Source organism: Zea mays, chromosome 8 (assembly GCF_902167145.1).
Source record: "Zea mays cultivar B73 chromosome 8, Zm-B73-REFERENCE-NAM-5.0, whole genome shotgun sequence".
NCBI classification, from domain to species: domain Eukaryota; kingdom Viridiplantae; phylum Streptophyta; class Magnoliopsida; order Poales; family Poaceae; genus Zea; species Zea mays.
In genome coordinates this window covers 16,018,647-16,090,735 of record NC_050103.1, presented here as the reverse complement: position 1 = coordinate 16,090,735, position 72,089 = coordinate 16,018,647, and the positions used below count along the sequence as shown (strand labels likewise).

At 44.8% G+C, this 72,089-nt stretch overlaps 1 protein-coding gene across 5 annotated transcripts; it reads right to left on the bottom strand.

Moving 5' to 3' along the window:
• Window positions 1–35,445: 35,445 nt before the first annotated feature.
• Window positions 35,446–70,555, bottom strand: LOC103634840 (bromodomain and WD repeat-containing protein 3). 5 transcript variants are annotated; one of them, XM_020543433.2, is made up of 24 exons: window positions 70,261–70,474; window positions 67,906–68,013; window positions 66,947–67,322; window positions 66,108–66,259; window positions 65,701–65,931; window positions 63,847–63,956; window positions 63,682–63,759; window positions 63,478–63,584; window positions 62,493–62,587; window positions 62,290–62,414; window positions 62,013–62,203; window positions 61,624–61,699; window positions 61,084–61,252; window positions 57,049–57,119; window positions 46,338–46,418; window positions 46,121–46,191; window positions 45,328–45,424; window positions 43,891–43,950; window positions 39,567–39,621; window positions 39,095–39,492; window positions 37,318–39,006; window positions 36,513–37,091; window positions 36,367–36,425; window positions 35,446–36,076 (listed from the first exon to the last, which is right to left on the bottom strand). In XM_020543433.2, exons 3-24 carry the CDS (start codon window positions 67,300–67,302, stop codon window positions 35,881–35,883), a joined length of 5,046 nt encoding a protein of 1,681 aa, XP_020399022.1. In that variant the 5' UTR covers window positions 67,303–67,322; window positions 67,906–68,013; window positions 70,261–70,474; the 3' UTR covers window positions 35,446–35,880. The 5 variants fall into 5 exon arrangements, with proteins under 5 accessions (XP_020399022.1, XP_008655649.1, XP_008655652.1 ...); XM_008657427.2 differs by lacking the exon at window positions 70,261–70,474 and adding an exon at window positions 69,747–70,017; XM_008657430.4 differs by lacking the exon at window positions 67,906–68,013 and having other exon boundaries at window positions 70,261–70,555.
• Between the last annotated feature and the right edge of the window lie 1,534 nt (window positions 70,556–72,089).

The following is a 72,089-nucleotide window of genomic DNA, read 5'->3' as shown; positions in this document are numbered from 1 at the left end:
AACAGTGCCGCACAGAAGTCAGAGGTCACCGGACAACGTCTAGTGTGGCACCGGACTATCTGGTGCAGCAAAAGGACAAAGGGTGCCAATGGTCAACTGCTCCAAACCCTAACAGATAGCTGATGTGGCGCGCACCGGACAATGAACAGTGCAGTGTCCGGTGCATCACCGGACTGTCTGGTGCGCCCATCGACAGCAAAGTCAGCCAACGACTAGGAAGTGGTTGGGGGCTATAAATACCCCCAACCACCTCATTCAAAGCCATCCAAGCATTCTGAAGTTTTCATTCATTGCAAGAGCAAAGTCCAACACTCCAAGACACAATCAAAGTTATCAATCCACTCCAAGTTCCCAAAATCAACGCTAGTGCTTAAGGGCTTGTGAGAGGATCATTTGTGTTCTTTTGTTGCTCTTGTCACTTGGATTACCTTCTCTTCTTCCCATTCTTATTTCTAAGTGTTTGTAAAGCTAGCAAGAGACACCTAAGTGTGTGGTGGTCCTTGCGGGGTCTTAGTTACCCGTTTGATTAAGGAGAAGGCTCACTCGGTCTAAGTGATCGTTTGAGAGAGAGGGAAATGGTTGAAATAGACCCGGCCTTCGTGGCCTCCTCAACAGGGATTAGGATCTTTGGAACCGAACTTCGGAATAACAAATCACTGTGTCCACTTGTGTTGATTTCCATTTGATTTGTTTGCCCTCTTTCCTCTCTCTAAAGTTTCCTTGCCAATATTGATTTGAGTTTGCTCCCAAACGTCATTCGCATTATTTGAGCAACTCTTAGCAAGAGAAACAATCTTCCACACTCGGATTTAATTCTAACACTAACCCTGGCCTTAGTGCGAGTTTAAGTTTATAAATTTCAGGTTTCACCTATTCACCCCCTCTAAGCGACTTTCACTTACCACACCTGTAGCACACCCTTTTGGAATGGGGTTTGTAGTCCTTCTAAAAGGGAAATAGGGTTTAACCTTTTCCTTAATATAATTTTGGTGGTTGAATGCCCAACACAAATAATTGGACTAACTAGTTTGCTCTAGATTATATATTCTACAGATGCTAAAGGTTCAACACAAACCAATAAAAAGATCAAGTTAGGGTTCAAAAGAAAGGAGCAAAAGAAACCGAAGAGAACCCTGGACTGGCGCACCAGACTATCCGGTGCACCACCGGACAGTGTCCGGTGCCCAGGGCCGTACGACTTCAAACTTGCCACCTTCGGGTTTCAGAAGAGCCGCTCCGCTATAATTCACGGGACTGTCCGGTGTGCCACCGGAGCAATGGCTAGCCAGCTCAACGGTCGACTTCAATGGTCATCTGATAACGCACAGTGCACGGACAGTTTGCGCAGAAGTCAGAGCAGCCGCAGAAGGCGCACCGGACACTGAACAGTGCCTGTCCAGTGCCACATGAAGACAAAGCTCCAACGGTCGAAACCATCAGAACCCTAACGGTTGGGTGATATGGCTGGCGCACCGGACACTGTCCGGTGCGGTGCGCCCATCGACAGCAGCCTGCCCCAACGGTTGAATTGGTGTTTGGGGGCTATAAATACCCCACAACCACCTCCACTCCAACAATCCAAGCATTCACTACTCCTCATTCAATACAAGAGCAAAGTGCAACACTCCAAGACACAAATCAAAGCCTCCGATCCAATCAAAGTCCACAATTCAACTCTAGTATTTTAGGACTTGTGAGAAGATCGTCTTGTGTTCTTTGTTGCTTGGTTGGCTTTCTTCTTTCTCACATTCTTACTCTCAAAGCCTTGTAAGCGAAGCAAAAGACAACAATTGTGTGGTGGTCCTTGCGGGGTCTAAGTGACCCGGGAAATCAAGGAAGAAAGCTCACTCGGTCTATTTGACCGTTTGAGAGAAGGAAATGGTTGAAAGAGACCCGGTCTTTGTGACCACCTCAACGGGGACTAGGTTCATTGGAACTGAACCTCGGTAAAACAAACCACAGTGTCATCCGCTTTATTTTCTTGGTTGATTTGTTTTCCCCCTCTCTTCCAGACACGGATTTTATTCTAACACAAACCCCGGCTTGTAGTGTGTTTAAAGTTGTAAATTTCAGTTTCTGCCTATCCACCCCCTCTAGGCGACTTTCAATTGGTATCAGAGCCCGGTACTTCATTAGAGTCTAACCACTCGAAGTGATGTCGGGAGATCACGCCAAGAGGGAGATCGTGACCGGCGGCGACAAGTCCGCAAGCTCGGGAAGAACTCATTCGAGGGAGTCCGGCCACAAGCATAAGGAGGAATCCTCTTCCTCCATCAAGTCACAATGGAGAGGTGACAAGAAGAAGATGATGAAGAAAGTGGTCTACTACGAGACCGACTCTTCGTCACCCTCCACCTCCAGCTCCGAATCGGCGTCCGTCACTTCTAAGCGCCATGAGAGCAAGAAGTATAGTAAGATGCCCCTCCGCTATCCTCGCATTTCCAAACGCATTCCATTACTTTTCGTTCCCCTAGGCAAACCACCATTTTTTGATGGTGAGGATTATTGTATGTGGAGTGATAAAATGAGGCATCATCTAACCTCACTCCACAAAAGCATATGGGTTATTGTTGAGTATGGAGCGCAGGTACCGAAGGTAGGGGACAAGGACTACGATTCGGACGAGGCCGACCAAATTCGGCAGTTTAACTCCCAAGCCACAACTATACTCCTCACCTCCTTGTGTCGAGAGGAGTATAATAAGGTGCAAGGGTTAAAGACGACCAAAGAAATTTGGGACGTCCTCAAGACAGCGCACGAAGCAGATGAGGTGACCAAGATCACCAAGTGGGAGACGATCGAGGGGGAGCTCGGACGATTCATCCTCAACCAAAGAGAGGAGCCACAAGCCATGTACAATCGGCTCAAGACCTTGGTGAATCAAGTGCGCAACCTCGGGAGCACCAAATGGGATGACCATAAAATGGTCAAGGTTATTCTTAGATCACTCGTATTTCGTAATCCTACTCAAGTCCAATTAATACGCGGTGATCCTAGATACAAGCTAATGTCTCCCGAGGAAGTAATAGGAAAGTTTGTGAGCTTTGAGTTGATGATCAAAGGCTCCAAACATATCGTCAACTTGAAGCAAGGCGGCACCTCCACACCCGAGTTGCAACCCGTCACATTCAAGGCAATGGAAGAAGAAAAGAAGGAACCTACACCAAGTAGGATTCCCATCGACGCCTCCAAGCTCGACAACGAGGAGATGGCACTCATCATCAAGAGTTTTCACCAAATCCTCAAGCAAAGGAGAGGGAAAGATTACAAACCCCGCTCCAAAAGGGTGTGCTACAAGTGTGGTAAGCATGGTCATTTTATCGCTAAATGCCCTATGTCTAGTGACAGGGACAACGACAATAAGGGAAAGAGGAAGGAGAAGAAGAAGTACTACAAGAAGAAGGGCGGCGATGCCCACATGCGGGAATGGGACTCCAACGTGAGCTCCACTGACTCCTCCGACGAGGACGCTGCCAACATCGCCATCAACAAGGGACTTCTCTTCCCCAATGTCGGCCACAAGTGCTTCATGGCAAAGGACGACAAAAAGAAGGTAAAATCTAGAGCCTCCACTAAATATAAAACATATAGTGATGAGGGTAGCTCTAGTGAAGATGAGGATGATTTGCTCACTCTTTTTGACAATCTTAACATGCAACAAAAGAAAAAATTAAATGAATTAATAGGTGCTATTCATGAGAAGGATGAACTCTTGGACAGCCAAGAGGAATTTCTTATTAAGGAAAACAAAAAGCATGTTAAGGTGAAAAATGCTTATGCTCAGGAAGTTGAAAAATGTGAAAATTTGACTAAAGAGCTTAGCATTTGCCATGACACTATTTCCAACCTTAGAACTGATAATGCCAGTTTAATTGCTAAGGTTGAAAAATCAAATGATTGTCATGATTCAATTGCCAATCTTAGAAATGAAAATGCTAAATTAATTGCTAAGATTGATAAATTGAATGAATCAATTTCTAGCCTTAAAATTGAAAATGCTAGTTTAATTTCAAAGGATAAAGATTTAAATGTTTGCAATGATGCTATTTCCAGTCTTAGAAATGAGAATACTTCTTTACATGCTAAGATTGATGAATTAAATGTTTGCAAACCATCTACATCTACAATTGATCATGTTTCTATTTGCACTAGATGTAGAGATGTTAATGTTGATGCTATACATGATCACCTTGCTTTAATTAAACAACAAAATGATCATATAGCTCAATTAACTAGTAAAATCAATGAGCATGAGATAGAAAATGAAAATTTTAAATTTGCTAGAAGCATGCTCTATAATGGGAGACACCCTGGCATTAAGGGCAACATTGGTTTCCAACAGGGAAGCAATGTCAAGCTTAATGCCCCCAAAAGATTGTCTAACTTTGTAAAGGGCAAGGCTCCCATGGCTCAGGATAACGAGGGTTACATTTTATATCCTGCCGGTTATCCTGAGCACAAGATTAGGAGAATTCAAGCTAGGAAGTCTCATTCTGTTTCCCATCATGCTTTTATATACAAGAATGAGACATCTAGCTCTAGGCATTCCACCCATGTTAAAATGCCTAAAAAGAAAACTCCTACTGCATCAAGTGAACCTAATGTTTCATTCAAAACTTTTGATGCTTCATATGTGCTTACTAACAAATCAGGCAAAGTAGATGCCAAATATGTTGGGGGCAACCACAAGGGCTCTAAGACATGTGTTTGGGTACCCAAGGTGCTGGTTTCTAATGTGAAAGGACACAAGACCGTTTGGGTACCTAAGAACAAGGCCTAAATTGTTTTGCAGGTTTATGCATCCGGGGGCTCAAGTTGGATTATTGATAGTGGATGCACAAACCACATGACAGGGGAGAAAAGGAAGTTCTCCTCCTACGAGAAAAACGAAGATCCCCAAAGAGCTATCATATTCGGGGATGGAAATCAAGGTTTGGTCAAAGGACTTGGTAAAATTGCTATATCACCTGACCATTCCATTTCCAATGTTTTTCTTGTAGATTCTTTAGATTATAACTTACTTTCAGTTTCTCAATTATGTAAAATGGGCTACAACTGTCTTTTTACGGATATAGGTGTTACTGTCTTTAGAAGAAGTGATGATTCAATAGCATTTAAGGGAGTATTAGAGGGTCAACTATACTTAGTTGATTTTAATAGAGCTGAACTCGATACTTGCTTTATTGCTAAGACTAATATGGGTTGGCTCTGGCATCGCCGTCTAGCCCATGTTGGGATGAAGAATCTTCACAAGCTTCTAAAGGGAGAACACATTTTGGGACCAACCAATGTTCATTTTGAGAAAGACAGGGTTTGTTGCGCATGTCAAGCAGGGAAACAAGTTGGTACCCACCATCCACATAAGAACATCATGACGACCGACAGGCCGCTTGAGCTACTCCACATGGATTTATTCGGCCCGATAGCTTACATAAGCATCGACGGGAGTAAGTATTGTCTTATAATTGTGGATGATTATTCTCGCTTCACTTGGGTATTCTTTTTGCAGGAAAAATCTCAAACCCATGAGACCTTAAAGGGATTCTTGAGACGAGCTCAAAATGAGTTCGGATTAAGGATCAAAAAGATAAGAAGCGACAACGGGACGGAGTTCAAGAACTCACAAATAGAAGGCTTTCTTGAGGATGAGGGCATCAAGCATGAGTTCTCTTCTCCCTACACACCTCAACAAAATGGTGTAGTAGAGAGGAAGAATAGAACTCTATTGGACATGGCGAGGACCATGCTTGATGAGTACAAAACTCTGGACTGGTTTTGGGCTGAGGCGATTAATACCGCCTGCTACTCCATCAACCGGTTATACCTTCACCGAATCCTCAAGAAGACATCATATGAACTCCTCACTGGTAAAAAGCCCAATGTTTCATATTTTAGAGTCTTTGGTAGCAAATGTTTTATACTTGTTAAAAGAGGTAGAAAATCTAAATTTGCTCCTAAGGCGGTAGAAGGCTTTTTACTTGGTTATGACTCAAACACAAGGGCATATAGAGTTTTCAACAAATCCACTGGATCAGTTGAGGTTTCTTGTGACATTGTATTTGATGAAACTAATGGCTCCCAAGTGGAGCAAGTTGATCTTGATGAGCTAGATGATGAAGAAGCTCCGTGTGTCGCACTAAGGAACATGTCCATTGGAGATATGTGTCCTAAGGAATCCAAAGAGCCCACTCAAGCACAAGATCAACCATCATCTTCCAATCAAGCATCTCCACCAACTCAAGATGAGGATCAGGCCCAAGACAATGAAGATCAAGATCAAGAGGATGAGCCACCTCAAGAGGAGGACAATGATCAAGGGGGAGATGAAGTTGATGAAGACAAGGAAGATGATCAGGGTCCAAGACCGCCACACCCAAGAGTCCACCAAGCGATTCAAAGAGATCACCCCGTGAACTCCATCCTCGGCGATATTCATAAGGGGGTAACCACTCGATCTCGAGTCGCACATTTTTGTGAGCACTACTCTTTTGTTTCCTCTAGTGAGCCTTACAAGGTAGAGGATGCATTAAGAAATTCGGATTGGGTGTTGGCAATGCAAGAAGAGCTCAACAACTTCACGAGGAATGAGGTATGGCATTTAGTTCCACGTCCTAATCAAAATGTTGTAGGTACCAAATGGGTATTCCACAACAAGCAAGATGAGCATACTGTGGTGACAAGGAACAAAGCCCGACTTGTGGCCAAGGGTTATTCACAAGTTGAAGGTTTGGATTTTGGTGAAACCTATGCACCCGTAGCTAGGCTTGAATCAATTCGCATATTACTTGCCTATGCTACTCACCATGGCTTTAAGCTTTATCAAATGGACATGAAAAGTGCCTTCCTCAATGGACCAATCAAGGAAGAGGTCTACATTGAGCAACCTCCCAGCTTTGAAGATAGTGAGTACCCTAACCATGTTTATAAACTCTCTAAGGCGCTTTATGGACTCAAGCAAGCCCCAAGAGCATGGTATGAATGCCTAAGAGATTTCCTTATCACTAATGACTTTAAAGTCGGTAAAGCCGATCCTACACTCTTTACTAAAACTATTGCAAATATTTGTTTGTATGCCAAATTTATGTTGATGATATCATATTTGGGTCTACTAACAAATCTACATGTGAAGAGTTTAGTAGGATCATGATTCAAAAATTCGAGATGTCTATGATGGCGGAGTTGAAGTATTTTCTAGGATTTCAAGTCAAGCAACTCCAAGAAGGCACCTTCATCAACCAAACCAAGTACATTCAAGACATACTTACCAAGTTTGGAATGAAGGATGCCAAGCCCATCAAGACACCCATGGGAACAAATGGGCATCTCGACCTCGACATAGGAAGTAAATCCGTAGATCAAAAGGTATAATGGTCGATGATAGGATCTTTACTCTATTTATGTGCATCTCGACCGGATATTATGCTTTCTGTATGCATGTGTGCAAGGTTCCAAGCCGATCCTAAGGAAGTTCACCTTAGGGCCGTGAAAAGAATCATGAGATATTTAGTTTATACACCTAAGTTTGGTCTTTGGTACCCCAAGGGATCCACTTTTGATTTAATAGGATATTCAGATGCTGATTGGGCAGGGTGTAAAATTGATAGGAAGAGCACATCAGGGACTTGTCAGTTTCTGGGGAGATTCCTGGTGTCTTGGGCTTCAAAGAAACAAAACTCAGTGGCTCTTTCTACCGCCGAAGCCGAGTATATTGCCGCAGGCCATTGTTGTGCGCAATTACTTTGGATGAGGCAAACCCTTAGGGACTATGGCTAGTCCCTCTCCTATGTGATAATGAGAGTGCAATCTGCATGGCGGATAATCCCGTTGAACACAACCGCACTAAGCACATAGACATTCGGTATCACTTTTTTAGGGATCACCAACAAAGGGGGGATATCGAGATAGCTTATGTTAGCACCAAAGAACAAATAGTCGATATCTTTACCAAACCCTTAGATTAGAAAACCTTTACCAAACTTAGGAATGTGTTTTCAAGTGTATTCCTATGCTAAGTCATAGATTGAAAGGGAAATGGAGTCTTCGGCGAAGACAAGGCTTCCACTCCACTCTATCGGTATTATTTACCCTTCACCGTCACTCCGCACCATTCTCCAAATTGGTATAATCTTCACTCATATTTATGTGTACCATTGGGGAGAAAATAAAAAGGGCTCTCAAAATACTCTGTTTTTGGTGATTAATGCCAAAGGGGGAGAAATATTAAGCCCAAAGCAAAAGGACCGCACCACCAAACTTCAAAAAAATTTCGAAATAATGTTTTGTGTGTGTCTTTTCAATTGGTATGTTTTCAATTGGTTAGTATTTTCAAAATTGGTATCTAAATATATTTCCAATTGATATTTATTAAAACCCTCTTGAAAGCTAAGAGGAGATTTATATTCAGGGGGAGTTTTGTTTAAGTCAAAGGAAAAGCATTTGAAACAGGGGGAGAAAATTTCAAATCTTAAAAATACTTCTCGCAATTTTATTCATATACCTACTATTTGCAAAAAGACTTTGAAAGAATTTTCCAAATGATTTGCAAAAACAAAGCATGTGGTGCAAGCGTGGTCCAAAATGTTAAATAAAAGAAACCAACCATGCATATCTAATAAAAGTAAACAATTGGTTTAATTCCAAGCAACCTTTGCACTTACCTTATGCAAATTAGTTCAATTCTGCACTTATATATTTGCTTTGTTTTGTGTTGGCATCAATCACCAAAAAGGGGGAGATTGAAAGGGAAATAGGGTTTAACCTTTTCCTTAATATAATTTTGGTGGTTGAATGCCCAACACAAATAATTGGACTAACTAGTTTGCTCTAGATTATATATTCTACAGATGCTAAAGGTTCAACACAAACCAATAAAAGATCAAGTTAGGGTTCAAAAGAAAGGAGCAAAAGAAACCGAAGAGAACCCTGGACTGGCGCACCGGACTGTCCGGTGCACCACCGGACAGTGTCCGGTGCCCAGGGCCGTACGGCTTCAAACTTGCCACCTTCGGGTTTCAGAAGAGCCGCTTCGCTATAATTCACCGGACTGTCCGATGTGCCAGCGGAGCAACAGCTAGCCAGCGCAACGGTCGACTTCAACGGTCATCTGACAACGCATAGTGCGCGGACAGTCCGCGTAGAAGTCAGAGCAGCCACAGAAGGCGCACCGGACACTGAACAGTGCATGTCCGGTGCCACATGGATACAAATCTCCAACGGTCGAAACCGTCAGAACCCTAATAGTTGGGTGACGTGGTTGGAGCACCGGAGTGTCCGGTGCGCCCATCGATAGCAGCCTGCCCCAACGGTTGAATTGGTGGTTGGGGGCTATAAATACCCCGCAACCACCTCCACTCCAAAAATCCAAGCATTCACTACTCCTCATTCAATACAAGAGCAAAGTGCAACACTCGAAGACACAAACCAAAGCCTCCGATCCAATCAAAGTCCACAATTCAACTCTAGTATTTTAGGACTTGTGAGAAGATCGTCTTGTGTTCTTTGTTGCTCTTGTTGCTTGGTTGGATTTCTTCTTTCTCACATTCTTACTCTCAAAGCCTTGTAAGCGAAGCAAGAGACACCAATTGTGTGGTGGTCCTTGCGGGGTCTAAGTGACCCAGGAAATCAAGGAAGAAAGCTCACTCGGTCTAGGTGACCGTTTGAGAGAGGGAAAGGGTTGAAAGAGACCCGGTCTTTGTGACCACCTCAATGGGGACTAGGTTCATTGGAACCAAACCTCAGTAAAACAAATCACAGTGTCATCTGCTTTATTTTCTTGGTTGATTTGTTTTCCCCCTCTCTCCTGGACTCGGATTTTATTCTAACACTAACCCTGGCTTGTAGTGTGTTTAAAGTTGTAAATTTTAGTTTCCGCCTATCCACCCCCCTCTAGGTGACTTTCACCTTCCCCTTCCTTTGCTAGAGGATTTGTCGAAAGCTCTTGATGATAAGAGCCATATCCTCGTTGTCGAGCTTGGAGGCGTCGATTGGGAGTCTACTTGGTGTAGACTCTTCCTTCTTTTCTTTCGTTGCTTTGAATGCAACGGGTTGCACCTCGGGTGTAGAGGTGGCGCCTTGCTCCAAGTTGACAATATGTTTGGAGTCTTTGATCATAAGTTCAAAGCTCACAAACTTGCCAATTACCTCCTCGGGAGACATATGTTTATATCTAGGATCTCCACGGATTAGTTGCACTTGAGTGGGATTATGAAAAACAAGAGATCTTAAAATAACCTTGACCATTTCATATATGGTCATACCATTTGGTGCTCCCAAGGTAGCGACTTGGTTGACCATCATCTTGAGCTGGTTGTACATTGCTTGTGGCTTCTCTCCTTTGTTGAGAACGAATCAACCGAGTTCTCCCTCGATCGTTTCACACTTGGTGATTTTGGTCACCTCATCCCCTTCATGCGCCGTTTTGAGGACGTCCCAGATTTCTTTGGCACTCTTTAACCCTTGCACCTTGTTGTACTCCTCTCGACACAAAGAAGCAAGGAGTACAGAGGTGGCTTGGGAGTTGAAGTGCCATATTTGGGCGGCCTCATCGAAGTCGTAGTCCTTGATGCCCACCTGTGGTGCCTGCGCTCCAAACTCAACAATATCCCATATGCTTTCATGGAGTGAGGTTAGATGGTGCCTCATTTTATCACTCCACATACAATAATCTTCACCATCAAAATATGGTGGTTTGCCTAGGGGTAGGGAAAGTAGAGGAGCATGTTTAGGAATGCGAGGATAGTGAAGAGGCATCTTACTATACTTCTCACGCTCTTGGCGTTTTGAAGATGTAGACTCGGTGCCGGAGGTGGAAGGTGATGAAGAACCGGTCTCGTAGTAGACCGCCTTCTTCATTTTCTTTTTCTTTTTGTCTCCCTTCCTATGTGACTTGATGGAGCCTGCAGATTCCTCTTTATTCTTGTTGCCGGTCTCCTTCGATGGAGTTCTTTCTTTGATCTTCTTCCCCAAAGATCCGACCTTTCCCTGGTTACCATCTCCTTCTTGGCGTGTTCTCCCGACATCATTTCGAGTTGTTAAACTCTAACGAAGAACCGGGCTCCGATACCAATTGAAAATCGCCTAGAGGGGGGTGAATAGGTGAGACCTGAAAATTATAAACTTTGAACACGCACTTCACCCGGGGTTAGGGTTAGGGTTAGAAATAAATAATATTGAATTCAGAGTGCGGAAGATAGTTCTTGCTATGAGTTGCTCAATCAATGCGGATAACTTTTGGAGCTAACTCAAAACAATGTGAGCAAGCGAACTTTAGAGAGAGAGGAGAGGGAAGAAACAAATCGAATGGTGAAGATCAACACAAGTGGACACGGCGATTTGTTTCTCGAGGTTTTGTTCCAAAGAACCTACTCCCCGTTGAGGAGGCCACAAAGGTCGGGTCTATTTAAACCCTTTCCCTCTCTCAATCGGTCACCTAGACCGGTCGAGTGCTTCTTCTTAATCACACAGGTCACTAAGACCCTGCAAGGATCACCACACAATTAGGTATCTCTTGCTAGCTTTACAAAGCACTTAGAAAGACTAGAGTGAGAAGAAGAAAGCAACCAAGCAACAAGAGCAACAAAAGAAACACAAGTCACCCTCTCTCAAGTCACTAAGCACTTGATTTGATTTTGGAGCTTGGAGAGGATTTGATGCTTTGATTGTGTCTTTGGAGTGTATTCTTTGCTCTTGTATTGAATGAGAAGAGTGAGAAGCTTAGATGGCTTGAATGGTGGTGGTTGGGGGTTATTTATATCCCCAACCACTATTCCAGTCGTTGTTGTCGATGGGCACACCGGGCAATCCGGTGGTGCATCGGACACTCTACTGTTGACTATCCGGTGAGTGCCACGTTAGCCAACCATTGGGGTTTGGAGTTGTTGACCGTTGAAGTCTTATGTCATCTTGCGGCACCGGACAGTCTGGTGGCACACTGGACAGTCTGGTGCGTTCTGACTATGCAGACTGACTTCTGACTTTTGCTCTGCTGACTGTGCTACAGTCAGTGCAGTCGACCGTTGGGCGAAGTTGACCATTCCTTCGTTGTCTCGCCGGGCAGTCCGGTGGTGCACTAGACAGTCTGATGAATTATAGCAGACGCGCGTTGAGAAAACCCGAGAGCGGCCAGTTCACGAAGGGCTGCAGCCTGGGCACCGGACAGTGTCCGGTGTGCCACTGGCTGCACCAAATCTTGTATACTCCAAACTTTGTAGAATTCCCTCAAGTCTTTTTCTTTGTATGTTTATGTTGAACTTTATGCACCTGAGAAAACATTCACTTGGCAAACTAGTTAGTCTATATGATTTGTTATGGACGTCAAACACCAAAATCGATTATAGGAAATGTTAAGGCCATTTCCCTTTCACAAGTTTATACAGACAACTTAAAAATTCTTTACAAAACCCCACAGGGCAAAAAAAGTCTACACTTCTGAGGGAGGCGAGTCGTCACCAGAGTGTCATCAGGAGGCACCACGACGAAGTAGAACCCGACAGGAGGAGTTGACACTAGCGGAACCACTTCATCTTCAAAGTGGCATGCCAAAGCCAAGCCCAACCCCTCAACGACGTCAGTGAGACTCCGCACCTCGGCTTCGATGAGGTCATCCTCATCTGGCAGAATGTAGCCTTTGCACACCCTTTCGAGATTGATCTCACAGTGGGAGGCGACTACGACCAATGCCCGCTTCACCCCAAGGGTGGACGGCCTCGTGGAGTTCGCTCCACACGTAGCCACTCAGTGCTTGAATGCAGCTCCGCAAGGACTGACCCAAGGGAATGTCCCAACTCTGAAGCTTTGGCCGAAGTTTGCCACCGCGTTGGACAGGTCCTTCAGCTCGGTGATCTTTAATTTGGTCCACGGTCCGTGAAAGTCGCCTAGAGGGGGTGGATAGGCGGAAACTAAAGTTTACAACTTTAAACACAATACAAGCCGGGGTTAGCGTTAGAATAAAATCCGAGTCCGAAAGAGAGGGAAAACAAATCAACCAAGAAATAAAAGCGGATGAACACGGTGGTTTGTTTTACTGAGGTTCGGTTCTAAAGAACCTAGTCCCCGTTGAGGTGGTCACAAAGACCCAGTCTCTTTCAACCCTTTCCCTCTCTCAAACGGTCACTTAGACCGAGTGAGCTTTCTCCTTAATCAAACGGGTCACTTAGACCCCGCAAGGACCACCACACACTTGGTGTCTCTTGCTTTGATTACAAGTCACTTGAGAATAAGAATGGGAGAAGAAGAAAGCATGACTGCAAAAGCCAAGCGACAAGAGCGACAAATAATACACAGATCACTCTCTCTCTCAAGACACTAATCACTAATGATAACTTGTCTCAATTGTGGAACTTGGAGAGATTGGAAGCTTTGATTGTGTCTTTAAATGGATTGCTAGCTCTTGTATTAAATGTGAAGGATTGGAGTGCTTGGGTGAAGTGAATGGAGGTGGTTGGGGTTGTATTTATAGCCCCCAACCACTTCCTAGCCGTTGCCCCCTTTCTGCCGACTGCGGACGGTCTACGCCCCTGGTCCGGACGGTCCGCCCCTGCACATCAACAGCTGAAATTGCAATGGTCAGCAGTAACGACTACTATGCATTAAATGTGTCGTCAGATGTAAGATAAAGCAGTCACGGATGGTCCGGTCGTGCACCCCGGACGGTCCGCGAGGACGCTAAAAATACATTTTACCGAACTCGTCACCTTCGGGTTTTTCTGGTTTTCACCGACCAGACGGTCCGCGCTTGGTCTCGGACGGTGCTCGCTTCTTCGTCGAACGGTCCGTAGAGTAGACTTGTGTTTTTGCAGTGTTCTTGTCCGAGGGTCACCTTGGTGCTGCGGATGGTCCGTCGCAATGGTCCGGACGGTCCGCGCGTAGGTGTTTTTTCCAAAAAGCTTCTCCTGTCGGACAGTCAATTTAGAATAGTTGTAGATGAACTTATGCACCTGTGAAATGATCAACTAGGCAAACTGGTTAGTCCACAAGGTTTGTGATGGTCGTCAAACACCAAAATCGATTATAGGAAATATTGAGACTATCTCCCTTTCAATCTCCCCCTTTTTGGTGATTGATGCCAACACAAACCAAAGCAAATATAAAGTGTAGAAATGTAACTAGATTGCATTTTGACAGATGTGCATAAGTTATTTTGAAATGAAAGCATTTCTAAGTATATAAGTTTGATTTGATATTTAACATTTTGGACCACATTTGCACCACTTGTTTTGTTTTTGCAAATTCTTTTGGAAAAATCTTTTCAAAGTCTTTTGCAAATAGTCAAAAGTATATGAATAAGATTGCAAGAAGCATTTTCAAGATTTGAAATTTCTCCCCCTGTTTCAAATGCTTTTCCTTTGACTTTAAACAAAACTCCCCATGAATTGAAATTCTCCTCTTAGTTTTCAAGAGGGTTTTAGTAGATACCAATTGGAAACATTTTGAAAATTATCTTTAAATATACCAATTGAAAATAATCAAAATAATTTGAAATACATCAATTAAAAAAATTTGAAGGGTGGTGGTGCGGTCCTTTTGCTTTGGGCTTAATATTTCTCCCATTTGGCATTAATCGCCAAAAACCGAGACTTTTGTGAGCCCTTTTAAACTTTCTCCCCATTGGTATAGGTAAATAAGAGTGAAGGGTTTATACCAATTTGGAGTGCGGAGTACGACGAAGGATGAATGATACCGGTAGAGTGGAGTGGAAGCCTTGTCTTCGTTGAGTACTCCATTTCCCTTTCAATATACGACTTAGCATAGAAATACACTTGAAAGCACATTAGTCGTAGACATAAAAGAGATATGATCAAAAGTATATAAATGAGCTATGTGTGCAATGTTTCAATCAAAATTCTGAGAATCAAGAATGTTTAGCTCATTCCTAAGTTTGGTAAAGGTTTTCTCATCTAGCGGTTTGGTAAAGATATCGGCTAATTGTTCTTTGGTGCTAACATAAGCGATCTCGATATCCCTCCTTTGTTGGTGATCCCTCAGAAAGTGAAACCGAATGTCTATGTGCTTAGTGCGGTTGTGTTCAACGGGATTATCTGCCATGCAGATTGCACTCTCATTATCACATAAGAGAGGGACTTTGCTCAATTTGTAGCCATAGTCCCTGAGGGTTTGCCTCATCCAAAGTAATTGCGCACAGCAATGGCCTGCAGCAATGTACTCGGCTTCGGCGGTAGAAAGAGCTACTGAGTTTTGTTTCTTTGAAGCCCAAGACACCAGGGATCTTCCCTGAAACTAACAAGTCCCTGATGTGCTCTTCCTATCAATTTTACACCCTGCCCAATCAGCATCTGAATATCCTATTAAATCAAAAGTGGATCCCTTGCGGTACCAAAGTCCAAACTTAGGAGTATAAACTAAATATCTCATGATTCTTTTTACGGCCCTAAGATGAACTTCCTTATGATCGGCTTGGAACCTTGCACACATGCATACAGAAAGCATAATATCCGATCGAGATGCACATAGATAGAGTAAAGATACTATCATCGACCGGTATACCTTTTGATCTACGGATTTACCTCCCGTGTCAAGGTCGAGATGCCCATTTGTTCCCGTGGGTGTCTTAATGGGCTTGGCATCCTTCATTCCAAACTTGGTAAGTATGTCTTGTATGTACTTTGTTTGGCTGATGAAGGTGCCCTCTTGGAGTTGCTTGACTTGAAATCCTAGAAAATACTTCAACTCCCCCATCATAGACATCTCAAATTTTTGAATCATGATCCTACTAAACTCTTCACATGTAGATTTGTTAGTAGACCCAAATATGATATCATCAACATAAATTTGGCATACAAACAAATCTTTTGCGATAGTTTTAGTAAAGAGAGTAGGATCGACTTTACCGACTTTGAAGCCATTAGTGATAAGAAAATCTCTTAGGCATTCATACCATGCTCTTGGGGCTTTCTTGAGCTCATAAAGCGCCTTTGAGAGTTTATAAACATGGTTAGGGTACTCACTATCTTCAAAGCTAGGAGGTTGCTCAACATAGACCTCTTCCTTGATTGGTCCAATGAAAGCACTTTTCACGTCCATTTGATAAAGCTTAGAGTCATGGTAAGTAGCATAGGCAAGTAATATACGAATTGACTCAAGCCTAGCTACGGGTGCATATGTTTCACCAAAGTCCAAACCTTCGACTTGTGAATATCCTTTGGCCATAGGTCGGGCTTTGTTCCTTATCACCACACCATGCTCGTCTTGCTTGTTGCGGAATACCCATTTGGTACCTACAACATTTTGATTAGGATGTGGAACTAAATGCCATACCTCATTCCTCATGAAGTTGTTGAGCTCTTCTTGCATAGCCAACACCCAATCCGAATCTCTTAGTGCATCCTCTACCTTGTATGGCTCAATAGAGGAGACAAAAGAGTAATATTCACAAAAATGAGCAACTCGAGATCGAGTGGTTACCCCCTTATGAATATCGCCGAGGATGTAGTTTCACGTGGTGATCTCTTTGAATCGCTTGGTGGACTCTTGGGTGTGGTAGTCTTTGACCCTGAATTTCTTGATCATCTTCCTTGTCTTGATCAACTTCATCTTCCCCTTGATCATTGTCCTCCTCTTGAGGTGGCTCATCTTCTTGATCTTCATCTTCATCATTTTGAGCTTGATCATCATCTTGAGTTGGTGGAGATGCTTGATTGGAAGATGACGGTTGATCTTGAACTTGTGTGTGCTCTTTGGATTCCTTAGGACACACATCCCTAATGGACATGTTCCTTAGTGCGACACATGGAGCCTCTTCATCATCTAGCTCATCAAGATCAACTTGCTCCACTTGGGAGCCATTAGTCTCATCAAACACAATGTCACAAGAAACCTCAACTAATACAGTGGATTTGTTGAAGACTCTATATGCCCTTGTGTTTAAGTCATATCCTAGTAAAAAGCCTTCTGCAGCCTTAGGAGCAAATTTAGATTTTCTACCTCTTTTAACAAGAATAAAGCATTTGCTACCAAAGACTCTAAAATAAGAAACATTGGGCTTTTTACCGGTGAGGAGTTCGTATGATGTCTTGTTGAGGATTCAGTGAAGGTAGAGCCGGTTGATGGAGTAGCAGGCGGTGTTAATCGCCTGAGCCCAAAATCGGTCCAGAGTCTTGTACTCATCAAGCATGGTCCTTGCCATGTCCAGTAGAGTTCTATTATTCCTCTCTACTACACCATTTTGTTGGGGTGTGTAGGGAGAAGAGAACTCATGCTTGATGCCCTCCTCCTCAAGAAAGCCTTCTATTTGTGGGTTCTTGAACTCCGTCCCGTTGTCGCTTCTTATCTTTTTGATCCTTAATCCGAACTCATTTTGAGCTCGTCTCAAGAATCCCTTTAAGGTCTCTTGGGTTTGAGATTTTTCCTGCAAAAAGAATACCCAAGTGAAGCGAGAATAATCATCCACAATTACAAGACAATACTTACTCCCGCCGATGCTTATGTAAGCGATCAGACCGAATAGATCCATGTGGAGTAGCTCAAGCGGCCTATCGGTCGTCATGATGTTCTTGTGAGGATGATGGGAGCCAACTTGCTTTCCTGCTTGACATGCACTACACACCCTGTAATACTCCCTTAAATGCTACTGAATCATCACTTCTTCTAAAGACAGTAACACCTATATCCGTAAAAAGACAGTTGCAATCCTTTTTACATAATTGAGAAACTGAAAGCAAGTTATAATCTAAAGAATCTACAAGAAAAACATTGGAAATGGAATGGTCAGGTGATATAGCAATTTTACCAAGTCCTTTGACCAAACCTTTATTTCCATCCCCGAATGTGATAGCTCTTTGGGGATCTTCGTTTTTCTCATAGGAGGAGAACATCCTTTTCTCCCCTGTCATATGGTTTGTGCATCCGCTATCAATGATCCAACTTGAGCCCCCAGATGCATAAACCTATAAAACAGTTTTAGGCCTTGTTCTTAGGTACCCAAACAGTCTTGGGTCCTTTTACGTTAGAAACAAACACCTTGGGTACCCAAACACAAGTCTTGGAGCCCTTGTGTTTGCCCCCAACATATTTGGCAACTAATTTGCCTGATTTGTTAGTAAGCACATAAGATGCATCAAGGGTCTTAAATGAAATGTTTGATTCATTTGATGCAGTAGGAGTTTTCCTTTTAGGCATTTTAACATGGGTAGAATGCCTAGAGCTAGATGCCTCATTCTTATACATAAAAGCATGATGGGAAACCGAATGAGACTTTCTAGCATGAATTTTCCTAATCTTATGCTCAGGATAACCAGCAGGATATAAAATGTAACCCTCGTTATCCTGAGCCATGGGAGCCTTTCCCTTAACAAAATTAGACAATCTTTTGGGGGCATTAAGTTTAACATTGCCTCCCTGTTGGAAACCAATGCCATCCTTAATGCCAGGGCGTCTTCCATTATAGAGCATGCTTCTAGCAAATTTAAATTTTTCATTTTCAATTTCATGCTCATTAATTTTAGCAGTTAGTTGAGCTATGTGATCATTTTGTTCTTTAATTAAATCTACGTGATCATGAATAGCATCAATATTAATGTCTATACATCTAGTACAAATAGTAACATGATCAACAGTAGATGTAGAGGGTTTACAAGCATTTAATTCATCAATCTTAGCATGTAAAATAGCATTCTCATTTCTAAGATTGGAAATAGAAACATTGCAAACATTCAAGTCTTTAGCCTTTGAAATTAAACTAGCATTTTAAATTTTAAGGCTAGAAATTGATTCATTCAATTTATCAATCTTAGCAATCAAACTAGCATTTTCATTTCTAAGATTGGCAATTGAATCATGACAACCATTTGATTTTTCAACCTTATCAATTAAACTAACATTCTCAGTTCTAAGGTTGGAGATAGTGTCATGGCAAATGCTAAGCTCTCTAGTCAAGTTTCACATTTTTCTATCTCCTGAGCATAAGCATTTTTCACTTTAACATGCTTTTTGTTTTTCTTAATGAGGAATTCCTCTTGGCTGTCCAAGAGTTCATCCTTCTCATGAATAGCGCCTATTAATTCATTTAATTTTTCCTTTTGTTGCTTGTTAAGGTTGGCAAAAAGACTAAGCAAGTTATCTTCATCATCACTAGAACTACCCTCATCACTAGATGTATTATACTTGGGGTTGGTTCTAGCTTGTACCTTCTTTTTCTTGCCATCCTTTGCCATAAGGCACTTGTGGCCGACGTTGGGGAAGAGAAGTCCCTTGTTGACGGCGATGTTTGCGGCATCCTCGTCGGAGGAGGAGTCGGTGGAGCTCATGTAGGAGTCCCATTCCCGACACACGTGGGCATCGCCGCCCTTCTTCTTGTAGTACCTCTTCTTTTCCTTTCTCTTTCCCTTCTTGTCGTCGCCCCTGTCACTATCACTTGACATAGGATATTTAGCAATGAAATGACCGGGCTTACCACACTTGTAGCACACCCTTTTGGAGCGGGGTTTGTAGTTCTTCCCCCTCCTTTGCTTGAGGATTTGGCGGAAGCTCTTGATGATGAGCGCCATTTCCTCGTTGTCGAGCTTGGAGGCGTCGATGGGGAGCCTACTTGATGTAGACTTTTCTTTCTTGTCCTCCGTTGCTTTGAATGCAACGGGTTGCACCTCGGGCGTGGAGGTGCCGCCTTGCTCCAAGTTGACTATTTGTTTGGAGCTTTTGATCATCAATTCAAAGCTCACAAATTTTCCTATAACCTCCTTGGGAGACATTAGCTTATATCTAGGATCACTACGTATTAATTGAACTTGCGTAGGATTACGAAAAACGAGTGATCTTAGAATAACCTTGACCATTTCATGGCCATCCCACTTGGTGCTCCCGAGGTTGCGCACTTGATTCACCAAGGTTTTGAGCCGGTTGTACATAGCTTGTGGCTCCTCTCCTTGGTTGAGGACGAATCGACCGAGCTCCCCCTCGATCGTCTCCCATTTGGTAATCTTGGTCACCTCGTCTCCTTCGTGCGCCGTTTTGAGGACGTCCCAAATTTCTTTGGCCGTCTTTAACCCTTGCACCTTATTATACTCCTCTCGACATAAGGAGGCGAGGAGTATAGTTGTGGCTTGGGAGTTAAAGTGCCGAATTTGGTCGGCCTCGCCCGAATCGTAGTCCTTGTCCCCTACCTTCGGTACCTGCACTACATACTCAACAATATCCCATATGCTTTTGTGGAGTGAGGTTAGATGATGCCTCATTTTATCACTCCACATACAATAATCCTCACCATAAAAAAATGGTGGTTTGCCTAGGGGAACGGAAAGTAATGCAGTGTGTTTAGAAATGTGAGGATAGCGGAGGGGCATCTTACTATACTTCTTGCGCTCATGGCACTTAGAAGTTACGGATGACGATTCGGAGCTAGAGGTGGAGGGTGATGAAGAGTCGGTCTCATAGTAGACCACTTTCTTCATCTTCTTCTTCTTGTCACCTCTCCGTTGTGACTTGATGGAGGAAGCGGACTCCTCCTTATGCTTGTGGTCGGACTTCCTCGAATGAGTTCTCCCCGAGCTTGCGGACTTGTCGCCGTCGGTCACGATCTCCCTATTGGCGTGATCTCCCGACATCACTTCGAGTGGTTAGACTCTAATGAAGCACCAGGCTTTCATACCAATTGAAAGTCGCCTAGGGGGGTGGATAGGCGGAAACTGAAATTTACAACTTTAAACACACTACAAGCCGGGGTTAGCATTAGAATAAAATCCGAGTCCGAAAGAGAGGGAAAACAAATCAACCAAGAAATAAAAGCGGATGAACACGGTGGTTTGTTTTACCGAGGTTCGGTTCCAAAGAACCTAGTCCCCGTTGAGGTGGTCACAAAGACCGGATCTCTTTCAACCCTTTCCCTCTCTCAAACGGTCACTTAGACCGAGTGAGCTTTCTCCTTAATCAAACGGGTCACTTAGACCCCGCAAGGACCACCACACACTTGGTGTCTCTTGCTTTGATTACAAGTTACTTGAGAATAAGAATGGGAGAAGAAGAAAGCATGATTGCAAAAGCCAAGCAACAAGAGCGACAAATAATACACAGATCACTCTCTCTCTCTCTCTCAAGTCACTAATCACTAATGATCACTTGTCTCAATTGTGGAACTTGGAGAGATTGGAAGCTTTGATTGTGTCTTTGAATGGATTGCTAGCTCTTGTATTGAATGTGAAGGATTGGAGTGCTTGGGTGAAGTGAATGGAGGTGGTTGGGGTTGTATTTATAGCCCCTAACCACTTCCTAGTCGTTGCCCCCTTTCTGCCGACCGCGGACGATCCGCCCCTGCACATCAACGGCTGAAATCGCAACGGTCAGCAGTAACGGCTACTATGCATTAAATTCGTCGTCAGATGTCCGATAAAGCATTCGCGGACGGTTGAAAGGGAAATGTGCCCTTGGGCCATTTCTAAGTATTTTGGTGATTTAGTGTCCAACACAAGTGCTTAAGTGATAAACTATGCCAAATGGTGGATAAGGTGCAAATCAATACAAAGGTATGATTCTAGACTTAGTACATTGGTTTTTGTGTACTAACATGTTTGTCTAAGTGCTAGAATCAGAGAAAATTCAATTGGAAAAGCTTGGCTCGAAGCAGCCAAAAGTCTGCTCAGTCTGGGTACACCGGACTGCCCGGTGGTGCACCGGACAGTGTCCGGTGCGCCAGGCTGGCTCTGGCGAACTGGCCGCTCTCGAGAAATCGGCGACGGCGTACGGCTAAAATTCACCGGACTGCCGGACAGTCCAGTGAGCCAGCAGTCAGCCGGGCCAACGGTCGGCCGCGTAATCCGCGCGCGACGAGTGGCAGAGCCAACGGTCAAAAGGGGGCACCGGACTGTCCGGTGCGCCAACGGCTCTGAATCGCCAACGGTCGGCTTCGCCAAAGAAGGAAAGAAATCCGCACCGGACAGTGTCCGGTGGTGCACCGGACTGTCCGGTGCGCCAGGCGACAGAAAGCAAGAATTGCCTTCCTGGAATGCTCTCAACGGCTCCTAGCTGCCTTGGGGCTATAAAAGGGACCCCTAGGCGCATGGAGGAGCACACCAAGCAACCTTTGAGCATTGTTGATCATTCACACTTCATTCTTGCACACTTGTTCGACATTCTTAGTGATTTGAGCTCCATTCTAGTGAGAACCTTGTGATACTCTTTTGAGCTCAAGTCTTGGTCTTGTGTGTGTGTATTTGCTGTGGATTTGAGTGTGTTGCTTCCCTCCCTTACTCTAGTGCTTCATTGTGATTCTTATTGTAAGGGCGAGAGACTCCAAGTTGTGGAGATTCCTCGCAAACGGGAAAGAGTAAAGTAAAGAAGAACACCGTGGTATTCAAGTTGATCATTATATCACTTGAGAGGAGTTGAGTGCAACTCTCGTCCGTTGGGACGCCACAACGTGGAGTAGGCAAGTTTTGTACTTGGCCGAACCACGGGATAAATCCTTGTGTCTCTTGTGCTTGTCCTTATTGTGTCTATTGTGCTTCACAAGAGCTCTCCTCTCTACTCACTTGATTTCATTGTTCTAACTCTTAATCAAGTTTGTGGTGTTAAGTTTTAAGTTTTACAGGATCACCTATTCACCCCCCCCCTCTAGGTGCTCTCAATTGGTATCAGAGTCGTTCTCTTCAAGAAAGGGACTAATCGCACGAAGAGATGGATCCTAAGGGCAAGGGGATGGTGGTCAATGATAAGGAGAAGGAGTCCTTCGTCAATGATCCAAAGGATGACAAGCCTACCGACTCAGGCTCCGGCCACAAAAGAAAAGACGGGAGGAAGAAGAAAACAAGGCGCATCAAGGAGATAGTCTACTACGACAGCGATGAATCTTCTTCTTCCCAAAAGGATGACGACAACGACTACGAGAAAAACAAAACGGTCAATTCAAACTTTTCTTTTGATTATTCTTGTATTCCGCAAAGTACAAATGCTCATTTACTCTCCATTCCACTTGGTAAACCTCCTCACTTTGATGGAGAGGACTACGAATTTTGGAGTCACAAAATGCGTAGTCACTTGTTCTCTCTCCATCCAAGCATATGGGAGATAGTAGAGAGTGGAATGCAATTTGATAGTAGTGATAGTCCCATGTTTATCAATGAGCAAATTCACAAAAATGCACAAGCTACTGCTGTTCTTCTAGCATCATTGTGCAGGGATGAATAACATAAGGTGAGCGGCTTGGATAACGCCAAGCAGATTTGGGACACCCTCAAAATCTCACATGAGGGGAACGACGTCACCATGCTCACCAAGATGGAGTTGGTAGAGGGTGAACTTGGGAGATTCGCAATGATCAGGGGCGAGGAGCCAACCCAAACGTACAACCGGCTCAAGACCCTCGTCAACAAAATAAGGAGCTATAGAAGCACGCGATGGACGGACCACGACGTCGTCCGCCTAATGCTAAGGTCCTTCACTATCCTTGATCCACATCTTGTGAACAATATTCGTGAGAATCCTAGGTACACCAAGATGACGCCCGAGGAGATACTTGGAAAGTTTGTAAGCGGGCGGATGATGATCAAGGTGGATAACATTAATGAATTAATTGATGCATTGAATGATAAGAATAGGTTATTAGAAAAGCAAGAGGATCTTTTGTATGAAGAACATGATAAGTTTGTAGAAGCACAAAAATCCCTTGCTTTAGAAATTAAAAGGAATGAAATGCTTTCTTGTGAATTGTCTACTTGCCACGACTCTATTTCTAGCTTAAAGAGCATAAATGATGATTTGAATGCTAAGTTAGAAATAGCTAATAAATCAACATCTTGTGTAGAACATGTTGCAATTTGCAATAGGTGTAAAGATTTTAATGTTGATGCTTGTAATGAACATCTAGTTTCAATTTCTAATTTGAATGATGAAGTGGCTAGTCTTAATGCCCAACTTAAGACTAGCAAGAGTGAATTTGACAAACTAAAATTTGCAAGAGATGCCTACACGATTGGTAGACACCCCTCAATTAAAGATGGTCTTGGCTTCAAGAGGGAAGTTAAGAACTTAACAAGCCATAAGGCTTCCATCTCCGCCAAGGAGAAAGGGAAGGCCCCTATGGCTAGTAGTGCTCAAAAGAACCATGCTTTCATGTATCATGATAGGAGACATTCTAGGAATGCTTATAAAGTTATGATGCTCATGCCATGATTGCTTCTAGTTCTTCTATGCATGATAGAAATTTGGCTAGGAAAAATGTAGTTCATCATATGCCTAGAAGAAATATTGTTCATGTTCCTAGGAAAGTAATGAATGAACCTTCTACAATTTATTATGCTTGCAATGCTTCCTTTGCTATTTGTAGAAAGGATAAGAAGGTAACTGCTAGGAAATTAGGGGCCAAATGTAAGGGAGACAAGACTTGCATTTGGGTCCCTAAGACTATTGTAACTAACCTTGTAGGACCCAACATGAGTTGGGTACCTAAGACCCAAGCATAAATTTGCCTTGCAGGTTTATGCATCTGGGGGCTCAAGCTGGATTATCGACAGCGGATGCACAAACCACATGACGGGGGAAAAGAGGATGTTCTCTTCCTACGTCAAGAACAAGGATCCCCAAGATTCAATCATATTCGGTGATGGGAACCAAGGCAAGGTGAAAGGGTTAGGAAAAATTGCTATTTCATCCGAGCACTCTATTTCTAATGTGTTCTTAGTTGAGTCGCTTGGATATAACTTGTTGTCTGTGAGTCAACTTTGTAATATGGGATATAACTGTTTATTCACAAATGTAGATGTGTCTGTCTTTAGAAGAAGTGATGGTTCATTAGCTTTTAAGGGTGTACTAGACGGCAAACTTTATTTAGTTGATTTTGCAAAAGAGGAGGCCGGTCTAGATGCATGCTTAATTGCTAAGACTAGCATGGGCTGGCTGTGGCATCGCCATTTAGCACATGTGGGGATGAAGAACCTTCACAAGCTTCTAAAGGGAGAACACGTGATAGGTCTAACTAATGTAACTTTCGAAAAAGATAGACCTTGTGCAGCTTGTCAAGCAGGTAAACAGGTGGGAAGCTCTCATCATGCCAAAAATGTGATGACAACATCAAGACCCCTGGAGTTACTTCATATGGACCTCTTCGGACCCATCGCCTATCTAAGCATAGGAGGAAGTAAGTATGGTCTTGTTATAGTTGATGATTTTTCCCGCTTCACTTAGGTATTCTTTTTGCAGGACAAATCTGAAACCCAAGGGACCCTCAAGCGCTTCCTAAGAAGAGCCCAAAACGAGTTTGAGCTCAAAGTGAAGAAGATAAGGAGCAACAATGGGTCCGAGTTCAAGAACCTTCAAGTAGAGGAGTATCTTGAGGAGGAAGGAATCAAGCACGAGTTCTCCGCTCCCTACACACCACAGCAAAATGGTGTGGTAGAGAGGAAGAATAGGACGCTACTAGACATGGCGAGGACGATGCTTGGTGAATTCAAGACGCTTGAACGGTTTTGGACGGAAGCCGTGAGCACGGCTTGCCACGCCATAAACCGGGTCTACCTTCATCGCCTCCTCAAGAAGACTTCATATGAGCTTCTAACCGGTAACAAACCCAATGTGTCTTACTTTCGTGTATTTGGGAGCAAATGCTACATTCTAGTGAAGAAAGGTAGGAATTCTAAGTTTGCTCCCAAAGCTGTAGAAGGGTTTTTGTTAGGTTATGACTCAAATACAAAGGCGTATAGGGTCTTCAACAAATCATCAGGTTTGGTTGAAGTCTCTAGCGACATTGTATTTGATGAGACTAATGGCTCTCCAAGAGAGCAAGTTGTTGATCTTGATGATGTAGATGAAGAAGATGTTCCGACGACCGCAATACGCACCATGGCGATTGGAGATGTGAGGCCACTGGAACAAAAGGAGCAAGATCAACCTTCTTCCTCAACAACGGTGCATTCCCCAACTCAAGAAGATGAACAGGTTCATCAAGAGGAGGCGTGTGATCAAGGGGGAGCACAAGATGATCATTTAATGGAGGAAGAAGCACAACCGGCACCTCCAACCCAAGTTCGAGCGACGATTCAAAGGAATCATCCCGTCGACCAAATATTGGGTGACATAAGCAAGGGAGTAACTACTCGTTCTAGATTAGTTAATTTTTGTGAGCATTACTCCTTTGTCTCTTCTATTGAGCCTTTCAGGGTAGAAGAGGCCTTGCTAGATCCGGACTGGGTGTTGGCCATGCAAGAGGAGCTCAACAACTTCAAGAGAAATGAAGTTTGGACACTGGTGCCTCGTCCCAAGCAAAACGTTGTGGGAACCAAGTGGGTGCTCCGCAACAAACAAGACGAGCACGGGGTGGTGACAAGGAACAAGGCACGACTTGTGGCAAAAGGTTATGCCCAAGTCGCAGGTTTGGACTTTGAGGAGACTTTTGCTCCTGTAGCTAGGCTAGAGTCAATTCGCATATTGTTAGCCTATGCTACTCACCATTCTTTCAGGTTGTTCCAAATGGATGTGAAGAGCGCTTTCCTCAACAGGCCAATTAAGGAGGAGGTGTACGTGGAGCAACCCCCTGGCTTTGAGGATGAACGGTACCCCGACCACGTGTGTAAGCTTTCTAAGGCGCTCTATGGACTTAAGCAAGCCCCAAGAGCATGGTATGAATGCCTTAGAGACTTTTTAATTGCTAATGCTTTCAAGGTTGGGAAAGCCGATCCAACTCTTTTTACTAAGACTTGCGATGGTGATCTTTTTGTGTGCCAAATTTATGTTGATGACATAATATTTGGTTCTACTAACCAAAAGTCTTGTGAAGAGTTTAGCAGGGTGATGACTCAGAAGTTTGAGATGTCGATGATGGGCGAGTTAAGCTATTTCCTTGGGTTCCAAGTGAAGCAACTCAAGGATGGCACATTCATCTCTCAAACGAAGTACACGCAAGACTTGATCAAGCGGTTTGGGATGAAGGACGCCAAGCCCGCAAAGACTCCAATGGGAACCGACGGACACACCGACCTCAACAAAGGAGGTAAGTCCGTTGATCAAAAGGCATATTGGTCTATGATAGGGTCCTTACTTTATTTATGTGCTAGTAGACAGGATATTATGCTTAGCGTATGCATGTGTGCTAGATTTCAATCCGATCCAAGGGAGTGTCACTTAGTGGCCGTGAAGCGAATTCTTAGATATTTAGTCGCTACGCCTTGCTTCGGGATCTGGTATCCAAAGGGGTCTACCTTTGACTTGATTGGATATTCAGACTCCGACTATGCTGGATGTAAGGTCGATAGGAAGAGTACATCGGGGACGTGCCAATTCTTAGGAAGGTCCCTGGTGTCGTGGAGCTCTAAGAAACAAACCTCTGTTGCCCTATCCACCGCTGAGGCCGAGTATGTTGTCGCAGGACAGTGTTGCGTGCAACTACTTTGGATGAGGCAAACCCTCAGGGACTTTGGCTACAATCTGAGCAAAGTCCCACTCCTATGTGATAATGAGAGTGCTATCCGCATGGCGGATCATCCTGTTGAACACAGCCGCACAAAGCACATTGACATCCGGCATCACTTTTTGAGAGACCACCAGCAAAAGGGAGATATCGAAGTGTTTCATGTTAGCACCGAGAACCAGCTAGCCGATATCTTTACCAAGCCTCTAGATGAGTCGACCTTTTGCAAGCTACGTAGTGAGCTAAATGTCTTAGATTCGCGGAACCTGGATTGATTTATAGCATCCATGTGTTTTATGCCTTGATCATGTTCCTTAATGCATTTTGTTGATTATTTATGGTGCTCAAGTTGTACAAGCACTCCCCGGACCTCACAAGTCCATTTGCAAGTGATGCACATATTTAGGGGGAGATGTGCTACAACTTGACCCTTTGAGACTAACTGTGTGCTTGAGTTTGCTTAATTTAGTCTCAAAGGAGGTTTGAAAGGGAAAAAGTGGACTTGGACCATGCAAGACTTCCACTCCACTCCGATGAAAGAGTAACTGATTCCAAGTTCATCTTTGTACTCTTATTGCCTTTTTACTCTTAGTTGAAGATTTTGGTGAGGCAATGGGGTTAAGGGGCCAAGATTGATCCCGTTTTGGTGCTTGATGCCAAAGGGGGAGAAAATAAGGCCAAAGCAACAAATGGATCAGCTACCACTTGAGAATTTTGAAAAAGTAGAGTTGGAGTTTTTGTTTGTCAAAATACTCTTGTTTGTCTCTTATGGTCAAAAGTTGATCTCTTGTGGGGAGAATAATTGATTATGGGAAATAGGGGGAGTTTTTGAAATCCTTGATCAATTTCTCTTTGAACAACTCTCTTGATGTCTCAACAAGTGTGTTTGACTTAGAGATAGGGAATTGAGTTTGATTTTCAAAAACAAACCAAGTGGTGGCAAAGGATGATCCAAATATGCCAAATTTGAGACAAAACAAATTTGTGTTTTCATTTGCATTGATGTTGCACTTCTTTTAGTTGCTTTTTGTTGTGTTGGCATAAATCACCAAAAAGGGGGAGATTGAAAGGGAAATGTGCCCTTGGGCCATTTCTAAGTATTTTGGTGATTTAGTGTCCAACACAAGTGCTTAAGTGATAAACTATGCCAAATGGTGGATAAGGTGCAAATCAATACAAAGGTATGATTCTAGACTTAGTATATTGGTTTTTGTGTACTAACATGTTTGTCTAAGTGCTAGAATCAGAGAAAATTCAATTGGAAAAGCTTGGCTCGAAGCAGCCAAAAGTCTGCTCAGTCTGGGTACACCGGACTGTCCGGTGGTGCACCGGACAGTGTCCGGTGCGCCAGGCTGGCTCTGGCAAACTGGCCGCTCTCGGGAAATCGTCGGCGGCGTATGGCTAAAATTCACTGGACTGTCCGGTGTGCACCGGACTGTCCGGTGAGCCAGCAGTCGGTCGGGCCAACGGCCGGCCGCGTAATCCGCGCGCGACGCGTGGCAGAGCCAACGGTCAAAAGGGGGCACCGGACTGTCCGGTGCGCCAACGGCTCTGAACCGCCAACGGTCGGCTTCGCCAAAGAAGGAAAGAAATCTGCACCGGACAGTGTCCGGTGGTGCACCGGACAGTGTCCGGTGGTGCACCGGACTGTCCGGTGTGCCAGGCGACAGAAGACAAGAATTGCCTTCCTGGAATGCTCTCAACGGCTCCTAGCTGCCTTGGGGCTATAAAAGGGACCCCTAGGCGCATGGAGGAGCACACCAAGCAACCTTTGAGCATTGTTGATCATTCACACTTCATTCTTGCACACTTGTTCGACATTCTTAGTGATTTGAGCTCCGTTCTAGTGAGAACCTTGTGATACTCTTTTGAGCTCAAGTCTTGGTCTTGTGTGTGCGTATTTGCTATGGATTTGAGTGTGTTGCTTCCCTCCCTTACTCTAGTGCTTCATTGTGATTCTTATTGTAAGGGCGAGAGACTCCAAGTTGTGGAGATTCCTCGCAAACGGGAAAGAGTAAAGTAAAGAAGAACACCGTGGTATTCAAGTTGATCATTGGATCACTTGAGAGGAGTTGAGTGCAACTCTCGTCCATTGGGACGCCACAACGTGGAGTAGGCAAGTTTTGTACTTGGCCGAACCACGGGATAAATCCTCGTGTCTCTTGTGCTTGTCCTTATTGTGTCTATTGTGCTTCACAAGAGCTCTCCTCTCTACTCACTTGATTTCATTGTTCTAACTCTTAATCAAGTTAGTGGTGTTAAGTTTTAAGTTTTACAGGATCACCTATTCACCCCCCCCCCCCTCTAGGTGCTCTCAACGGTCCGGTCGTGCACCCTGGACGGTCCGCGAGGACGCTGAAAATACATTTTACCGAACCCGTCACCTTCGGGTTTTTTCTGGTTTTCACCGACTGGACGGTCCGCGCCTGAAGCCAGACGGTCCGCGCTTGGTCTCGGACGGTGCTCGCTTCTCCGTTCGACGATCCGTAGAGTAGACTTGTGTTTTTGCAGTGTTCCTATCCGAGGTTCACCTTGGTGCCGCGGATGGTCCGCCGCAATGGCCCGGACGGTCCGCGCATAGGTGTTTTTCCAAAAAGCTTCTCCTGTCCGGAATAATCTACGGTATTCTGGACAGTCGATTTAGAATAGTTGTAGATGAACTTATGCACCTATGAAATGATCAACTAGGCATATTGGTTAGTCCACAAGGTTTGTGATGGTCGTCAAACACCAAAATCGATTATAGGAAATATTGAGACTATTTCCCTTTCATTCCGGGAGAGCGTCTGGGAAGTCTCGATGGAGGTGTCCAAATCCCGCCGGAGCTCTAGAGGATAATTGTTACACTGAGCCAGGGCTGACAAAAACCAAATAGACAAAGAGGAGGAAGCAACGCGTACCTCCCATTTGGGCCTTCAGGCCTTGGGCCTCAGATCGCTCGGCCTCCAATTCCTTTGCAAGGAAGTCGGCTCGGGAGGAGGCCTGGGTGGCCTAGCGGCGAGACTCATCTCATTCGCCAGTCACCACCAGCCAGTCACCACCAGGAGGCTTTCCTTCAACTATTGCACCTCCTCCGCCAACGGCGACACCTTTGTGTTCAGCAGCCGCACCTCCTCCTGAAGCGGCTCCACTCTCCCGCGGATAGCCGTGACCTCGTCCTTCAACTCCACGCACAGTGAAGTCAGGTCCGCGCCTCGGCGCTCTTCAGGGCTAGCTGCTCGTTTGAGCGATACAGTAGGCCCTGCTGGCGCTGCAGCGCGGCCCAGACGTCACACTCACGACGGATGAAGATGGACTTGGCAGCAGATTTCGCCATCAGCCCCTGAGAAGAAAAAAAGCAACATCACTACACCACTCGTAGAAAGGGACATCTCACAAAGGGTTTCTCAGGCCGCTTCGAGGGGCCGACCTCCTCGACACTTGCCACCTCGAGGCTCCAGACAACAACCGAGGAGTCGGGGATGGCACGCAGGAGGTCCAAGATGGTGGGTGGTGCCCGGTCGACATTGCGTCCGACACCCCGCCTCCTCCCCGGAAGAGACGGTGATGGCCTCGGCCAAAGTCGTCGGAGGCGCCGCAGCCACCTCGACGTCTGTAGCACCCTGCCCAGTATGCCCACCGAGGGCAAGCTGGACCACCTCGGTGCCCCGCTGGATGGCCTCCACGACAGCGTCGAGCCACGTGTGCGAGCGAGTCACGGCCTCGGCCAACGTCCCACACCAGACTTCACCTCCTTAGTGGCAATAAAGGCCGGCTTGCGGGCCTTGCGCTTTATGCTGAAGCATAACAAGACAAAAAGTCATAAGTAGAACTCAAGGACAAAGAAAATACTCCTATGGTTTAGCGGCGTACCTGGTCTGGGGTACGACGGCCAGCCTCTGCCCCGTTATGGGCACCTAGAGCGGGACGGCAGCCCTCTCATCCACGAGCTTCGTGGCAGCCACCTAGGGCGGGGCGGCTGCCTTCTCCTCCACGGCCACCACTTCCTCTGCAACTGCAGGGACAGGGCCTGGCTCGCCCGACACCCGCGCCTCTCACAGGGACGCTGTTGTCCCTTGTGAGGGCACGTTCGTGCCGCTCGATAGACCCACCGAGGCTGGCTCAGACCAAAGTCTGGCCTCGGGACTGAAGCCCAGCCGGACCTCCATCCCCTCATCGTCCTCCTCCTGCGTGCTGGGAGAGGGTTCAACGGCAACCCCTCCCTCGCCTGCGCCCTACGACACTTCTCCAATGTGTCACGGGCTACCCTCTTCTCGTGGGCCCGCTTCTTGTCCGCATCTTTCTTCTTCTTCTCCTCGACGGCCAACTGACGCATTGTTCGGCCGGCAACGTCCTCTAGAACTGGAGGTCGGGCGATTCGGTAGTCCTGCAGCCTCTGGGAAAGGGAGGAGAAGGATGAGATGGAGAAAAAAGGGAAGAGAGAATGGAAGGAGAATCTGAAGACTCACCAGGGACACGTAGCCTTGGTTGGGGCGCATTAGGACGGGGGCGGTGTAGTCTGCCTTCCACACCGCCCCCTTCACCCGCCAGAGGAGTTCGTTGGTGGAGAGGGTGTCCGATGCCATCTGGGAGCTTTCTATGGAGGCCACGACCGTCATCTCGTCCAGGCAGAGCCGACACTCGGTTAGCAGCAATACCCTCCTCCGATGGGAGGCGGCGATGACTCTAACCGCGGTAAGTCCGCGGTCCCAAGCCTCCATAGGGCGTCCAGCTGCACTGCAGCTGGACCTGGTGCTCCCGTGGAGCGCTCACCGCCAGTGTTCCATCGCCGCAAAGACGATGTGCTACGTATACACTGGCTGCTGCCCGTCATCGTTGCGGAGGTAGAACCATCGGCCCTGCCACCCTTTGTTCGATGAGGTGAGGATGGCAAGGATGTACAACTGCGTCTGATCCGAGCGCAGCAGAAGCGTGCAGCCGCCAACCCGTACCATGTTGCGCACCATCATCACGTCGGTGGAGAGGGAGAACGGCTCCGCCCGGAATAGGTGGAGCCATAAGTCCCAATGGGACTCAATCCCCATGTACTACTCGCAGACGGCGACGAAGTTGGCCGCCTGAGCGATGGAGTTGGGGTTGAAGTTGTGAAGCTCCACCCCATAGTAATGCGAGAGCGCCCGCATGAAGCGACTCGTAGGCACTCTGGACCCCGCTCGTGGAAGGGGGTGAAACTCACCACATAACCCGCAGGCAGAGACAGTTCTTGCTCGTCGCCTGGTGCAATCCACTCCAGCTGTGGCCCGTGGGAGCTGGGACGGAGCAGCCCGATGTCCACCAATGCCTGCAGGTCATCGACGGTGATAGAGGAGATCGGCCATGGGTCGTGGGGAGGAAGGACGCTTAGTTTCTCGTCCATCAGAGCTAAGGAAGAAGACAAGAAGAGAGCGCAAGAGTTTTTGTGGCTAGGGCAGGAAAGCAAGAGCAGAAGGCAAAGAACGAAAGAGCCCTCGGGCGGATTTATAGGGGCGAACGGAGTCACCGAGATATGGGCCGAGCCACCCCGAGTCAAGGCCAGGAATGGGTTGGGTCACTTCGAATTCCCCACGCACGCGTGCTGCAATGGTCGGCCTACGGGCCAACGCGTCCCGTCACATTAAATTCTCGCCCTTCCTGTCGGGATGACGTCGGTCAGCAAGCGTCGCTTCACATTACGCATCAAAAGGTGTGGCCCTCTATCCCTCCTCTTTTTCATCCCTTCGCAGATAACAGGGAGAGGCGCCCAGACCTTGGACTTCCTTCCTCGAGAAGGAAGAGGTGATAAGTCACCTGCTGCTTAGGGGTTCGAAGGTTGGACCCTTGGCAAGGTTCAGGAAACCGCCTTAGAACAACGTGGGCTCCGAGCCCTTTACAGATCAGGGATTCGAAGGTTGGCCCCTCAGAAAGGATCCATAACTGCCCCAGAACATAGAGTCAGGGATGACTATGGGTACGTCCGTACATGGCCAAGGCTCAGGCTACGATCCCGAGGTACCCTAAGGCATATCCGAGATCCCCGGGAGCGATTCGTGATGGTGTCCCATCGTAGGGAGGCATCGAGCCCTTAGACCGTATCAAATGGGTTCAGGACCAGGCTAATCATCTGCAGGTACTTTTTGGGGCGTGTCTCCGGACCGCTAGCCGACTCCAATCGAATGGAGCATGGACCCTCGCTCGGATTACCCGATAACAGCTCACATGAGATGTCATGCTCATTGCCCATCGAGGGTAGCATGTCGCTTTCCCTCTCTTCCTCCTTGCGGAGAGGCGACAAAGAGGCGTATAACCAAAAAAGTCAGGGTACCCCTTGATCGTCCTCTTGCCTCGTGTAGAGGCTTAGGGCTGCCCTTGCGCCTATGCTGCGGCAGGCTTGCTGGAAACTCCAACAATCCGATGTAGACGCTCGGGGGCTCCTTTCGCACCGAGGCTACGACCAGGTGATGGATGAAGTCAACCACACCTACAGTGGAAAAAATTATGACCTCGAAGGAGTAAACCACTCCTTCGGGGTCTCGGGGGCTACACCCATCGGAAACAAGAACCTTCCACTCCTTAGGGGAAGATAGCAAGAGCCTCCAAACAAGTGTCAAAACACTTCTTTGGAAGGCTCGGGGGGCTACTGTCGGGTATGATAATTAGGGGTACCCAGATTATCCTCCTAAAACGTGCTTAAAACTCAAGGACATCATTAGGTGACGTTCCCCGAGGTCAAAAGGATCGGATTCCACCTCGCCCGAGGTCCCCCTCAGGGGTCTTCCAAAAACTCCGCCTCGCCCGATCTCGGACAGGGCGTGAGCTCGAGAGAATCTCCGCCTCACCCGAGGCCCGCTCACCCCAGGGCAGCCATGTTTGCCTCGCCCAAGCCTGTCTCGGGCGATAAGGACAAGGCCTGCAGCAAGGCACGACCGAAGGCCGCTGGGGACAGCCGCATTCAATGTGCGTACCTACCCACTCAGGGCTGCAGGTGTACAGTGGCAACAAGACCACGGTCTTATCAAAGATTCACCACCATGATTACGCATGTGTCCACTGTACATGCACGCCGTCTGCACGCCCCTGACGGGACATGTAATACGACAGGAGCGTAGACCAACCCTTGGGCGCAAACTCTGTCTCACCCGACACGGAGCTCGCCCTCGGGTGCAAACTCCGCCTCGCCCAAGCCTGGCCTCGGCTACCTGCTCCCTCGGGAATCCCGCAGGAAGCCACTCCGCCGATTGTGGTGCATGTCATCGAATCCCAGGAAGGGCTCAGTCGTGACCTCGGGCGGACTTCCACCTCGCCCGAGCCCGGCTCTGCCCTCGATATCTGTGACGGAGGACGTCCCAACATCAACAGATATAGTAAGGCTGACGCACCCCTTAAGAAGTGTTTTCCCATATCTAGCCCTGTGTCAACCACTATGGTATCCAGGAGGGCTCGGGAACGTGACCGAGCCCTTGGCTTCGGCCTCGGCTCTCAGCAGAAAACAAGCAGGCACAAGTCAACAACAAAGTACAAGACCATACCATCTACAGGGCGCAAAGACATCCCTTCGCAGCGTGCAACTAACTCTCATCCTAAATAGAGTAGTCTACGGCTTCTCAAGGGGCAGACCAATACTTCACAAGTCTTCTCCTCCATTCGGTATTGGCATTTGCCTCAATCATCCCTTAGGACTTGGAATCCTTCCCTCTCCCGCGGTACTTATAAATCAGACTGCGAGCACTTAGGTGCGAGTAATATAAGTCTCATCCCCCTCTGCTGAAAGTAGGGCCTCTCCTAGCCCAAACCAGGATAAACGACTTGTGTCAACTCACATCGCCATCTAGGTCCGGGACACGCGATGTTATTTAACTAGTTGGTTAGGTTCGCAGGTCCAAAACAGCAAGAGCACTGCTCTGCTTCACAAAAACTAGCTCATCTTCATGAACTTTAAAGTAGAGCAGACCAACTTTAAAGTTGTAGAGGTTTTAAAGTGTTTGTCTTACGAACCTTACTAATCCCTCCGTACTTCAGAAATACCTTACTAATCGAAATTTTGAACACTTGAATACTCTGTATTTAGGATGGAGGGACCATATAGCTTGCGACCAAAAAAGATGTCATAAAAAAAACATAAAATACGTGCCTGGGCACGCTGAAAAAAGTGCCACTAATTTCCTATATTATAGTTACCATGTGTCACCCCAAAATGTAATAGACAACGTTGCACATTTCTTTTTTTCCTTTTATTGCTGAGGGTGTCTGTACAAAATGAAATTATCAGTTAATGCATTTCCTCCACCAGATTTACACCTTGGCATCTTCTCTAACAAAACCCCAATATTTCATGTCCAATAGGATGAACCATTGTATCTTGACAACAGATCAAACGGTCAAATGTGTTAGCAACGAGCACTTTGTATCAGCAACTAGTTTAACTGGTTGGAGCTACACCGGAAACCCTTTCTGTCCTGAGAACTACTTTGGCTAATTCTCTAATGCCTCAGTAGGACCAGTAAAAATCATCTCGATGCCTAAGGCCAAATTTTTTTTGCAGAAACGAAAAGGGAAATTGTCAATCAGGCATCAAGCAATGTTCCCTACAGTGATGAAAAGATCTGGTCGAGCAACTCAGAGAGCTTGCGGATCTTTTTGGTCATTTCACTGCTCTTTGAAAAGTAAGATTCTGCATTTGAAAGCATCACAGTGGTATCATGTCTGACAGCCCCCAGAGTTCTGTAATATTTGTTCGCTAATCTTGCCTTGATCACCTCAATAGAAAATTGAACAGGAAACCTAGGGCAAGAATTGTATGGCTAGGAGTCAGTTAAGATGAACATTACTGTTAGGTATAATATTAATTTGTAATCTTTGTACTAAGCAACAAAAATCAAAGTAATGTACTCCGTGCATGGTATCTCCTAAATTTCTGTGTTGTCTGACAAAAGAATATATTATGAAATAAAAAAGAAACGAAGTATCAAATTAATTCTTTTATCAAACTTTTGGGAAGAAAACTTCAACAAATATTGCCTTGCAAATTATAATTCGGTGAAAACTTGTTAAAAACAATATATTAGAAGTACCTGTTGATGAAATCTGACTTTTCTGCAACCTTGTCCAGTTTAAAAACACCATAATGATCCTGTAAAACCATAAATTCGTATTGTGACTGATCAGTACCACAGAAACATGGTAGCAAGTGTGACGATTAAAAATCAAATGGCTTCACCTGATCCCTGTGTGACATTTCCTGTAAATTTTCCATTTCTGATAACAATTTATCTCGAACCGTGAGATCCATATGTGGATGTTTCCATGGATCCCATAAACTGCCTGTCTCATGAAGTTCCCAGGGGCTATGAGCGTGATCAGAACCATCCTCCTTATACTGTATGACATATTTTTCCCATGGACTCTCAGGAAAATCAGGTGATTTAGGTGTTACTGCCATCACCCGTCCCTCCCACCAAGTTCCTCCTACCTGTCCTTCTTCGTCCCTCCACCAGACTTTGCACTTGTCTCTGTGGGTCCAGTTCCGCTCCATAGCAGCTTCGTACCTTGTTCTCTCCACAAGAAAATCTGGAAAGTTGACCAGCTCACGCAACGTGATCATAAATGTTTTGCCAAATCCACTGGACGTGCAATCAACAAATTCAATGGTTAATTTACAGCAGCTTTCACCAGATCCTCTGTAGGTGGCATAATCAAGACCCTGTATTTTGCAAAGTTCTACAGCTTTAAGTCCTTTTATCCGGTTCCAAGGGCAAAATTCAGATGATTGCACTTGTTTAAGATATTCCTCATGGCCCTACAATATAGCAAGCCCAGAAAGAAGTATTATAATAGTGAAATACTAAAAAAAAGCAACCCAAGAAGTGATTACACATGCTTTTAATTCATTTCACTTTACAATTTACATATACTTTTTTCCACTAATTAGCAGTCCTACACTTAGGGACAATGAGAAGCAGCAAAATAAAACGAGTGAGCTTTCATCCACACAAATTTTACAAAAAACGTAAAAATAACACTACCTGCCCCAAGTACATAACCTCATCATCGAGTTGAGGAATATAACGGTAGCTATCTTCATGCTCAAGCAACATTAACCATGAATACTTAAAAGAAACCTGGTGCCTTCTACCCAATGGATGTGTATCAAGGAAGCTGTTACTTTCTCTTTTGTTCCTAGCAGACCTTAAACCAACACTTCTTGAGTTTTGTCGCCACATCCCTTCACGCACATCTGTGACAACTCGTCTTCCACTAGTTGATGCTTCATGGGAACCGTAAGAAACTTTCACTTCCGAGATATCATCCTGTGTTGTACCATTGATATTGTATGCAAATGACTTCCTAGCACTTCTTCTCAATCTACTGCTTGCAGCTGCAACAGGACTGTATTCTGCAGGTTGGTATCCACCATCGTCATTGGAGATAGAAGTGCTATCCTCGTTCGGACATTCATCTGAATCCATTTTTTTCTTGTTCTTTCGCTTTGACCTTTTGTACACTGCAGTGTACTTCTTTGAAGCATCCAAGTACGGTTTTTTTGAATCATGCAAACTAGTGCTTTTATCTAGGCATTCCTGAGAACTTTTGGGCACAATATAGAAGTCAGCATTTCTTGGTTGATTGATGGAAGAATCATCGCCACACTGCACTGAATCTTTGACATGCTTGGAGTTCATGATATTTCCTACTGCATCTGCAGAGCCTCTTGACTTAAACTTAACTTTTAGTTGAGGCTGAGAAGTATTGGGAACTTGTACAGTGTCATTCACTCCGTCTGCATGAGCATTAATATTGTTAGCTATCTTTTCTAAATCCCCAAAATTTTCTCTAGTGTGTTCATCAGTACTGTTGTTTTCCGGAATGTTATCTAGAATTGTTCCATGTTGCACTTCTTGTACGTTTTGCACAACACTTGGCTGGATGCCATCGCCATATTCATGAGGTATCTGCTGACTGCTCGATCCCTCGATATCCTGCAAAGCAACGTTATTTGAAGAGGACCACAAACCTCCAGCTGGCTCACTGTACTTGCAACGCTTTGAGGATCGCATCTTAACCTCACCCCACCTAATTGAGTTATTACTGCAAACAGCAGAACTATCATGCAGATCACCATCAATTGTTAATTCAGCCTTGGAGGCAGGGGAATGTCCTGGTTCAATAGTCAGTTCGTGCTCAACTGGTTCATGATTAGCTAGAGAAAGAGACTTCACTGCTTTATCCTGTATGGAGCATTCTGCTTTTCCGCTTCCTAAAGGAAATTGAGTTCTTAAATCACGTCGTGGTATTCTGAGAACTAGTTTCTTACCAGTTCCAGAATTTTCCTTATTATCAGTAAACTGAGAAGGATCTGTAACATCATCGATGTCAAATGGGGAGTTAATCTCTCTTCTAGTTCTTAACTGACCACTCCATTCTAACTGTTCAGCTTCAGTGCTATCCGTGTTCAATTCACTATCTGAGAAACTCTCGGAGTCATCTTCATCCTCTTCTGTTGAAACTCCTTTCTTTGGGAAAGTAATTAATGCGGTTTCAGCAGCACGTCTCCGAGGTCGCAAACCCCTGGATTTAGGGGATCTTTTCTTTTTACTAGAACATCCATTCCTAGATTTCCTTCCTCTATGTGGCCTTGACACTGTGGCTACACCAGGATCATCCAAAAATCTTTTCCTAATGACTCGCCGACCAGATGAAGTAACAAGATCAGCCTGCAGAAGATGTAATAGAAAGAAAACATGTCGAAACTTAGAACACGACACCAAGTAATATAGGATGATCTTGAGAGTTGGTACTTACCTCAGATTTTTTCTTCTTTCTTCTTGATCGGCGGAGATGAGCACTATCAGGGTTATCTGCATCAATTTCTCCACTCGAATATGAAGTACCTGAAGAATCACCACTCATAATATCCTGTTCTCCTTCACTTGAATACTCATCCATGCCATTGTACTCAGAATCAGTATCGTCAGAGATAACTTCATTTTCAGGTTCAAGCTCAATGAAATCTGTTATCTCTGGAAGCGGTTCCCACCTATCCGGATCAATAATTGGGATAGTTTGGTATTCACCAGTTGTTGCATTGTAAGTGGGGCCAACAGCAAAATTTACAGAGGGAGGCCGCCACTCGAGACCAAGGGTACCCAACCGGCGTTTCTGGTACATACTCTGGAAGGGCTCTGGATATGGTATCATACCTGAAATTGCCAGGTATGACAGGAGTGCAATTGACTATTCAAATTATTAGAAGATTAATAGGGAAGTTACATACCAGCGTCGCACAAAAGGTCTTGCATATTTCTCCTGTATGGTGCAAGCTGTGTTTCCTACATATATGAAGCAGAAGGGAACAGCTGTATAGCTCAATAGCTTAAGTTTTTTTTTCTAAAACAAGCTTATGAGCTTTTACAGAGAAAACAACTCAAAAAAATTATATAAGAACTGGAATGAATTCTTGTAATTTCAAATTTCAATTGAGGGGAGCTGTCTCATTTGTGTTTAATGATGTTTCAACATTCCACTAAAACCTACAAAACCAGACAGCTACAAATGTAAAATGAAATTTGTAAAGCTCCTAACATAACTGTACAAAACTTCTTGACACTGGCAGAATGATAAGCTAACATCACGGTTACTGAATAACATATTGTTGTAACTCGTAACAAGATCATAATCATAATTATACAAATATTTTCAACCAAGGTTATTAAGACGTCAAGCACTCCTGGGTGCATAGCTAGGCAATGTCATGTTAGCTATAAGCAGCAGTGTTTAGAGTGGGTAATGAACAACATGCGACAACAGTATCGGAGAGAAACGACAGGCAAGCCCAGCCCACCAAACCAATCCAGTTGACCAAGTGCAGCAGCAATGATAAGAGGCAACAGCACCAACAGCAACAGTGGGCAGCAGGAAATAACAACAGTGTAGCACGAAAGGACAAGACATCAAACAAAGGTGGCAGAGGTATTTTGACAATCTTTTCAATGGTGAGAATGAGACTATGGACACCCAATTGGATGACTCCTTTGATGATTTAAATAGATGCTTTGTACGCAGAATCTAAAAATCAGAGGTCAAAGAAGCTTTAAAGAGGATGAAAGGGGGCAAGATGATGGGCCCAGGTGGTATCCCAATATATGTGTGGAAATACCTTGGGGATATTGCTATCGTTTGGCTAACCAAGTTGTTCAACCATATTTTTCGATCAAACAAGATGCCCGATGAGTGGAGGAGTACATTAGTATCAATCTTCAACAACAAGGGAGATATTCAAAGTTGTACCAACTACCGAGGGATTAAGCTCATGAGCCACACTATGAAGCTACGGGAGAGAGTCATTGAGCATCGCCTGAGAGGAATGACGCATATCACCATGAACCAATTTGGATTCATGCCTGGAGGTCAACCATGGAAAGAATTTTCTTAATAAGACAGGTCATGACGCGGTATAAGGAGCAGAAGAAGGACTTGCACATGGTTTTTATCGACTTGGAAAAGGCCTATGATAAAATACCTAAGAATCTCATGTGGTGGACATTGGATAAGCATAAAGTCGCAACAAAGTATGTTACGCTCATCAAGGAGCTGTATGACAAGGTTGTGACTAGCGTCCGAACAATTGATGGTGATACAAATGTTTTCCCGATTAACATAGGACTATATCAAGGTTCAGCTTTGAGCCCTTATCTATTTGCCTTAGTGATAGTTGAGGTCACAAGGGATATACACGAAGATACCCCTTGGTGTATGCTTTTCGTTGACGATGTAGTTCTAGTAGATGAAAGTCGAAGGGGTAAACAGAAAGCTAGAGTTATAGCGTCAGATCCTAGAGTCAAAAGGATTTAAAATTAGCAGAACCAAAACCGAGTATATGAGATGTGACTTTGGTACTACAATTAGTGAGAATGGAGATGTAAGCTTGGGAGGCCAGGTAGTACCAAAAAAGGACACCTTCCGTTATTTGGGATCGATGCTACAGAGAGATGGTGATATTGATGAAGATGTTAGCCATAGGATCAAAGTGAGGTGGATGAAATGGTGTCAAGCATCGGGAGTCCTATGCGACAAGAGAATGCCACAGAAGTTGAAAGGCAAGTTCTACAGGACGGCGATTAGGCCTGCTATGTTATGTGGGGCTGAGTGTTGGCCTACTAAGAGACGACATATCCAACAACTAAGTGTCGCAGAGATGTGTATGTTGTGTTGGATATGTGGACATACAAGATTGGACCGAGTGAGAAACAATGACATACGCGATCAGCTAGGAGTAGCGCCAATTGAAGAAAAGCTTATTCAACACAGGTTGAGTTGGTTTGGGCATGTCCACCGGAGACCCCCAGAGGCACCGGTGCACAGAGGCATCATAAGACGGGACAATAATGTGAAGAGAGGTAGAGGACAACCAAACTTGACATGGGAGGAGGCAATCAAAAGGGACTTGAAAGAATGGAATATCCCAATGGAGTTGTGTTTGGATACAAGTGCTTGGAAAGAAGCTATCCACGTGCTCGAACCGTGATTAGGTCTTTCCCCTTTTAGTGCTCTCAAAAGTTTTTCCCCTCCCCTTTCTCTCTCTCGTTATGGTGACTTTGGCCGAAGCGAGTCACCGTAGAGTCGTGCGGCTGGCGAAGGGTGGTTGCGAGGCTTTAGTCCCTTCCTGAAGTCGGGAGGCACGGTCGTGGCACAAGAAGAGGTCGTCATTCCTTCGGGTCGCTGTCGCCGTGGTCGGATTTGTGGTCGCGGTGGGCAGATCCGTGGTCAGGGTGGCCGGATTTTGCTGCATCCGAGGTTGCCGTGGTCGGTTCGAGGTCGTGTTGGTCGCGTGCGGGGAGATGGTGGCCGCGCAAGAATGGTGGCGACGGCGTGGGTGCCACGTACGGTCGTGTCATCATTGTGGGTCATTGGAGGCCAGGCCAAATCCAGTGTGCTCCCATGGAGGTGGTCCCCGACGAGCTCCATGGCGGCCTCTCGGGCTCAGCAGCGGCAGCAGGCCATCCTCCCTCGGGTGGAGGCCATGGTGCGTGCAGGGCTTCCATCGCCGGGTCAGCCTCTTCATCTTGTGCTGGGTGGAGCACCGGTGCCTCCCTCGACCGGATCTGGGTCGTGGCTCTTGCGCGGCTGGAGTTCACAATGAAAGGCCATGGTGCGAGCAAGGTGTCCTCCGTCGGTCCGGCCCCTTTGTATTGTTCAGGGTTGAGCGCTGGAGTGCCAGTTTCAATGGTCGCGGGTGTCAGGGCCAATGGCGGCAACCGGTTTCGACTCTGGCGGGTGGCAATGTGGCGCACACGACAAGGTGTTCCCTGGTTTTGTGTGCCAACCCGGGGGGATGGCAGCTGACGCAACTTTGCGGCTGCTGCGGCAGCCAGCGCGTCGATGTCCGTCTGAAGGGGTTTGCGCGGGGGCCAGGGCAGTGGCGACGGCGGAGGCTGCATGCTTTGACCTGGGTCCTGGCCTCGATGTGTTGGAGGGCATCTTGGGCGAAAGCATCGGCGAGGATGACGCCTGTGGGCGCCACTTCCCCCTATTGAGGGTGTCGTGTTGCTCTGTCTTCCTTGGGCGAAAGCTCGGTCCATCTCGGACATGTGACGATGGCTTCCTACACGTCACTCCTTGAAGGCGTCATGTTTGAAGTTCGTCTCGGCCTCGACGTTGCCTTCAGTTGCTGCTTTCGCTTCTCGGCGTCTGGATTGCGAGTGGAGCGGCGTCTGGATTGCGAGTGGAGGTGGGATTTTTTGCAACGTGAAGTCGAAGCTGCCACGTTAGAGGATGTGGCTCGACAACGATGACATGAGGCAAACCCCCTTCCTCATGGCCTGGGTTGTTTTGGACATCAGGCAAAAAAATGGAGGTGGGTGTTGGATCGAGGTCGTTGATGAAGAATTGGAGCTGCCTCGAGTGTAGGTGTGTTGAGGTTTGGCAATGATGGCGCATCACAATCTTCCTCCTTTTGTGTCAGGTTTTAGACTTTAGAGTAGGCGTCATCATGTTTCTTTTGGCCATGTGCGGCCCGTCTGGCAAAGTCAGAGCTGCCCGTACCTTGTGTTGAGCTCGGCAATGATGACTCTGGAGTCCGGATGGGCTTTGTGTGTGGGGTTGTTGTTGCCTGTGTTGTTTGGGCACTCTGTGTAGGTTTAGGGCCCAGTTTTCCCTAAAACTGGGTCAATTCTAATCTTCTTAATGGAAAGACAGAGCTCCTGTCATTATGTTAAAAAATGTTTGGACTTTATGTGGTTCAAATATATGGGTCGTGCTATGAAGGCACGGTGTGCTTTAGGGTCGGGCCGTACAACTTTTTCTACTCTTTGGGCTGGCACGACACGGCCTAAAAGTTTTTTGGGCCTTATCAGCCCAAGCTTGTTTGAACCGAAGCACGATGGGCCTAGGTCGAGCCATCCTGATTCCCAGCACTCGCTGGGATGAGGCGGCGCGAGGGGCGATACGGGGTTGGTCCAGGTGAAGCTTCACCCTAGGTGATAAGTAGTGCTAGCCTGTGTGCGCGTGCGCGTGTGTGCATGCACGCGTGTCAGTAAATTGAGAACTAGTTTCATTGAAAAAATCCAATATCAGAAAATAGTCACATTTTCGTAACAAACCTGATCAATGACACTTCCATTGGTATCACGAATGAGAGGCCGATAGTCTCCAAGGAAGAACTGTTAGGAAGAACACAAATAGTCAGCATCCCAAATGCATAAAAAGATGGTTACTCAACTAAATGATAGTTTATTATTACTATTATTGGTAGATTTCACAAGTGGCCCTTAAACTTGTCCCACATTATCATACAAATTAACAAACTCTCAAATTGCATATCAGACCTTAAACTTATCATGGTTTTCAGGTGGGTCCAAATCAGTCCTAGCTACCTATGTGATACGCCATGGGAGCACTAAACAAATCTGTTAAGTATTACCCTGGGGTGAGCAGTAATATGATTCAGATTACCACCAAGCAGGAGGCACAATGGTTGCATGCCACATAGGCAGCGGACCAATTTAGACCTGGTTAGACCAATCTAAAGGCCAAAGACAACTATTAAGGTCCCGAATAGGCAATTTGAGAGGTTGTGGACCCCAGATGAGACCGCAGGGCAGGTTTAGGGTCTGCTGATAAAATTCACTCTTTTATCTTTGCAGGGTGGGTTGGTGGGGAGGAGGCACTATGTAGTGTAAACATATCTGAGTGCATTCATGCAAACTCTATGAAGTACGTAGATTAGTGGGGATATAGGCACATGTGTGGTTAATTTTGTGAAATAACACTAACCCAACAGTCCAGCCACATTATAGAAAGGAAAATCATATGGCGCCCTAGTTAGCTAAAGGACTAAAATACAATGTTACAGTATTTCAAATATCTTCACAAAAATCATGTATGTACGACACCAGAAGTTAAGTGTGACAGCAACAATTGAGATTGAAGTTCATCTTTGGCATTAGAGTAAACCCAGTGCCTCACACGTGAGGTCTCGAAAAGGTATAAACTGAGGCAAGCCTTCCCCTGCAAATGCAGAGAGGTTGCTTCGAACTCGCGACCCTGCAAATGCAGAGAGGTTGCTTCAAACTCGCGACCCTGCAAATGCAGACAGCTCTCACCACGACCTGGTGACCCTTTTGAAATTCATCTTTCACACTAATATTAAAAAAACAGAAATGTCACTGTTAGCACATGATGAACAGTGCCAGGTTGATTGGTTGCCTATTTTGTTTCTTGGCATGTAGGATGAATTTCAAACTGAATTATTGCAGCTATACTTAACCTTATGTGTATTGCATACATGATTTTTGCGATGATTTTTTAAATATTGCAATATGGTATTTTAGCTGAGAACACCAGCCCCCTAGGCACCAAATTTGCACTCTTACAGAAATTTATACGTGATAAAACTGAATTATAAATTACAATGTCTGCTACTCAGCAAATGATTCACGTTGTCGCTGGGATTGTAGCAATTTGTATGGTTGACCCCAGACACTAGTTTGCACAAAGCAATCACCAAGAATGTGATAGTCCAGTAACAGCTAATGTACCTGATCATATTTTGCATCTTTCTGGGACTCTCCTTGCCCAGTTCCAATAATGAATACTCGCCCAACTTCATCTGATAAAATAAGTGATGTACCATCCCTAAATGACCATCCAGCATAAAATAAAAAAACATGACACATAATTAATTCACTTCCATTAACAACATTAAGTAATTAATCAATGTGATAAATCAACTTTGGAAAAGGGGCTACTCATACTACAATCCTATTACGATTCAGTCAGAGAAATGCAATACAAAGATAATTAAAGTGTTCCTAATTATACTCATTCTTAACTATATGTGGACCTAAGAAAATCCAAGGCTATGAGACCACTGCAACTCAATAACCTAACCTCGTCCAGAAAGTTTCTTCTGCACACGATTCTTGTAGAGAGAAGTAAAATGATGCCTAAAGGTTCAAGAGAATTAAAAAACGAATGCCGGTTAGTCTGGTCACTTCCCATGAATAGCTCCAAATTACTTCCCACCCCCAACAAACACACCCCAAAACCACTCCACCAGAGAAGAGAGCTGGAACTTAGAATCAGGTAGTGGAGCTCTATCAAACAGGCCCTTACACAGGTTTCACGTCTAAACCATGCTTCCAAAGATGCCCTTATGGAGCTTGATCAGATCAAGTAGCAATCTAAGAGCTATACTAGATCATGGTATTCCTAGAATCCTTGCATAGCATAAGTTAAGCATACTGTACATATTAAATCAATTTAGTATACAAAGGGATTTGGAAAGTGTTAAAAACAAAGCTTGTCAAGAAAGTATATAATGATACTTACGGAGAGAACTTCCCATCAACTAGTTTAAATTGTCCTGTTTCATAGATCTGAACAGGTTTCCCTTCCCATATCTGGTGTAGAAATTTTGGATTAGTTTATCAGGTTTGCGTATTTGAGAAAATAAAAGCATCTAGTTTTTCTTTTCTTTTTTATGACACAAACAAAGGTATCTAGTGAAAAGAAAAACAGAAAGAAAGGCATCAAGTCAGGAGCATACATCCCAGATGATCGTCTTCCCATCATATCCAGCACTCATTGCTATACGAGGATTGAACGGATGCACATCTAGCACAAACGTCTGTTAAGGATGAAGTTAATTGATCAAATTAAAAAGGATAATATTTCTGCAACCATGAGTCAGATTTTGAGGAAACAAACATTGAATAGCAATATGCAGATGAAAAGCAAAACAATAAAAATCATGACAATATGACATCAGAACCAAATAACACATAGATGTTTATATCATTAAAGAATTAAAAAAACAGCAATGATACGGGTCAAACAAGCATCATCATATAACTGCAAGTGAAAATAGTACTCTATTTATGATATACCACACAGAACAACTTCTAAAAACATAATTCATTGTTAAAACAAATATTGATGCACTTAACGGCAGTGGAAGAGTGAAATGCAGTCACTAAACATAAACCATAACTACACCAAGGCCAAGGATGTCACTAAATAGAAGCTCTTGCACATTAAAAATATAAGAATCCATCAGAAAGAAAAAGGATAAGTCCTCTACAGCAAAAATTAGCAGCAGAAACCCATACTGCCAAAGGGTTTCCCAAAAGAAAAGGAAAATACTTGAGTTCAACGTTCAAAGATCTCATTTGCAAGTTTTTTATATTCCATTTAAGTTTCATCGTCATTGATCAATGCTCTCGATACAAAATTTTAGGCAATAATAGATGTTGCTTCCAAGTGCATAAGATGGTAGAAGTAAATGAACTTTCCTTCAAAGAGGGAAAGGAAATAGCATGGAGGAACGATGACGCGCATAAGCCTTCCTCCCCCTCCCCCTCTCCCTGGCGCCCCTACCTCCACCAGCCTCACACCGATACTTACCCCAAGTCCGGCGGCCATAGCCAACCTCTCCCCTGCGCCAGGGATCTCCCCTTCTCCCCTTCCACTTTGGCCCATCGGCCTACTGGCCGCTCTAAGGCTCAACGGTGGTGTGACAAACTGGAACCTGTTCCTTCTCCCCTCCAACCTCGTCACACGTTCAAGGAGGTGCTTGTCTCCTCCAATCCTCCTGCTGCGAGGGATGATGAAAGTTGGGTGAAGGTTGTGGGTTGACGATCTCTTCAGCAACACCCCCTCTCTTCAACTCCTCCCAGAGCATACCCTATCAACATGCGTGGGAAGTGTTTCAATTGCTTGTCCCCTTCCCATCATGTGGTCGTGTGTCGTCACGCAGTGTGGTGCTTCCACTGTCAGCTGTTTGGGCACCATGTTTACGCGTGCCCGTACCGGCGAGGGGCGCCGTCAAGTACACAGTGTTCCCTGGTGTGGCAGCCTATCATCCGACCTCTCCTCCCTGTGGCGACCTCGGTTTGCAACATGGTTTATCGTCGGCCGGTGACGAAATCACCTCTGGTGGAAGTGGGAAGAAGCACATGTGTCGCGGTCAGAGGAAGAAGTATGTCGGTGGAAGTCGCCAGGCTGATCAAGTGCCAATTCTTCGAGTGGTGTCGGGCAGGTCTGTGAAGGTGATCGGGTGTTCCAGAAGGTCCATCCAGGCGGAAGAAGAGCTCACGCATGCTCTGATCATCATTGTTCTTGGTCATGAAGACTCGAGTTGCGCCGCGGAGGTCTATGATGCACTAGCTCTGAAGTTTGGCCTTCAGGCTGATGTCTCGATCTCTGACGAGCAACACCGAGCACCTTCATTGCCTATCTTCCGAGTGAGGATTTAGCTCGTCGAATCTTCAGCGGTGGTCAGCCATGCTACGCCCCTCCTTTCCGTTTGCATATTTGGAGGTGGTCACGCCAGGCCCTGACATCTGGCGAAGTTGCTTTGCCTTTAATTCTAGAGATTGAGTTGTGTGGTATCCCGGCTAATCTTTGGAGGATTGAGATGGCAGAGCTTCTCCTCAGTGACTATTGCTTGCTTCAAGGTTTGCACCCTGATACTAGAGCTGCTGTGGACATGTCTGCTTTCATGTTGAGGGCTTGGTGTTTTGGGTCGAGGAACCTTCCTGTTTCATTGGATCTTCATGTCGAAGAGTCGTCGGTTGCTGGGGAAGATAGTACTTTGTTTCCTCGGACGTTGGTCTTTCCCATCTCTGTTTCAGAACATCGTCTGGATTCTCCGCCAATGGACGCTCCTCCTTCATCACCGTCCGCGGGTGCGTCGGATGAGGACCTGGATCGGGACCATCGCAGACAGCAACCTCGACGGTGGGACCCCCCTCAGTCTTCTTCTCGGGCACCAGTTCACACCCGCTTGGGTCCATGTTCTGGCTCAGGCATGTCTTCCGGAGAGCCAGTCGATGCCCTTGCTCTCCCGAGCCCTTCGGTTGCAGAGCTAGCGGCGCCCGGCTCCTCACCCCCTTCAAGTTCAACTGTGTGCGTCTCGGCTCCTGCGCTGGTGTCTGGAGCGAATGGCGGTGGGCCAGTTGATGCCCCTGCTCTCCCGGACGCTTCTTTTGCTGAGTGGGCGGCACCTGGCTCTTCGTCTCCCTCAGGCCTTGCGGCTTGTGCCTCGCTTCCCGAGCTAGCGGCGCCTTCAACAGGGTCTTCATTTCAAATGTCTCAAGAGAGCGCTTCGGTTCCCGACACCTTAGGCTGCCTTCTTCCGGATGGCCCTTTGACAGCTGCCCCACCCTTAATTGTGGAGAATGTACCCTCGATCCCTGTGGTTCTTGTTTCTAAAGCATCTCAGGCGCCCTTCCTTTCTCCAGAGATTATCTTAGGTGCCGCAATGGACCAGCTCAGTAGGGAGGATCTTTCAAGAGTTCATTTGATTCAGCCAACGAACTTGCTCCAAATCAATTATGCAAGTACTTGCATGGGGATGGTGGACCCCTCAGATTTGAATGCTTCTGAGATCGGATCCTCTCTGCATTTAGATGGTCTGGCCCCCTTTGATGACAGATTCGAAGTTAAACTTCCTTGCTTTAAGGTTTATTCCCGGAGAAAGGTGGTTCTCCCTGATCCAGTGCTGCCTGAAGACTCTAGTCTCTCTTCGGTTCTACAAATGTTCAGACATAGTGTTATCAAGCCGGTTGAAACTTTTGATCCATGCTCCATAGTCCTCCAGGCGTAGAAAGAAGGTCATGCCATGCAACGTCAAACCTAGGCGCAGTTGGAGAGTGGCCAAGATTCCCCCTGAGTTGGGCTCCTTGCATGCGGCTCGGGTATGCAGGCACCTAGGATTTTGTGATGAGCAAGAGAACATTTCTTTCAAGGATGTGAGTAATTATGCAAAGATGTTTCTTCTTCTCTTATTAATATAACACGACAATCCTCTTGCGACTTCGACAAAAAAAATTATGCAAAGATGTTTGAATCTGCTCTGTCTAGAGATCATATAGCTGCTTTGGTGGCCCCCTTTGGCTGGGAAGTACCTGACACTTGCCAAGTCTAGGGCTTCTGTTTCCGGAGCCTTGTTGTGACATACTTGCTTGTGGATTCTCGTTGTTCTCTGATATGGAACGTGAGGGGTCTCAATGACCATGCCAAGAAAGATGATGTCAAGTCTTTGGTATTGGATCTCAAACCTTCGCTGGTGTATCTGCAGGAAACTAAATTGAATTCCATTTCAGCTTTTGATGTGCTTTCTATTCTGGGTGCTGATTTTAGTGGTTTTGTGTTCTTTCCTGCTTTGGGGACCAGGGGAGGAATTTTTGTGGATTGGCGCGATGGTCTGCTAGCAGTTCTATTGTCAAAAAGTACTCGGTCCCTGTGCGGCTGCACCGAGAAGATGGGCCACATTGGTGGTTTACTGGTGTTTACGGCCCACACTTGGACAACCTCAAACATGGCTTCTTTCAAGAACTAAGGGAAGTCAGGGCTGTTTGTGGTGATCCTTGGATCGTGGCTGGGGATTTCAATCTGATTTATAGTTCAGAAGACAAAAACAACTCTAATATCAACAGGACGTTGCTTAGGATCTTCAGAGGTTTAATCAATGATTTGGATCTCAATGTTATTCCTTTACATGGTAGGAAATTTACTTGGTCAAACCAGAGAGATTCTCCCACTCTTGTTAAATTAGATCATGTTTTCTGCACTTCTACCTAGGAGGACTTGTTTTCGGACCATGCCCTGGTTAGTAATGCTTCTGAAACCTCCGACCACTGCCCCCTAATTCTCAAGCTGCATGAGGAATTTAGGAGGAAGCGTAGATTCCATTATGAAAGTTTCTGGGAGAAGTTGCCTGGTTTCTTAGATGAAGTGACTGCTTCCTGGAATCTGCCAGTTCATGCTTCATGTCCTTTGGAAAGGCTGTCTTTGAAGCTTAGAAGATTGGCCAGAAAGTTGCAATCTTGGGGGCATAAGAAAGTTGGAAATGTGAGGGCCCAGCTCGGGTTGGCTAGAGAGATACTTCATAGACTGGATATGACCCAGGACTGAAGACTGCTACCTGGGAAGAACTATGCGAAAAGTAAAGCAACATTGCTTGGTCCTTTCTTCGTGAGAAGAACTATCGCTCGGTTGAGATCCCGGATTCTCTATTTGAAAGAGGGTGATGTCAACACATCCTTCTTTCATATCCAAGCCCGTTATCGAAGTAAGAAGAATTTCATCCCTAATCTGATGGATGGTGACCGGTTGGTCACCTCTCAGGAGCAGATGAGAGGTGCTGCATAGATATTATTATAATCTGTAGGGTTCTGACTCCCAGAGGCAGTATACGCTTAATCTGGCAAGCTGCCATAGGGCTACCCTTGATTTATCTGTCCTGGACCTTCCCTTCACTGAAAAAGAGATCAGAGACACTATATTGGGCCTCCCTTCGGATAAAGCACCTGGACCCGATGGATTCACAGGTAGATTCTGTAAGACTTGTTGGCATATTATTAAATCAGATTTGTTGGCTGCCCTAATTACACTCCATCAGGGAAACACACAGCAATTGGGTCTGTTGAATTTAGCTTACCTCACACTTACCTCTAAAAAGGTGGGGTTTTTTTCTCGAACAATGCAGGAGAGTTGTGTGTTATTTCATTAAGAAAGGAATAAAGGTACAACAAGAGGGGGTCTAGTAACCAGGTTCCTGGATCGATGTGATCGAGGAACGGGAACGTGGTACACGGTACGCTACTAAAACTAGGTTTTAACACTACGGGAACGAGATTGTTCCCACGTTCCTGGAACGGAACGAACGTTCCCGGAACGAGGGACGTGGCCACTTTCCCAGTTCCCGGTTACTAAGGGGTAGACCCCCCCCCCCCAAACCCAAAAGGAAGTGGTTACAACTCACTCCCTAAACAGCACAAAACACGACCCTACCAGATGCTCAGGCATGCACCCAAGAAGCCCTGCCGAGCAGCTCATGGAGCACCTTGTCTCCAGCCATAACCCAAAGCCTACTCTCAGCTTCTACCTCCTGACAAATTACCGACACACTGGGATCCCGGCCATCGAACACACAAGCATTCCTATGTTTCCATAAAGACCATACTACCAGAATAATTAGAGAATTGAGCCATTCCCTTTTCTCCTTAGGCACCCTTATCCCTGCTCCACCACGCCGAAAAACCAGGGGCGTCATGGTTAGGTGCCAAATCCACCAGGCCAACACATAGCAGGATTTTTGTCCAAGTTTCCCTAAAGAAAATATAGTTCAACATAATATGTTGAATGGTCTCTTGCTTTTGATCACACAGGGGGCAAACACTATGGTGTGGCAGCCCATGTTTAAGTAATCTCTCCGCAGTCCAGCACCTGTTCTTGATTGCCAGCCATAAGAAGAACTTGCACCTAAGGGGGCCCAAGACTTCCAAATCTGTTTCCAAGGTGGGAACTTAATAGATCCAATAAAGAAGAAATTATAAGCAGACTTGGCTGAGTACTGCCCAGAAATGGAAAGCTTTTAAGTGTCCTGTGGATGCTTCGACAGCTGCTGATTACAGGCCAATTAACCTCATCCACAGTTTTGCTAAATTGATCACCAACATCCTTGCAAATCGTTTGGCTCCCCATTTACATCGTTTGGTTGCAGATAATCAGAGTGTGTTTGTGAGATGGAGATCGATCCATGACAATTATATGTTGGTACAGTAGTCTATTAAGAGCATCTCCAAGCGGATGGGTGAAAGCCCCCTAAAACCAATTTTAGCGCTCAACCGGAGAAAATCACGTCCCCAACAGAGTGTTATTCATTTCCCAATTTTTTCGCCACCCGCATCCGCAGGTTCATCCCCCGCATATTTGCGCGAACCAAGGTCTCCCAGTCCACTCACGCGCGCACATCGCAGTGATTTCCCGAGCCGCTTTCCACCCTCTCGCACTTTTTTCTTCGTGGAGCCATGGCAGGATACGGCAGGAAAGCCATCATCGTCGGTGTTGGGGGTTCCGACGGCAGAGTGGAGACAATACATCCGTCAAGACTAGCTGCTTCGGATGGTCTGAATATGGTGTCCAGCGACGCACATTTCCCCCAATGGCAGATAGTCGGTGTTGGAGTTCTCGGCGGCCGAGTCGAACTGCGAAGTGGAGGTCCACCCCGGCCACAGTTGTTAGCTTGTTCCGGGGATGATTCAGATCCACTAGCAGCTTCGACGTTCAGATGCAGTGACCACCTCTCTCCATCCATGGATCTCCAGCGGCTGGTAATGAAATTGACCCCTTCCTTCAATTTTTCTGCAGTCGTAGTCAGGGATAGACGGTCGACTGAAATCCACCCGGCGATTTTTTTTTTAATTTCAGTCGGAGGGTGGGGGTGAAGCTTCGCCATCACCATGAGTCGTAGTCCCATCCATTTGATATTTGCACGTCATCCTCCAGCTGTTGGTGTATGCCTGGTCCTAGTACAAGAGGACGAAGGTGTTGCTGAGCCCTGCTGAGCCTGAAGCAAAGCAAAGGCGAAGGTGTTGCTGCAACTTCATTATTTCTATGGAATGGCCGGATGGATATGGTACTCTGTATTGCATTGGCATGGGGATGGATATGGAGAATGTGGCTCCTTTTTGTGCGCACTTGCAGGTGCACAGTATGGTCAATGTTCCTACCTGCTATAAACTTATGGAGTTTGTTTAATGCTGTCTTAATCTATTTTAAACCTTATTTTTATTTTTTTCTCGAAAGCGCAAGAGAGCTGCGCGAAAATATATTAAGAAGGAGATAAAGGTCCAAAAGGACTCGAAACCTTATTTTTATTATGTGTTTGATTTCGTCTGACAGTACTATTTTGGTCTCTAAGGTTGGAAATGGAGCACACTCTTTGTTTTGAACAGATAAATGGATCTTGGGACAGAATGTGTGTAGTCTGGCGCCTAGGTTATTTGCCATCGTTCCTAAAAGGATTGCAAATAGAAGAACTGTGCTTGAGGCTCTTTCCAACAGAAAATGGATATCTGATATAAAGGGTGCTCTGTCTGTGGGAGTTCTAGTGAATTATTTGAATCTTTGGGAGCTTCTTTCAGAAATAGTGTTGCAGCCTGAAGTGGAGGATAAGCATATTTTTAGTATTGCGGCAGATGGTAAATACTCGGCTAAGTCGGCATATGAAGGCCTCTTTGCTGGATCAACGTCCTTTAGTCACTATCACCTGGTTTGGAAAACCTGGGCACCTCCAAAGTGTCGGTTTTTTCTTTGGCTGGTGGCTAACAAGAGATGTTGGACTGCTGACAGGCTTGCAAAGAGAGGCTTGGATCATCCAGCTAGGTGCCTTTTTGTGACCAGGAAGCTGAAACTATTAACCATATCCTCGTCTCCTGTGTGTTCACAAGAGTGTTCTGGTTTACTCTTCTTAAACTGTTTGGGTTTCAGAGTCTGACTCCCCAGCCAGGACATTCTTCATTTATGGCTTGGTGGGAGCAGATTTCTGGGTTGGCTACTGGTCTTCCTGGTAAAGGTCTTAATTCTCTTGTGGCCTTAGGAGCATGGATAACGTGGAAGCATCGTAATAGTTGTGTTTTTGATGGTTGTACTCCTAGTTTAGATCTGTCCATTAAGTTAGCTAGGGAGGAGAGACAGTCTTGGGAGATGGTCGGGGCTAAGGGTCTTTCATACCTTGCTGCCCTATTTCCTGGAGACTAGGGTGTTGTAGTTTGAGTTTGATGGGTTTTTTCGGTTTCCTGTGTTTCTGGCCTCCCTGAGGAGGCCTTGTAATCTGTCCAGGACTTATCTCTTCTTCTTAATATATTGAGGCGCAGTTCTCCTGCGTTTTTCCAAAAAAAGTTAGATGGTGTAACATGGTTTCAAATCTTCTAGCTCATCTTCCACTCAAGTGCTGTTGAATGGTTCTCCCGGAAATCTCATTATGCATAGAAGGGGTCTTCGTCAAGGAGACCCTCTTTCACCTATGTTTTTTGTTTTGGTGATGGATGTGCTTAGTAGCCTTTTTAAACTGGCTGATAGCAGAGGGTTATTGTTATTGCAAGGTTTAGATGAAGCAAATATCAGAAACAAGCTATCCTTATATGCCAATGATGTGGTGTTGTTTGTCAGGCCAGTTGTAGAAGATCTGAATTGTGTTAAGGTCATTTTAGATTGTTTTGGTGCAGCATCTGGTCTGGTTGCTACTATGCACAAAAGATGTGTCATTCCTATAAGTTGTGATGTGCCATCTATTCAGCAAGGCTGCAGCATTCTTAACAGTACATCGGCTGCTTTTTCTTGCACTTATTTGGGGCTTCTAATTTCAGATAAAAAGCTAAAAAAACTCGACTTGCGGGGGGTAAGACAGCCCCCGAGTATTGTATTAAGAAGAAAACCTTGTCACACGAGAAAACCCTCGAACCCCTACCCCACCCATACACAGCGGCATCAAAGCCCATGTGAGAACGACTGCGACCGGAGCCGAGCCTTAGACCTATGCTTTAGCGTGGGACAAACAAGGGGATTTTTTTAACCACAGCCTGAAATTCACTCCTACGGGGAGTTGAACCCAGGACCTGAGGAATGCTATTCAGACCACCTAAACAATTTAGCTAGAGGCCCTTTCGCAGATAAAAAGCTAAGAAGATGTGACTGACTTTATGCTTTGGGTAGATAGGATCCAGAGAGGTTACCAAATTGGAAAGCACACCTCCTTAACCTTGCTGGTAGGACAGCTCTTATCTGGTTTGTGCTTTCGGCAATCCCAATCTACCTTCTCATTGCAATGAATATTCCCAAGTGGGTGTTTAAAGGAAATCGACAAAACTAGAAGGGGATTTATCTGGAAGGGAAGGAAGGAGGTTAATGTAGGCAGTTGTCTAGTCTCTTGGGAAACGGTTACAAAGCCTATCTGTCCCGGGGGTCTAGGGATCCCTAACCTACAGTTTAAGAGCTGGGCATTGCAAGCAAAGTGGTTGTGGCTAGAAAAAACTGACCCAAATAGACCATGGCAGATTCTTAACCTACCTGTGCAGCAGCATGTCAGAGATTTGTTTGCAGAATCTGTGATATCCATAATTGGGAATGGGGCCAGCACTCTTTTCTGGACTGATAATTGGTTGAATGGGGCTGCGATCAGGGACATTGCCCCAGATGTGATCGCCAAGGTGGGAAAAAGAGCTCTGTCTTCTACAATCGTACCTCAGGCCCTTGATAACTTCAAGGTGGGTCAATGATATCAGGACTCCTCTTTCTCTGTTGGGCCTTCAACAATATTTGCTGCTTTGGGATTTTTTGGGGGAGGTTGAATTATCATAGGATCCCGATCAACATAGATGGAGGCAAGATGCTTCAGGAAAATTCTCCTCAAAATCATGTTATCGAATCTTGTTTGCAGGATCAGCTACTTATGAACCATGGAAAAGACTTTGAAAAACCTGGGCTCCACCAAAATGCAAATTCTTTCTTTGGTTGGCTATAATACCAACTTCAGCAGGCTTCGTATGTGGCCGTGTATCCCTATTTTACACGTTGTAAGTCACTGTTCAGCGATCCAGCAGACTTCGTATAAGACCGTGTAAAATGCGCGCCGCACGTTCAGACTCCACATCCCTCCGGTGTCTCTCTCCTCTGCGCAAAGAAAAAATAAGGATGCGGAGTGGGATATGGAGTCTGCTGGAAACGGGGACGGATGCACTGTCTCGTTGTATACTGTTGGCCGTGCTAAATACGGATAGGGAGAAGGAGTCTGCTGGAGTTGGTCTGAAGAATAGGTGTTGGACTCCTGACAGATTAGAAAAGAGAGGATTACCACACCCGGTTGTTTGCCCCTTATGCGATCAAGAGCAAGAAACAATCCAGCACCTTCTCATCACTTGTATCTTTGCCTGTCAGTTCTGGCACAGTTTATTATCCCCATTTGCATTGGGTCACCTCACACCGACTATTGATGCTCCTTCCTTCGCAGAATGGTGGAAACAGGTGGAGCTTCGTGTGCACAAAAGCACAAAAAAGGAGCTTAACAGTGCCATCATCTTAGGGGCGTGGTGTATATGGCTTCACCGTAACACAGTGGTCTTTGATGGGGATTCCCCTTCATTGGAGAGGCGTCAAAGGAGCTTCCTTGATGAAGCAGTTTGTTGGGTTATGGCTGGTGCTATGGGTCTGGGTTCCATAGACGTAGCTAAGGCCTTGAATGTGGCTGGTTCCTTTGTTTTCTAGCTCTTTGGTCTTGTGTTTGTGTTTTTTATTTTGGCGGGTTCTCTGCTTTCTAAACCCTTTTGTTTTGTTTCCATTCCCTAATTGTTATAAGGATACGCAGTTCTCCTGCGCGTTCGAGAAAAAAAAGGAAATAGCATATGAATGGCAAAACACAACATATCATTCACATAATGAAAACAAAATGCATAGAATGCATGAAATATGCTTACTGATTCCTTATGGCCAATCAGTGAATGCACCAAGCTCCCATCAGAAGCATTCCATACGCAAATTCTGCAATCTGCAGAATATAAGAAATAAGGAAGATGAATAGAAGTAACAGCGGAGATAATTGAACTATACTGGTATGATAAGAATAAGAAAATGATTATTGCTTCTAAAACTGAAACTCAAACCATGTGTAGGTGGATGGTTTGAACATGGGGGTTGTTGGAGAGAAGGCCTTCAGCCAAAGGTCCAAAATAACAAATCAGTGTTTAGATGGTGTTTCAGATCAAGAAGATTAAAGTGGCCCGAAGGTATTCGATCTCTGATCACCAATTAAAGTGCCCCGAAGAAATTTGATCTCTGATCACCGAACCCTCATCAGACTGCTTTAGCTACCCACAAGCAAATTGAAAGAGCATAGAGACGAAGGTGTTACAAGCAAAGCTTCGGCAACAACGGTGAAAACCTCCGTCGGGAGGAGATGCCCAAAAGGAGCTTCGGCAGAAAGAAGACGTGTGTGGCATGTTTGTACGGTGAAATGTCATAAATGTATACCCTTGAATGTGAAGCATTACAATATAAAAGGAAGGGTAAAGATGTAATTTCACACAAGATTGTACAAGGGCTCAACCCTAAAACAGGTGAACTTCATTGTTTTCTCGTACTTGTCACGCTCGTGTCATCTTAAAGCCTCCGAAGGTACAACTTCATTGTTGAAGCTTATATTTGTGATCGATTGTAATATCTGAGCTCCTTCACATTTAAAGTTTATGTTTTCTTGTATTATATATCTTTTCCCCTTCGAATCATTACATGTTATAAGGCATCTCTTTTGAATAAAATGAGTATACAAGTACGATTAAATGAGTATACATCCAACACGGTTATGATACTTGTTGCAATTATGAAGGTGGTGTTGAAGTCTTGTATCCTTGTCTTAATGACTGATAAACCCTGGCCCCCCATCACTAACGGGTCGATCAACTGCCCACTCTGCAACGGCCTAGCCGGAGGGTGGCGCGTAGGATATCGATTCCCGAGAGCGGGTGGGGCATAACGAGGGGATTTTTTTAAACAAGCCCGAAATTCGCTCTCGAGGGGGATCTAACCCGGGACCTGGAGGTGCTACTCGAAAGCCTTAACCATTACGCTAGAGGCCCTTTCGTTGTTGCTGGGAAAATGGTTGACAAAGAGCAATCATCTGATTCACTCTTGTTTGGTCATAAATGGGAGCAAAATAAAAGGATTAGATTGGTTCTTCATACTTATATATATACTTAATTAGGGCTGGAAACGAGCCGAGCCAAGCTCAGCTTGGCTCGGATCGGCTCGGCACGTCCACTGCACGAGCTCAAGGATGAGGCTCGGCTCGAAGTTGGCTCGCGAGCCACACCTTGTTAAATATAATTGTATTATATATTAAATTAGTAGTATTTTAATATGAAATATAAAATCATTACTCAATATTATGAGCAATTTAAATTTTGAATTGTCATATACGATATATTCGTCATTAAAGACTAAGAAATGAACCGATAATCCATTATGATTCTACAGATTGGTTAATTCAGCACAGTTGGCGCAGCTCGCGACTTGGCGAGCCAGAACGGCTCGTCTCGTTTCACCGACGAGCCCAAAAATCAGGCTCGGCTCGACTCACTCCGAGACGAACTGCTCCGAGCTCGAGCTGACTCGTGAGCCTCGAGTTTATTTTCCAGCCCTATACTTAATTAAGCAACAATGGAATAATTACTTTGTAACTAAGACAAAAACATGGAAATTCCAAGAGCGCAATTAAACAATTCAAATGGCTATATAAGCAAATATTAGTGAAAAAAATAAGTAGAAGAGTAAAATGTGTCATAGGTCTATTTACTTGAGGGGGTGCCATCTAGGTCCACCAACTCTCTGATGGAATAAGTCTTTGTGGTGGTCTTTGTGGTCCTTTTGTGGAGGACATCTTAGGGTGTGTTTGGTTGCGGGACAGCCAGGACAGGGACGTCTCCTGGCGTCCTCTCTCGTCCCTCCAATTTTGAGGGATAACTAGGGACAACACAGGGATAGTCCTGTCCCAACCCTTGACCTTGAACCAAACAACAAATTTGAGGGATCGTCCCATCCCGTCCCGTCCTGTCATTGCAACCAAACACATCCTTAGAGGATGGCATCTAGGACAGCATCCTAGACTAGAGGACATCTAGGACAGTATCTTAGGGGGTGTTTGGCCCTGCTCTGGGTTCAGCTTCAACGTGAAGTTGTGATGTATAATATAAATTTAAACGGTTTTAAAAAATAATCTAAATATGAAACAAAATGACTTATCTAAATGCCTTCTAAAAGTTTGTAACTTCAGCTTCACGATTTTCTAGAGCTCTTAATGACCTACTTCGGTCCCAAACAGGGCCTTAGACTAGAGGACAGCATCTTAGCATATGCTTGGTTGCCTGGCCAGCTATAAATATGCAACCCCAACCCCTCAGGTTGGTATGGCATTGTGCGAGTGTGTGAGAAATAAACCAGAAAATTTGTTTCAACTCCTAGTGTCATCATCTCGATGAGAGTAAGAGTTCCACTACTTACACTCTCAAACTGCGTTTTTTTGTTTCCTATAAAACTTCTAAGTGGTTCACTGGAGGTCCATAACCCTTTGTTTGGCCCTTAGACCCAACATGGAATCAGCAACCAACATGGCGGAAATGCCTCATGCAGGTCATGTCAAATCTTATGGCCAGTTACTTTTGCATAACCCCCATGTTTCTCTATCTTTCACATGCTCACCGCACCATCTTCCACACGCCAATGATGTTGGAGCTAGCGTTGCCGGTCATTGATCTGCTCGAAGGGCCACTCGCCTAGAGAAAACAGCAAATGGGCGACGAGGGCACACAAGGCCAGCGTGCGAGTGCGCCAGCGTGCGATTGTACCGAAGCGCAAAATCGATGGGCGATGTCGGCACGGGGGGCAGTGTGCGGTGTGGGCGTGTGGGACCACCAAAAGAGCGAATCCAGCGTGAATCATGCTGCCTAGCGGCGGAGCTGTGTAGCAGCACGGCCGAAATGGCGGCGACTCCATGGCAAGCCTATTGCTCTAGTGGCGGACTGACGGCAAACTACACGCATCCAACAGACAAGCGGCTGCACGGCTGCTCCGACTGCAACAGGCTTCCTGTTGGGCGGTAGACTTCAGCTTGAGCCGAAAAGGCCCTCCTGCTCCACAGCAGCATGGTCAAATGGAGCGACATGCAACATGGAGCCGGTAAATAGGCACGAGCGTAGAGCCAGCGTGCAAGTGCAGCTAGGGCATGAAGCTAGCGAGCACAAGCCATAGAGTGCATGGCTGGCAAGGACGGACCAATGGGTAGCGTGGAAAGAAAGGGTTCCAACTAAAGGAGGCACAATGAGCATAAGCAAGGGCTAGTCGGAGAGTCGAGAAGACAAGTGACACTCTTGGGAGAGACAAGGTGCCATACGAGACAACACCTTGAGCTTCGGCTCATCCATGATGGCCAGCACATAATAGGGGCACATGGGGTATGGACAAGGACATAAGAGCAAGGCAGGAACCATCACCAACGGCTGCCTACACAATTGTCGCCTACTACCCTCCTTGTTCTAGCTAGCCAATGACCAAGCCTACCCCGTCGGTTACGAGGCCAAGCACAAAGGAGGGGTGAGGGAGACACAACAGACACTAGCGAGCACGAGAGAGGGAGTCATAGGTGGCGCAGAGGTGTGGGGACAGCTTTGATGAACGCAGGCATGGAGGGCATCGGTGGTGTCACAGTTGGCCAAGGAGAAGAATATGGGGTGAGGAGTGGCTAATTGCATTTTTAACATCCCACTGCCACGCTGGTTGCTGATCTAAGGGCTAAACAATCACTTAAAAAGTTCAGGGACCCAAAAATGCAGTTTAAAAGTTGATGGACCCAGATGACACCCACTCAAAAGTTAAGATCTCTGGTGCATTTTACTCAAGTAAAATGTGGATATGGTTGCAGTGAATTACTGAAAACATATGAATTAGTAGACCAAAAGTACCCATGATAGCAGCAAGCACAAAGCGGTTGTCCAGACTCCAAACTATCATATTGACACCACGAGGAGTTGGCTGGTATCTTTGACGAGGACCACCTCGAGGTGGTTGAGGAGCCATTGGAGGTGGGGGAACTTTAAGATGGTAAGCACGCGTCCAACGTCCAATCTTTCCCTGGAACAATGCAGGAACAATTGAACAAATTACAAACTACTTTGAACACATTTATAGCATACAACAAAGGCATTTGTGATCTACAGTTGCACAAACTGGCAGTAGTGCAAATGAGCCAGTAAACCTGACTTGCCACTGGATATTGCACTGGATACATCATTACTGAATGAACATGACACAATGAAGAAAGTCAATGCATAGTTGCATACTGAATCATAAAATATGATTGGCAGCATTTCAGGAGGTGATGATACCACTATAGCAGTAGCTAGATTGGGCAATTATGCATGTCATCAATCATCATAAAAATGTCCATGGAAACAGATTTTTTGGAAAACAAAATCATGAAGTTCTAGGATACAACAGCTTACATGTGACCTCCGAGATCGTGGAACCCATATAATTGCACTGCCATCACGGGAGCAGGTAACAATATTATGCGTGAACCTAGCAAAAAAAAATAGTGACCAACTCAACTGATGGAGGATTGTTGAAACAAAAAATGACACCATTTGACGCTGGTGAAGGTGATTAAGGTGAACAACTAAGAACTGACTGAATAAAAAGGAAACCCTTGGGTCAACAAATAAGAACTGATGCCGCTAATGCCTAATGGAAATAAATAAGAACATTTAGAAGGAGAAAACAAAACATAAGGACAAACAAAATACTTATTTTCTCGAACACGCAGGAGAGCTGCGTATCATTTCATTAGAAGAAGAAAAGAAAAAAAAACAGTATATACAAACAAAATACTGACCAAGAATTTCTTAACTTCAGGCTATTTTCTTCCTTAGAGGTATGACTGGAATCAGATGAAAAAGATCTTGATGCAACTGCACATCCACTAAACTGCACATAGTTTACATCATTTTCATGCCCACATAATAGATCCATCTCATGAATCGGTTGCTCATGTTCATCAGAAGAACTCTTGCAAGCATTCCAGACCTGAAATGAACTTTCTTGATGACAAAGGGCAATTTTCCAAAATTACAGTAGAAATTGACATGTGAAGGTAAGAAGAAAAAACACACCCTTGCATAAGTGTCCGAGCTGCCAGTGACAAACACGGTTCCATTAGCATTAAATGCACAACATAAGATCTGGTGATTTGTTGGCTGAACTTGAGCGGCGCTGGAAGATGCATCACCACTCTTACCTGGCATCAACACCACATGGATTGGATTATCCAGAATTCGACATCACTAATGCATGATGCATGCTTCAATTAACTGACCAGGGGCAACATCTGGGGGCTTTGGTGTATACAGTCTTGGAGGTTGTTGAGAGTATCTGGCATCCCAAATCCTGCATGTCCCATCATCTGATGACCTGTCAACAAATATTATTAGATTACTTCAAAGGGAACATAACTAACAATGGCAAGTAAAACCCTATAAAAAGTTGTGTGCGGTGAAGTACTACAGAAAACCAGTTGTAGCACAAACAATATGAACCAAACACATTTCAATACACCTTAGATGTGTCATTAAATAATCAGTGTTTAAAATGACAGTGAAAATCCACACAAAACAAAGCTGCACTACAAATATGTAATACATAAGCAGCAATGCAGCATGTCTCTTATTTCAGAAAACAGCATAATATAAGGGATTTGGGGAGAATTAAAACCATTGTCACTTCCCAGGAATACAGTTTTTGTTCCCTTAGCATTACTGTTACATGAGCCAATAAAAACCTGTCTTTAATGTAATGTTGGAGCGAGAGTTGGCTTTAACGAAGGGTACATGCGCCATTTCTCACCTGGCTTAAATTATTCAAAAACTTATAAAATACCTAATATTATGGGAGGGAGTATGGAGCAGCACATAATCCACACAAATTAACTGCCCTTAGATCATAGAGAATCTAAGCTCATATAAACCAAAGTACACACAGAAAACATAGGATCAACTTATACTAGATATTTCATTGCTGTATATACTGCCTCCAGTATGGGTAAATGTACGCCAAAAAGTTCTTGTGAAGAGAAAAATGAACATGTTCCACTATTGGCAATCTAGCTTTCAGATAAGTGTTAGCCTCATTCAAACACTCAAACTACAGCAGATAAAGTCAAAGAATGACTGATCTGTAAGCTGTGTATCTTAGAGAACGTCAAAGAAAGACTGATCTGGACACAGAGCCATGAGGGCAACAAGAACAACTAAGTAGCACAAAAATTATACAATATGAGGAAACAAGAGAAAAGAGCCACTCACGACAACAGCTGGAAAGCAGCACCTGGCCTTGGACTAAATGCAATAGCAGTAACTGCCCCTGTATGCCCCTTGAGCACTGAGACTGGCATTCCATCAGGCATACGCCACTTCATTGGTAAAAGGAGATATTCAAGGTAAAGGGAAGAAATAACATCATGATGTTATGGCAGTTTACTTATGAAGAATGAATACTACTGAACTTACCACTCTAATAATGAAATCATTAGATGAAGATGCTACCACAGAATTATTGGAACTCACTGCAAGATCGGTAATATCACCCTTGATTTGAAAAATGGAACAGATTAAGTGTGATTAAGTTATCAATGAAACATTATGTATATATATGCCACAGCAAGCAAAACTTACTTCATGGCCCCGGCAGCTAGCCAGGCAGAACGCTGTTTCCATCGCCCATATTTTAACAAGGCGGTCATCAGAACCAGTAATAACATAACGCCCTGTGCGATCAAAGGTAGCTGCAGATACAGGAATAGAATGAAAGTGATGCAGCAGATAAAAAAGGTGTATTGATGATAAGGTAAGAGGGTTTGGGCTTTGAGGGAGCAAAGAAACCAAAGCAGCAGCTAAGTTTGTCAAAGATATATCATGGGGGAAAATAAGATCTTGTGGAGCTCGAACAAAACGGATAGCATATACAAATTGGTTTTAACTGAATGAAATAATACATAATAATCAATCACGAGAACTTTTCTAGCATGTATAATAGGCCTAACATAGTTCATATATCTACAGAGATACATAACATGGCCTGTTTGGATAGGGGGCAGTTTGACCCGATCCTAAGAACTCCCAATTTGCATCGCACCCTAAACTTGCCAGACCTAAGAGCATCTCCAATAGTTATGTAAATTTAGCACCGTAAATTATAGATATAAGAAGTTGCTAAATCACTTTAAGAAGTAGAAAAATATGTGTGCTCCAACAGTTCTCTATTTATTAGTTGCTAATTTTTTAAAATTGTTCATGTCAACAAAAAAGGGAGCATGCTTTCTATTTTTATTTGAGCTAGCACATTAACAACCTTACATAACGTCTTGGAAGGTCGAAGTTGCCGATGGAAGACCAAAAGGTAGTGGCGACGGCATGAAGACAGCATAGGGCACTGGAGATAGATTTATGGTCAACAGGACGGTGGGACGACGGCGGTGGCCGAAATATGGTTTCTGCGATGGATTTAGAACCAACATTGATTTAGGGAGTCCCAACGAGGTTGGTAAATGTACGGATGAAATTGGGTTTTGTAGAGAGTTTGTAAATTTAAGGACCTGCTTTACATAATTGTTGGAGAAGAGTTTTCCCCGAAAACTTCTTAAATTCATATTTAGGGAGTTGTTTACATAACTATTGGAGATGCTCTAAAGTCTAAGGTGTGTTTGGTTCGGCTTTCTGAACCAGATTCACTGCCAAAAATTGGATTCTCAACCAAACGGGTACAACAACATAATAGATTTCTGAAAATCTACATATTTCTCTAGTTCAATTCAAAATCACCTCCTACTCCAGATTTTCCAGATTCCTGTCATCCATGTTACAAGTTGTCATGCTATTATAGAATCTAAAGTTAACACTTATTTCAATCAAACAAATTTCAGCTTTCACACTTATCATCTCACAATAGCTTTCTCACAGCTCATAGCTATAACTAGATTTTCAGAAACCCTAAGCCTAATCGGTCACAGTTTCCTTAGGCAGCATTTAGTTGCTGCCACATGTTAGTTGGCTTAACATAGCCTTTTAGACAAGTTTCATGACTAAATGTGGCAATAGTAAGGCACTAAGGCTAGCCACCTAAAAAATTGTGGTAAAATCAGTCACCAAGGGAGGAGACGGGCACACCGGCCATGGGAGGGCATGTTGCGGTGACCAAGAAGGAAGGTTGGTGGTGGTGGTGACCAGAGAGAGAGGGCTGGCAGCGGCGGCGGCCAGGGCAGGGCCTGCTGGCGGCGGCGGCCAGGGGAAGGGAGGGAGGGAGGGCGGCTGCCAGGGAACACAGCACACAGGGGAGGCGGACAGGGTTGGCCTGATACCAAGATAGAGGAGAATAGTTGAATATTGGAAAGAGTACAGTGTATATACTACATACGGGCTAGGGCTTAACTGGGCCCAAGGCCCATAGACATAACACAGTCTAACACAAACAAGCCTTAAGATGTTTTGAACATTTATATATAGCTAAGAGAGCAAGAAAGTTCAACGAACCACAATACACAGCATTTTGATGCCCCCTCAATCTCTTTATGATTTGCATCTTTTCAACAAGGGTGGATGGCTTCGCGATGGCATAGCAAGATGCACGTACAGAGGGAGCTCGACAATGCTTAGTGAAACCACCTATCTCTCTCAAACTTAGACCATGAACTTGATCAGTCTGAATGTGAGGCCAACGAAGATAACTTGGCAGCCTGGGAGTTCCCTTATCTTGCCTGTCAGCTGAAGGATTCAAGAATGTGTGAAGACATTGCGATATTAACATGGAAAACCAAACAGTAGTTGGGGGCTACCCAAACTGGAAACACAAAGTTGAATATACAATACAAATGCTCTAATAAATAGCTCCAGGAAAGAATACTAAGAAGTAACACATTGAAGAACATTGATACACATACATGGAAGAAGTGAAAAGGAGTTGGAGCCAAGAAGTGTTGGGACATCAGCAGCATTTGGAGAAACTCTTCCAATCAAGTTGTGTGGGTGATAAGAACTAGCCATCAGTTGCTTTAATAGCTTCACCAAGTGGTCTTTACCAATGTGGGGGTACCTAAAATAAAACAAGTGAGAAAATGCTGAGTGTTAGCTGAGTTGGTTAGGTGGTCTCAGTAGCACTCCTTAGGTCCTGGGTTCGACTCCCCGTGGGAGCGAATTTCAGGCTATGGTTAAAAAAATCCCCTCGTCTGTCCCACGCCAAAGCACAGGTCTAAGGCTCAGCCCCAGTAGTGGTCGTTCTCACATGGGCTTCGATGCCGCTGTGTGTGGGTGGGGCAGGGGTTCGGGGGTTTTCTCGACCTGTGTGAGAAGGTCTTCTTCTTAATTCAATGCCCGGGGGCTGTCTTACCCCCCGCAGGTCGAGTTTTTATCTGATCATTTAGAAATAAAAGCATAATAAAACCCATTGTTCTAGACTGTATACATTTTCAACTTTTTAAGATAATTATCATTTCAAAATCAAAAGGTTTAATCAGGCAAGACTGGCCAGATAAGATATGAAAAATAATAGTATCAATTAAAACTGTGGATGAAGTGTGGACAGAAGGCTCTAAAGAAGCAGCACATGAATTAACATTGAATTTTGATCTAAATACAGATTTTTTCAATTGTATTCAAATCTAGAAAGTTTCTCCGGTCCCCCTAATTAATTGCAGAATCAACAATCAAGAGTCCCTCACTGCCACATGATTAGAAAATAACAGAAGCAAATTGATTAGACAACAGAGTAACATTTTTGTACCTCTCAGCTAGCTTTACATAATCCAAAGGGAGTGATATGCCATCATCATTTTCTTCGCCACTATGGAAACCACCACGTGAATACCAAGCATGGTATCTTCTAGGTAGCAGTTGATGTTCTAGGAGTTCATTGCACAATTCTCCAAAGGTCCGTTTGAATGGACCATGAGATAAAAAATGCATAATGAGAAAGTAAACTTCCCTCATATCAATATCAACACCATCCATGGATTCAAAATCGGTTGACATCACTGAATTTACAGGATTAACCTTCTCAAGTTCCTGACTTGGAAAACCCAGGGGAGCTAAATTAATGGAAGCTCCGTTACTGGAAGGTTGGCGCTTCCTGAAAGACATGTCTAATACACCACCTGGACCTGGAGATGGTAAAGAATAAGTTTACACTCTAAATTAAATTACTAAAAAAGTAAAGCAATGAACAAGAATCTACATAGACAAAATTAACTACCTCAGAAGTAGTAAATGACGAAGATATAAATTAGAAGCTCATAAATAAGGGTGTGTTTGATTCAGATTTCTGAACTGGATTCGCTACCAAAAATCTAGATTTTCAACCAAACAGGTACAACAGCAGAAAAGGTTCCTAAAAATCTACATATTCCTCTAGTATGATTCAGAATCACATTCTACCCCAGATTTTCTAGATTCTTGGCAATCATGTTACAAATTGTCATGCTCTTATAAAATCTATAGTTGACAGTTGTTTCAACTTTCAACCAAATAAATTTCAGTTTTTTCATAATCGTCGTCTCACAACGGCTTTCTCACAAATCAGATTTTCAGGAATCTACAGGTGAACCAAACAGACCCTAAAATGCAGAAATAGAAGAAAAAGGGAAACACAGCAACTAGTTGACAGTATGCCAGAAAAATGGTTACTGAACGAAACCAACTTCTCTACTGAAATGATATGGCAAAATCATAAAAAAGAGGGCAGACCCAGTGAGTAGTGACGGAGGCTCCCACAAGAGTGGGGTCTAGGGAAGGGATAAACCGAGGCAAGTCTTTCCCCTGCAAATGTAGAAGAGGCTGCTACGAACCTGCGACCTAGTGAAATGATATGGCGGAATCATAGTTAAGAAGGAATGTGGTGTATTGTACAAGAGTACAGGCAAGCAAGAATCTATCCTAAAGTTAAAATTCACGGACTTAGAAAACTTGTCACTACATTATTGTAGGTAACAAAAAACAGGAAAGCAAAACTCACAGAACTGTGGAGCAAAAGAAGAACTTGTATCCATATAATCAGCTGATGCAAGCATCTCAGTCTATTTATCTAAACATTACATAGCGACAATTTCCCTTAAACCTCTCCCACAATCCCACTAATCGGCCGCCTAAGCATCAGAACAACAAATGCAGGAATTCAAAACGTTAAGTATGTAATATTCGTACACAAAACTGGACCACATAATCAGCACATGGAAGCATATCAGTTTATTTATATGTAAAACATTACAAAGTGATAATTTCTCTTCAACCTCTCCGACTCGCTATTCTAAGCATCAATGTCAACAGAACAACAAACGGCAGAGATCCAAACGCTATGTAATATACATATATTCATCCTATATTATCCACCTTTCATATTAATAGATACATACTAGCCTGCAAGCTCACCGGCTCCTAACAAGCAAAACCGCAATTTCTTCCTGGACCACTTAGACCATCTGCAACAGCTTACCCATACTCATACCCATATTCAAACTAGACTCTACAAACAATACAATCTACAGTGCAAAATAGTGCAAAAGGTGTTTTTGGCCGTCTTTTTTGCTTTTTGACCCTTTTTGCGAAAGATTTTCACAACTACGCTCTTTCTGGTTTGAATTCAGGAAATGGACCCTTACCTTAGCGCCATTATTATTGGCGCCTAGCTTACACGTCTCGGCGCCAATATAAATGGCGCCAAGACCTCGCTCTAGTATGTCGAGCTGCCGCCTACGTGGCAGGAGGTCGGCGTCGTGGTCATTGGTGCCGACCTCTTTTCCTAAGAACGGTCGCTCGGCCTCAATGAGTGGTGTGTGTGTGTGTGTCAATGAAGGATGAGGCCGAGCAGCCGTTTCTAGGAAAGGAGGTCAGCGCCAAATACCACGACGACGACCTACTGCCACATAGGCGCCAGCTCGACTTACCAGAGTGAGATCTCGATGTCATTTATATTGGCGCCAAGGTAAGGGTCAATTTCCTGAATTCAAACCAAAAAGGGCGTAGTTATGAAAATCTTTTGCAAAAAGGGTCAAAAAGCAACAAAAAAAAGTGTTTTTGGTGACCATATGGATGAACTACTGTACATTGCACACATATTGTCTCACTAAAAACACCGTTTTGCATCGTTTTATATTGTAGATTGCACTGTTTATATAGTGTAGTTTGAATATGGATATGGTTATAGGTAAGCTGTTGGAGATGGTCTTAGTTTCCCATCACTGGAACACTAGAATTCACAGCATTCATAAAACAAGTAGATCCAATATTCAGAACACTCAACTATGTGCATGCACGGAGGGGGGAGGGGGGGCAACCAACATAAGCAAGTCATGCTAAACCCTAGTAATAAAACCCATGAAATCGGCTCAATTATCAACAACCGGACGGAGTTCTGAATCAACTCTTAGGTATGGCAAAACAAAACCGGAATCGCTGCATCCTCCGCACACCACTGGACGCATCAACAGGCACAAATTACCAATCTAGCTAACACAAATCACTTAGGCGAAAGGCGGTACGAGGTTGCCGCAATTCGAGGTAGAGGGGGCAGGAGGATAGAGACAGACCACCTTGTCTGCGAACCCTCTGGTGACGCGGCTGCGGCGGCTCAGAGGCATGCCAGATATGGAGGGCGCTTTGGCAGCGCCCGTGCGGCACGAACAGGGCACCTACGGCGGCGGAGGGACGGCGGAGGCCGCTGTCCTGTCGTCCCCGTACGAACCCTAGGCACAGACGCACAGTGGTGGGGGAGGACCGGAGGAGGCTGAGAGAGACGGGGCTGTTGGTTCGCGGGTGTATGATCCGAATAGTCCGATTCGGGTACATTAACGGGCTATTGGGTTTTTTTGGTAACAGGCTAATGGGTTAGTGGGTTGCGTTTATAGAAACGCAGAAGTAGCACAGAGGCGAGCGCCGAGCGGCGCAGAAAAATTCCTACCACGGTGACCCACCTGGAACCAGTTCGCACAAGCGGAAAAGCCAAATCGGAGAACGCGGCGGGCGGCGGCCCCTCCACACAGACACGCAGGCCGCACCATTGCAGCACCGAGAAAACAGAGAGCGGAGAGGAAGTGAAAGACCTACCGCCGATCTACGCCGCCCGCCGGAGCCGCTCTCGAACAACCGACCACCAGCGTAGAAGCCGGAGAGCGCGAGAAGCGGCGAAGCGAACCACTAGGGCGGCGACGTCCAGGGAGCGACGACGCGGAGCAAACCAGATCGAGAGCCGCTCGGGGGAGAACGAGAAGAGGACCGGAGGGCACGCCGGCACGGGCCAACGAAACGAACGCTCCCACCAGGCCGAAAGACGATCAGCCGGCCCACGAAACATTGACACTAGTGTCCGTGCGAAAAAAGGGTTTTAAACTTTTCCTATATTCCTTTTGAGTCCATTGAGCTTTTGAAATGGTATTATCGTTTTTGCAAGTGGCTCAATTAAACGAACCAATAAAAATCAATGTATCTATATGATCAATTTAAGTGGACACTCCTACGATCTAGGGTGATGATCTAGGGTGATTTTACCCTATGTTCATTTGAAAGAGATATAGATTAAAATCTTGACTAATAAAAAATAGAAAAAATAGGGAAAATAAAGAATTCTAAAATGTTGTTGCAATCCACAAAACTGGTAGTAAGGATAGACTTTGTTCAATATAAATACATGCATCGGATAGAAAAGGCTAATTGCCACAAGGCACTCCAAAGTTAATCGTTCCAAAGTTCATACAGTTGGTTCTCATGTTAATCTTCACACCAATGTCTCAAAAAATAGATAACGACATCAAGCAGACTAGTGTAAAACAAGTACAATATGTCCACCTTGTAAGTACCATCAGCAACCAATATTCAAAGATGGAAATGTAGATTAGGCCTACAATTAGATAAAAATGAATCAATTACGTAAGATTGTGCGAACATAATGAGTTTGAAATACAACAAACCTAGTCTCAACGATAACAGTCAAGTACACAGAGTGGAACTAAACAAGCTACATGAGCAATATTGAAAAGTAAATACCAACAAGTATAAACACAGCAACAATTCCAACAAGACAAATACTGTTTCAGAAAGTAGAGTTTGAATAAATCACTGTCCATGCTAAAGTTCAAATGATTCAGCCTTAACAAATGATTTAAGCAGATGTACAGATTGTTGTTCAGAAAGTCGACTTCGAATAAATTACTAACTCGTCTCGACAATTCAGAACTACCTCTCTATGACAACATAATACGTTTTGTTTAGTACAGTTTGTTGTTTTATTGGATTAGTTCATATTAACTACCTTTATATGACATACGTATAGAAAAGTTATTGGTTCCTTAGGTACTTGATCTTCTACGCTCTTGCCTAGGTTAACCTACAGATTAATTTAGATTTAAAAAATCCAGAGTTGGTCCAAACAACTCAGGTTCTTGTACATGTTATACAACGATCGGTCCCAATGTATGTCAGTTATGTAGTTTGTAGATTAAAATACCTAACTAGCTACCTCGAGAGCTTTACCAAACGGAAAAGTAAAACAGTAGCAGGTAGCATCAACTATAGGTAGAGATTGTTATACTGCTCATAGATCCTTGTGTAGATGTATTGATGTTTTCCAATTGAATACTTTTGAACATGTAGTACGCCAAGTAATTAAAGATAATCTACACTGATGTTGAAGCAAATTAATCTTTGTTGAGGTTATTCATAGGGTTTGCACACAAACAACACAGATATAAAATGAGTGATTACCGTGAGGCACTCAGAAAGGATGGAGGGGTGATATGCTTGTACTTGGGCACCTCCGAGAGCAGCTTGTTGTAGGTACCCTGGTCGACCGCATTGTTCACAGGTCGAACTGACTATTTTATATATACGGGCATGGCCTAGAAACTATTTTATTTTGGTTTATAACTTGGGTATAGAGA

Excerpts from the sequence above, each read along its gene's own strand:
- LOC103634840 (XM_008657427.2), bottom strand. The coding sequence starts at position 70,002 with ATGTACCCGAATCGGACTATTCGGATCATACACCCGCGAACCAACAGC. Across the intron at positions 62,204-62,289 it reads GCTCGGACACTTATGCAAGG|GTCTGGAATGCTTGCAAGAG; the intron begins GTGTGTTTTTTC and ends AGTTCATTTCAG. Across the intron at positions 61,253-61,623 it reads CACGATCTCGGAGGTCACAT|GGAAAGATTGGACGTTGGAC; the intron begins GTAAGCTGTTGT and ends GCATTGTTCCAG.